Source organism: Aotus nancymaae, unplaced genomic scaffold (genome assembly GCF_030222135.1).
Source record: "Aotus nancymaae isolate 86718 unplaced genomic scaffold, 86718_ANA_hifiasm-v0.15.2.pri h1tg000072l, whole genome shotgun sequence".
Lineage (NCBI taxonomy): Eukaryota > Metazoa > Chordata > Mammalia > Primates > Aotidae > Aotus > Aotus nancymaae.
Window position 1 is genome coordinate 19,764,727 of NW_026988487.1, and position 72,089 is coordinate 19,836,815.

The 72,089-nt window shown below is 38.6% G+C and overlaps 3 protein-coding genes and 1 pseudogene across 3 annotated transcripts; 3 read left to right on the forward strand and 1 right to left on the reverse strand.

The window, feature by feature from the left end:
- Window positions 1–14,287: 14,287 nt before the first annotated feature.
- Window positions 14,288–48,443, reverse strand: CCT6B (chaperonin containing TCP1 subunit 6B). Its single transcript, XM_012449425.2, is given in 11 exon segments — window positions 14,288–14,332; window positions 14,335–14,387; window positions 16,282–16,384; window positions 17,682–17,815; window positions 24,664–24,811; window positions 25,110–25,206; window positions 25,941–26,023; window positions 27,843–28,002; window positions 30,406–30,516; window positions 45,820–45,923; window positions 48,276–48,443. Coding segments are annotated over 11 exon segments (1,122 nt in total). The 5' UTR covers window positions 48,360–48,443.
- LOC105715046 (actin, cytoplasmic 2-like) lies at window positions 28,508–30,345 on the forward strand (annotated as a pseudogene).
- LOC105715048 (Parkinson disease protein 7-like) lies at window positions 33,093–33,915 on the forward strand. The gene has a single exon (XM_064367449.1). It carries the CDS (start codon window positions 33,124–33,126, stop codon window positions 33,691–33,693), a length of 570 nt encoding a protein of 189 aa, XP_064223519.1. The 5' UTR covers window positions 33,093–33,123; the 3' UTR covers window positions 33,694–33,915.
- Window positions 43,450–44,654, forward strand: LOC105715047 (small ribosomal subunit protein uS5-like). The gene is made up of 2 exons (XM_064367450.1): window positions 43,450–43,764; window positions 44,079–44,654. Exons 1-2 carry the CDS (start codon window positions 43,450–43,452, stop codon window positions 44,649–44,651), a joined length of 888 nt encoding a protein of 295 aa, XP_064223520.1. The 3' UTR covers window positions 44,652–44,654.
- Window positions 48,444–72,089: the final 23,646 nt, after the last annotated feature.

Genomic DNA, 72,089 nt, shown 5'->3' on the forward strand with positions numbered 1-72,089 from the left:
CTATTTATGACAAACCGACAGCCAATATCATACTGAATGGGCAAAAACTGGAAGCATTCCCTTTGAAATCTGGCACTAGACAAGGATGCCCTCTCTCACCACTCCTATTCAATATAGTACTGGAGGTTCTAGCCAGAGCAATCAGGCAAGAAAAAGAAATAAAGGGTATTCAATTAGGAAAGGAGGAAGTCAAATTGTCTCTATTTGCAGACGACATGATTGTATATCTAGAAGACCCTATCACCTCAGCCCAAAATCTCCTGAAACTGATAAGCAACTTCAGCAAAGTCTCAGGATACAAAATCAATGTGCAAAAATCACAAGCATTCCTATACACCAATAACAGAGTTAAAGAGAGCCAAATCAAGAACGAACTGCCATTCACAATTGCTACAAAGAGAATAAAACACCTAGGAATACAACTAACAAGGAACATAAAGGACCTCTTCAAGGAGAACTACAAATCACTGCTCAACGAAATAAGAGAGAACACAAACAGATGGAGAAACATTCCATGTTCATGGTTAGGAAGAATTAATATCGTGAAAATGGCCATACTGCCCAAAGTAATTTACAGATTCAACGTTATCCCCATCAAGCTACCAATGACCTTCCTCACAGAACTGGAAAAAACCACCTTAAACTTCATATGGAACCAAAAGAGAGCCCGCATAGCCAAATCAATTCTAAGCAAAAAGAACAAAGCGGGAGGCATCACACTACCGGACATCAAACTCTACTACAAGGCTACAGTAATCAAAACAGCATGGTACTGGTACCAAAACAGAGATATAGACCAATGGAACAGAACAGAGGCGTCGGAGGCGACACAACATATCTACAACCACCCGATCTTTGACAAACCTGAAAAAAGCAATGGGGAAAGGATTCCCTGTTCAATAAGTGGTGTTGGGAAAACTGGCTAGCCATATGCAGAAAGCAGAAACTCGACCCCTTCCTGACACCTTACACCAACATTGACTCCAGATGGATTAAAGACTTAAACATAAGACCTAACACCATAAAAACACTAGAAGGAAACCTAGGCAAAACCATTCAGGACATAGGTGTAGGCAAGGACTTTATGACCAAAACACCAAAAGCATTGGCAACAAAAGCCAAAATAGACAAATGGGACCTAATCAAACTCCACAGCTTCTGCACGGCAAAAGAAACAGTCAATAGAGTGAATCGGCAACCAACAGAGTGGGAAAAAATTTTTGCAGCCTACCCGTCTGACAAAGGGCTGATATCCAGAATTTACAATGAGCTAAAAAAGATTTACAAGAAAAAAACAAACAAGCCCATTCAAAAATGGGCAAAGGATATGAACAGATACTTTACAAAAGAAGACATACATGAGGCCAACAAACATATGAAAAAATGCTCATCATCACTGGTCATTAGAGAAACGCAAATCAAAACTACATTGAGATACCATCTCACGCCAGTTAGAATGGCGATCATTAAAAAATCTGGAGACAACAGATGCTGGAGAGGATGTGGAGAAATAGGAACACTTTTACACTGTTGGTGGGAGTGTAAATTAGTTCAACCACTGTGGAAAACAGTGTGGCGATTCCTCAAGGACCTAGAAATAGAAATTCCATTTGACCCAGCAATCCCATTACTGGGCATATATCCAGAGGATTATAATCGTTCTACTATAAGGACACATGCACACGAATGTTCATTGCAGCACAATTTACAATAGCAAAGACCTGGAACCAACCCAAATGCCCATCGATAATAGACTGGACAGGAAAAATGTGGCACATATACACCATGGAATATTATGCAGCCATTAAAAACGAGGAGTTCACATCCTTTGTAGGGACATGGATGAACCTGGAAACCATCATTCTCAGCAAACTGACACAAGAACACAAAATCAAACACCACATGTTCTCACTCATAGGCGGGTGTTGAACAAGGAGAACACATGGACACAGGGAGGGGAGCACTATACACGGGGGTCTGTTGAGGGGGACAGCGGGGAGGTGGGGAGTTGGGGAGGGATAGCATGGGGAAAAATGCCAGATATAGGTGAAGGGGAGGGAGGCAGCAAATCACACTGCCACGTATGCACCTATGCAACAACCTTGCATGTTTTTCACATGTACCCCAAAACCTAAAATGCAATTTAAAAAAAAAAAAACCCAAACAAAAAAAATGCTAATGTTGGAATTTTAGCTATAGGAGGTAGCAAGTTTGAATGTCAGGACATTCTTGGTACCTTCAAACTGTACTCCCTTAGCTTACACACATATAGGTGTAAGGTTAGGCCTGCATCTCTAGAAAGTTTAATGTGATAGTAATAAAGTAACAGAAAAGGACTCTCACTTCATGTCATGCGGTGCTTAGGCAGAAATATTTTCCTGCCCTATAGGAAAAATGGCTATATAGGCCTTGTGACCTTTCAGCAACATTAGGTCCCCCAAACTGCATATCTCATCAGTCACAGTTCTAGGGAAGAGACTGAGAGAATGCCAAAGGGGAAAAGAGGAAAGCAAACGTGTATTTGGCAAACCCCTGTAGCACACTCTCCAATCTGCCTCCAGGCAGCAGGATTCTGGTCCCACAGCCAAAGCAGTGTTGACACTTCTCCACTGCTAGAGGCAGAGGTTTGCAGAGTTATTGTCATTAGTTGATTTTGCTCTATTTATGTTACAAACTGCATGCCCAATGCATACTGATGCATAACTATTGATGATAATAAAAATAATAGTAGCTAAGCAGTTGTTAAGCACAAAGTATGGCTCAAGCACTATGTATAGCAATCAACACATACTGACTTATCCTCACAACAATCCTGCAAGATAGGTAAAATATTATCTTCCATTTATAGACTAGAAAATTGAGGCTAAGTGACTAGCCTGACATCAAACAGCTGATAGATGGCGGAGGTAGGATATGGTTCCACAGTATGGCTCCAGAGCTGACATTCTTCTTTTTTGTTATTTTTTGTTATGTTTTAGAGATAGGGTATTGCTCTGTTACACAGGCTGGAGTGTAGTAGTGCAATCAAAGCTCATTATGACCTTGAACTCCTCACTTTAAGCGATCCTCCCACATCAGTCTCCTGAGTAGCTGGGACTACAGGTGCATGCCACCATGCCTAATTTTTTATTTTTTGTAGAGATGAGGTCTTGCCATGTTGCCCAGGCTGCTCTTGAACTCCTGGGCTCAAACGATCCTCCTTCCTCAGTCTCCCAAAGTGCTGAGATTACAGGCATGAGGCACCAAGCCCAGCCCCAACATTCTTAATTGCCAACCCAACCCTGTTTCACAAAGACAACTCCATGACATGGGGTTTCCAACACTGTCCTTCCCATAGGATAGTCTACCACATTATCCAAACTAGATTGGGGCATAGAGTAGAAAATAGTACTTTTAAGACTAAGGTTTAGTGAAGACAAAGGACCAAGTATCCAAACGATGTATGAGTAAGTAGACTCCTGATCAGTTAAAGTTTCCTTCAATTGTACCATCTTCCTGAGCATATCTGGAAACACAGGGGCATCTCTGGCTGTCACAAAAAATGGAGGGTGCTACTGGCCTTTAGTGCCTGGATGCCAGGGGTGTGAAACATCCTACAATCTCCAGGAAGTTCTACAATTGATAGAACAGTCAAGCACAATGCATGGTGTCTCCCACATATTAACAGCACCCCCACTAACAATGCATGACCAACTGGCCCTTGTATACAGCACCAGGACTATAGAAGAAAGAGGCAATAGGAAAAATCATTTTAAGCTCACTGCTCTCAAATCCTTTCCATATGCATTTTGAGCTTTTGTGAAGCATCTGCCAGGCAAGCATATGGCCCAAACCTATTCCTCAACCTCTGCATCTAAATTTATCTCCAAGTTATGGGCAGAGGCCAGATACAGGCCCACAGGCTATTTGTCCAACAAGGCACTTGGCTTCATCCTGGCCCAGGCAGCAAACAGACATAGGGGTATGCCAGGTGATTCTTGGACTAAGCAATTGAGAAACTCTCAGAAGGAAGGATACTGTAGTCATTGTTCATTGTAACCATCATTAGCTCAGTTCTTTAATGCCAAGAACTCTGCTAAGCATAGAGAAGATGGCAAGTCAGGCCCATGGGAAACCCATTCTTACCATCTATGGGCTCTAGGGAAATACCAGCACCCTGGCACTTCCCTTCTCTCTCTGTCATCCTCAAACATAATATCCCTCATGCTAAAGACCCAGCTCGGATCCTCAAGTGTCCTCTTTAAAAAAGGGCTAATATTTATGAAATAGCTAAAGATCAGGGTAGTCAGGAATCCATAATTAATTCAATACTGTAAGGCTGTCTTTATAAAATGATTAGCAGCATATGTTTGTTTTTCACTAAAGTCAACCAAAACACTGATCTTCCAGGTTCCCATCTCTGTCCCTTTCCTATTAGCCTAAACATCAGGCCAGGAAAAGTATGACTGAAGATTAAATCTAATTCATGGGGCACTCGATTTCCTCATTAAAGACTTCAATCTAGAATAGAATAAGGAAAGCAAGACTATTTACAGAGTCACTAGGGATGTCCTTAATGACTATATCCTTGCTCCCCTAGATCTCTTTGACAATTATATAGGCAGCTGTAAAGGAAGAGTGAATGGATTGTTACAAGGCCTTAATACCTGGAGATATTAAACTGAATTATGTTCAAGAGCCAAAACCCTGGGATGGCAGTGGTATTGTGGGAGGCTGGGAGGGTAGTAATGTATGACTATGAGACAGGATCAAAACATAAAGCAATAGTGATAGCACCAATAAAGTGATCGCAAAGAAATAGTTATTGTTACAGAAAGGACTGTAAAAAAAGATAGGTTAGAAACAAGCAGTTAGGAGAATGGCAGACAGGGGATAACGATTCTTGGCTCATGATACTTTAACTGTAGCTGGGAGATTTATGAAACAATCTTAGGATAAAGTCTTTTTTATTTTTAAGGGAACTGTCATGAATTTTTTATGTACTCAAAAGTTGGACGTTCTCCAACAGACAGAAAAATTAGTTAAATAATTTGCACTGATATGGTTTGGCTATGCCCCCAACCAAATCTCAACTTGAATTGTATTTCCCAAAATTCCCACATGTTGTAGGAGGGACCTAGTGGGAGGTAATTGAATCATGGGGGCTGGTCTTTCCCCTGCTATTCTCATGATAGTGAGTAAGTCTCATGAGATCTGATGGGTTTATTGAGGTTTCCACTTTTCCTTCCTCCTCATTTTTCTCTTGCCACTGCCATGTAAGAAGTGCCTTTTGCCTCCCACCATAATTCTCAGGCCTCTCCAGTCATGTGGAACTTTTCATTGAACATGAAAAGAAGTCCAATTAAGCTTCTTTTTCTTCTCAGTCTCAGGTATGTCTTTATCAGCAGCGTGAAAATGGACCAATACAGTAAACTGATACCAGTAGAATGGGGTGTTGCTAAAAAGATACCCAAAAATGTAGAAGCAACTTTGAATCTGGGTAACAGGCAGAGGCTGGAACAGTTTGGAGGGCTCAGAAGAAGGCAGGAAAGTTTGAAACTTCCTAGAGACTTGTTGAATGGCTTTGACCAAAATGCTGATACTAATATGAACAATAAGGTCCAGGCTGAGGTGGTCTCAGATGGAGATGATGAACTTGGGAACTGAATCACAGGTGACTCTTGTTATGTTTTAGCAAAGACAGACAGCATTTTGCCCCTGCCCTAAAGATTTGTGGAACTTTGAACTTGAGATAGATTATTTAGGCTATCTGGCAGAAGAAATTTCTAAGCAGCAAAGCATTCAAGAAGTGACCTGGGTATGGTTAAAAGCATCCATCCAGTTTTAAACGGGAAACAGAATATAAAAGTTCATAAATTTGCAGCCTAACTATGCGATAGAAAAGAAAAATTCATTTTCTAGGGAGAAATTCAAGTGGGCTGCAGAAATTTGCCTAAGTAGCCAGGAGTGTAATGTTAATCCCTAAGACCACTGGAAAGATGGCCCCAGACCATGTCAGAGACCTTCACAGCAACCCCTCCCATCACAAGCCCAGAGACCCAGGAGGAAAAAGTGGTTTTCTGGGCCAGGCCCAGGGTCCTCATGCTGTGTGTAGTCTAGGGACTTGGTGCCCTGTGTCCCAGCTGCTCTAGCCATGGCTGAAAGGGGCCATTGTAGAGCTCAGGCTGTGGCTTCAGAGGGTGGAAGCCCCAAGCCTTGGGAGCTTCCATGTGGTATTGAGCCTGCGGGTACAGAGACGTCAAGAATTGAAGTTTGGGAACCTCCACCTAGATTTCAGAAGATGTATGGAAACACCTGGATGCCCAGGCAAAAGTTTGCTACAGGGCCAAGGCTCTCATGGAGAACTTCTGCTAGGGCAGTGTGGAAGGGAAATGTAGGGTCAGAGCCCCTACACAGAGTTCCTACTGGGGCACTGCCTAGTGGAGCTGTGAGAAGAGGGCCACTTTCCTCCAAACCCCAGAAAGGTACAGCCACTAACAGCTTGCATTGTGCACCTGGAAGAGCCACAGACACTCAATGCCAGCTCATGAAAAAAGCCAGGAGGGAGGCTATACCCTGCAAAGCCACAGGAGCAGAGCCGCCCAAGACAATGGGAACCCACCTCTTGCACCAGCGTAACCTGGATATGAGACCTGAAGTCAAAGGAGATCATTTTGGAGCTTTAAAATTTGACTGCCCCACTGGATTTCAGACTTGTATGGGCCCTGTAACCCCTTTGTTTTGGCCAATTTCTCCCATTTGAAATGGCTGTATTTGCTCAATATCTGTATCCCCATTATATCTAGGAAGTACTAGCTTGCTTTTGATTTTATAGGCTCATAGGTGGAAGGGACTTGCCTTGTCTCAGATGCAACTTCGGACTGTGGAGTTTTCAATTAATGTTGAAATGAGTTAATACTTCGGGGGACTGTTGGGAAGGCATGATTAGTTTTAAAATGTGAGGACATGAGATTTGGGAGGGGCCAGGGGCAGAATGATATGGTCTGGCTGTGCCCCCACCAAAATCTCAACTTGAATTCTATTTCCCAGAATTCCCAGGTTTTGTGCAAAGGCCCCAGTGGGAGATAATTGAATCATGGGGGCTGGTCTTTCCCATACTATTCTTGTGATAGTGAATAAGTCTCACAAGATCTGATGGGTTTATCAGGGGTTTCCACTTTTCCTTCTTCCTCATTTTTCTCTTACCACCGCCATGTAAGAAGTACCTTTCACATCCTGCCATGATTTTGAGGCCTCCCCAGCCATGCGGAACTGTAAATCAAATTAAACCTCTTTTTCTTCCCAGTCTTGGGTATGTCTTTATCAGCAGCATGAAAACGGACTAACACATGCATTAAAAATAGATAGGTCCAGCAGTCCTAGCACATAGCAGTCTTAGCTAATGTGAACCACCCTCTACCTCACCCCTAATTTACAAACATAAAAATGCTAGAGGAAATATATGGCTTGCAATGAGATACCACTTCATACCCATTAGGATGGCTGTTATCAAAAAATAACAAATATCAGTGAAGATATAAATTAGTACCCTTGTGTACTGCTGGAGAGTATAAAAATGTAAAGAAATTCCTCAAGAAATTAAAAATAGAATTACCATGTGATACAGCAATTCTACTTTTTGGTTTATATTCAAAAGAACTGAAGTAGGGACAAACAGGTATTTGCACACTCACGTTCATAGCAGCATTATTCATAATAGTCAAAAGGTAGAAATAACCCAAGTGCCCATCAATGGATGAATAAATAAATAAAATGTGGTAGGTACATATAATGGAATATTATTCAGCCTTAGAAAGAAATTCTGACACACACTACAATATGAATGAACCTAGACAACATTACGCTAAGTGAAATAAGCCCGTCATCAAAAGACTGTATGATCCCATTCATATAAGGTACATCGAGTAGTCAAATTTATAGAGACAGAAAGAAGAATGTGGTTAACAAGGGCTGGGGGAGGGGGAAATGCGGAGTTATTGTTTAATGGGTATAGAGTTTCAGGTTTGCAAGGAAAAGACATACTAGAGATAGGTGGTGGTGACGGTTGCACAACAATGCACATGTACCTAATGCCACTGAACTATACACTTAAAAGGAGTTAAAAGGGTAAATTTCATGTTATGTATATTTTACCATTAAAGTAAATAAAGAACAAACAAAACAAAAACAAAAACTATATGGCTATGCCTAAAAAAGAGAAAGGGAAGTTTTCTTCAAAAGGAAGCCAAAACAGAGTGACAAACTGAAGGTGAACTATAGAAACCAGAGAAAATAAGAAACTAGATGTAAAATGTAGTCTAAATGTCAGGCTTTTAACACCCACACAGAAACAGGGCCACACTTGAAGGAAGCAGTTGAAGCTAAGGCCCCTAAATGAAATGAGAGCCTTAAAAAGGCACATTCATGGAGGCCAATACAGAGGCTGGATGCACTCCACCCACCTGCCAAGTGAAGTAATGGGAAAACTTGCTCTGCTCAGGATGCCTATGAGAAACTGAAGCTCTAGGCCTACACCATGCTCAGGTGTGGATCATGAAATTATACCACTTGAGGGTTTTTTTAAAAAAAGGTAAAAATGGTCCCATGTTTATAACTTGCCATTGAGAGTGCAAATTGGTATAAACCCTATGGAAGGGAATTTGGAAATGTGTCATAATAATAAAGCCTGTACAATAGCAGAAAACAATGAGATAATATTTTCAAAGTGTGATAGAAAACAATGGGTAACTTAGTAAACTATCACTTAATAGTATGAAGCAATAAAGACTTTTTGAGGGAAACAAAACTAGAGTATTACTACCAGATATACACTAGAAGGATAAAGAAATACATAACAGTAAGAAAGAAAGTGAACCCAGAAGGAAGACAGCTGCAAGAAAGAGTGGTGAACAAAGAAATGAATAAACATATGGAAAATCTAAACAGAAACTGACTTTATAAAATAATAGTGATTATTACTATAACTAATTTAAGAGATTTAAAATTAAGATGAAACTAAAATATTGAATGAGAACACATTTAAACATAGGAGGAATTACTATATTTAAAATGTTTTAAGGCCTTTGTATTATTAGAGAGGAGCAGAGTTACTGTGTTAAGTATGCAATTAAAATTTTTAAATTAACCCTACAGTAATAAAAATAGAATATATCATTTCCAAACCATCAGAGAGAAAAAATGGGAGTAGACAAAATTGAATCAATCTAATCGAATGTAGTAAAATGAGAAAGCATTTTTTAAAAAAAAGCATAAACAAAAAGTATCAAAATTATATGGTAGAAATAAATCTATCAACAATCATCAAAAATAAACTAAACTCACCAGTTACTATCCAAGTAAATTTTTTAAAGTAATAAAACTGGCTGGACTCAGTCGTTTACTCCTGTAATCCCAGCACTTTGGGAGGCCAAGGCAGGAGGCTCGGTCCAGCTCAGAAGTTCCAGACCAGCCTGGGCAACACAGTGAGACCCTGTCCCCAGTAAAAACAAAAGTAAATGAGCCGGGTATGGTGGTGCACACCTGTAGTCTCAACTACTTGGGAGGCTAAGGCAGGAGAATCCCTTGAGCCCAGGAGATTGAGGTTGCAGTGAGTTATTAAATTAATAAAATCTAGCAATAATGTGTTTTTAGAGACACACAATACCTAAAAACAAAGAAATTTCATAAAAAGATGAGAAAAGACACTAGAAAAATAGTATCCTTTCCCCATCCCCTGCACTAAAATAGAGCTGGCATTGCTAGACAAATATAAAACAAGACAAGACTTTAAGGGAAAAAGCATCATTTTATAAAGCATTTCTATAAAAATATAAATTATCAAAACAGCCTCAAAAGGAAATCAAAAACATGAGAACTGCCAGGCACAGTGGGTCACGCCTGTAATCCCAGCACTTTGGGAGGCAGGTGGATCACAAGGTCAGGAGATTGAGACCATCCTGGCCAACATGGTGAAATCCCATCTCTACTAAAACTACAAAAAAATTAGCTGGGCATGGTGGCACATACCTGTAGTTACAGCTACTCAGGAGTCTGAGGCAGGAGAATTGCTTGAACCCAGGAGGTGGAGATTGCAGTGAGCTGAGCTCACGCCACTGCACTACAGCCTGGATGACAGTACGAGACTCCGTCTCAAAAAAAAAAAAAAAAATGAGACTTAAAATAATGAAGAAAATTCAATCAGTAGCCAAAAATCTATTACTTCCATTTAAAAAACTACTAGGCTCAGACAAAACTGTCAAGAAATAGATAATCCTCTATCTTACTGACTCAAACTTCCACAGAAAACATACAGTAATAATTCCTCAACTCATTTTATGAGGCTAATATGTCACTGATTCAAAAGTTAGACAAGGAAAGTAGAACAAGTAAAACTATAGGCCAACAGTGCTTATGAATACATGTAAAACCCTAAATAAATATTAGCATTGAGTCCACCAGTGCATAAATAGTATCATATTTCATTGAATCTAAAAATGTCACTCATTATAAGATGCACCATTACTTCATAGACTAAAAGAAAAATGCTATCACTTCAACCATGACATAATACTTTCTTATCACTCATACATTTTTTATATTTACCATAAGAGCTTTTTAAATATATTTATACAATTTTTTATCATATATCATTCCTCCGCATTAATAACATAGGCAAAATAAATAAGGTAAGATACTCTTAAGACTTCATATTCAGAGTCCAACTCTTCTAAATCATTTTTCAACTTAGAGTCTCTGACACTCATGCTCACCATCAAGAAGTGGTAATGCAACATTTCATGAAAAAGTCTCTACTATCATCTCTGGTATTTTCTTCTAAGCCATTGATACATATTCTGAAAGTTTTGATGTTGAAGGTTTTTCTTTAACTTACTGGAACATGACATTTTAGTACAGAAACACACTGGAGGCCAGGTGGGGTGGCCCATGCCTGTAATTCCAACACTTGGGGAGGCTAAGGCAGGAGGATCACTTGAGGCCAGGTGTTCAAGACCAGCCTGGGCAACACAGTGAGGCCCTTTCTCTACATACATACATACATACATACATGAAATATACTGGAATATCCCCTGCTTAGATTTTACAAGTAGAAGCATGGATTCCCACTTGATGTAAATAAGCCCTTCCCACTTGATGTAAACAAAACTTTTTAAATATATATGTATATACAATATATATATAATTTATTATATCAGTCCAGATTCAGAAACTTGTGGTAAGCCAGTTGCAGATAGTTTCATTTCACCTGAAAAACTATATTACTTTGACTGATACTGTAATTTTCAAGTGTATAACATGTTTACAGATGTGCCCTGCATTAATGTTCCTATTTTGGTTTTTGTTGCATCTCCTGTCTGCTTGCCAAAACCTAGGATGCTTCAGGCTCATGTACAACTGAAAGCAGAGGCATCCTTGAGCATTAAAGCTTTATAAACTAATTGGAAAATGCAATATACCACATAACTGAAGTAAAAACAAAAAGGCTGTATATTTGTGGTTTTTTAAATAAAATTTTGCATTTTTTTTAAAGAAATACACTGTAATACTCCAAAATTGCTAAAATGAATGAATGAATAAGTCTCAAAACCATTAAGTGGGAAATAAAAGCACAAAAGTATATTCACAGAGTGAAACAATTCATACATTTTAAAATCCCAAGAAAAGGCTGGGTGTTCATACCTGTAATTCCAGCACTTTGAGAGGCCAAGGCCAGGGGACTGCTTGGGGCCAGGAATTCAAGAACAGCCTGGGCAACATAGTAAGACCCCATCTCTACAAAAAAAAGAAAAAGAAAAATTCACACCTAAGAGCTAGGTGTGGTGTTGTATGCCTATAGTCCTAGCTACCCAGGAGGCTGAGGTGAGAGGATTGCTTGAGCCCAGGAGTTTGAGGCTGCAGTGAGCTATGATTGTGCCACTGCACTCCAACCTGGGTGACACAGTGACACCCTGTCTCTAAATAAATTAAATAAATAAATACCCCAAATGAATTTTTTATGTTGTCACAGATATGCAAAAGAATAAAGAGTGGCCGGGTGCAGTAATTCACACCTGTAATCCCAGCACTTTGGGAGGCCAAGGCAGGTGGATCACCTGAAGTCAGGAGTTCAAGACCAGTCTGGCCAACACGGTGAAACCCCATCTCTACTAAAAATACAAAAGATTAGCCAAGCGCCATAGTGGGTGCCTGTAATCCCAGCTACTCAGGAGGCTGAGGCAGGAGAATCACTTGAACCCGGGAGACAGAGGTTGCAGTGAGCTGAGATCGCACCACTGCACTCCAGACTGGTCAACAAAACCAAAATTCTGTGTCAAAAACAAAAAAAGAAAAAAAGAAAAGAATAAAGAGTGAAAAAAAAGTGCATAGGAATTAATGATCATCTCTAGGAAGGAAGGGTGGGAAAAGAAGTGGGTAGGGGAGTAGGTAGGGAAGTGGGTAGGGGAAGTGGCAGCTTAACATTTTGTACTTTGGTATTTCTTTAAAGAAAATCTGGCTAGGTGCAGTGGCTCATGTCTGTAATAACAGAACTTTGGGAGGCCGAGGCAGGCAGATCACTTGAGGTCAGGAGTTTGAGACCAGCCTGGCCAATATGGCAAAACCTGGTCTCTGACAAAAATACAAAATTAGCCAGGCATGGTAGCAGGCACCTGTAATCCCAGCTACTCAGGAGGCTGAGGTAGGAGAACCACTTGAACCTCAGAGATGGAGATTGCGGTGAGCTGAGATCATGCCACTACACTCCAGCCTGGGTGACAGAGGGAGGCTGCCTCGAAAAAAAAGAAAAGAAAATCTGAAGAAAATACGGCAAAATGTTACTATTTGTTAAAGCTAGGTGAAGGCTACAAATGTGTTTACTATACTACTTTCTGTCTTTTTGGTATATTTTAAATATTTCAAAATGTAAACATGTTACACAGAAAAGATATGGCCATATGCATGGTATGCCCATTATAAAAGGACTATCCTATAGAAAAAAGACAGGCTTGAAAAGGAGATCTTTGTTTATAAGAGCAACAAAAATTGGAAACAGAATTAGTAAAATAAATTGTGGTATAACCATACAATGCAATGCCATGTAACCATAAATAAATGATGGTTCAGAAGTCTAAATACTGGGCCAGGTATGGTGGCTTGTGCCTGTAATCCAAGCACTTTGGGAGGCCGAGGCAGGCGGATCACTGAAGGTCAGGAGTTCAAGACTGGCCTGGTCAACATGGCGAAACCCTGTCTCTGCTAAAAATACAAAAATTAGCCAGGCATGGTGGTGCACACCTGTAATCTCAGCTACTTAGGAGGCTAAGGCAGGAGAGTCACTGGAACCTGGGAAGTAAAGGTTGCAGTGAGCCGAGATCATGCCACTGTACTCCAGCCTGGGTGACAGAGTGAGACTCTATCTCAAAAAACAAAAAAAAGAAGTCTGAATACTGACTTAGAAAGATGTTGACAGCACATTAAGTGAAAAAAAGATCATAAAATCACAGGTTCTCAACTAAGGTATTAAATGGTTAAAGGAATCTTCTCCTATATGCACAAACAGGCCCAAGTTCCATTAATGCACCTGCTATATTTTAGTCTCTTATCAACCAGCATCCATGGAAGGAAAACCACAAGAACTCTGATAACAATAAAAAGCATAATAGATTAATTCTAGAGTTTCAAACAAGAAAGATATTGTTATAATATCTATACTGAACAGTTGCATTCTAAGCCAAAAACAATTATTTCCCACTGTTGGTTTCAACAAATCTCATCTTTCCAGATGAGACCTGTTCCATCTTACCATCTAGTCAGAGAGCTACATAAATTGTTGATCATATATACGAAAAAGTCAGGTAAATATAATAGATGATATACAAAGTAAATTGAGTCAGATACTATAAACAATGCAATCCAAAGCTATATTCCATATTTTTAAGAGGAAAGAGTGGCAGCAAGAAATCACTGAAAGAATTTTGAGAGAAAATGAAAGATTTTTGTCCTACTACATTTATAGCCTCTGATAAATTAGAAATTTACTTGGGTGCACTAAAACTCTATGTTCTTAATTAAAACTTGCCAGAATGTTATAAAAACTGCAATAGCATATAACATATATGTGGGGAGTTAGGACTCTTGGGGAAATATTTCAATTATTATTCCTTTAGGTAAATGTATTTCTTATGTTCTTTATACCTTGATGAAATATTTTTGAGACTGTTAAGACCCGAAACATATAAACTGCATTTAATGTGTAGAAATTCAGAATGGCTCAGGCTACACAAAAGTAGTCAGATATAAAGGGTACTAAATTTCATCTTCTCGAAGAGTTGATTTTGAATTCAATCACCTTTTGAGAGAAGACATCCCAGCTCGCATAATTTCATCAACCAGGAGAATGTTGGTGGCAATCACTGTGCTAAAGAAAAAGATTAGAGAGTGAGTAAAGCCTACCTAACCCACTCTTAACTTTTTCCCCCAGCAATCTTTAGCTATGTAGGGTACTTTGTTCTTTAATGATGTTGGTGTGATATTTTATGAGACAAGGCTATTATAAATAGAAATGTCACCCTTTTTAAAAAAAAAAAAAACAACAGAGTTTAATTCTTGTTGCCCAGGCTGGAGTGCATGGTGAGACCTCAGCTCACGGCAACCTCCACCTCCCAGGTTCAAGCAATTCTCCTGCCTCAGCCTCCCGAGTAGGTGGGATTACAGGTGCCCACCACCACACCAGGCTAATTTTTGTATTTTAGTAGAGACAGGATTTCTCCATGTTGGCCAGGCTGGTCTCGAACTCCTGACCTCAGGTGATCCACCTGACTTGGCCTCCCAAAGTGCTGGGATTACAGGCGTGAGCCACTGTGCCCAGTCTGACTCTCAAGTTTTAATCTCCAACCCAGACCTCTTCCTTGAACTCCAGACCCATATATCCAACTTTTTTTTTTTTTTTGAGACAGAGTTTCATTCTTGTTGCCCAGGCTGAAGTGCCATGGCAAGACTTCATCTCACCATAACCTCCGCCTCCCGGGTTCAAGTGATTCTCCTGCCTCAGCCTCCTGAGTAGCTGGGATTACATGTGCAAGCCACTACGCCCAGCTATTTTTTGTATTTTTAGTAGAGATGAGGTTTCACTATGTTGGCCAGGCCGCTCTTGAACTCCTGACCTCAGGTGATCCACCCACCTCAGCCTCCCAAAGTGCTGGGATTACAAGCTTGAGCCACCGCGCCTGGCCCAACTTCTTTAATTAAAAGATTGCAGATGTTTCAACCTTGACTCTGCCAAAACTGAATGCTGATGTCCTCTCACCCACAACCTGCTCCAGCCAATCTTTTCCACCACAATTGATTACAACTCCAACCTTCTGCTTATTCAGCTGACTTCTCTACAGAGTGGAAAGTGGCCAGAGTGATCCTCTTAAACATAATTAGGTCATGTGCCTGGCCAACGTGGTGAAACCCTGTCTCTACTAAAAATACAAAAATTAGCCAGGCATGGCAGCTGGCCCCTGTTAATCCCAGCTACTCAGGAGGCTGAAGCCGGAGAAATGCTTGGACCTGGGAGGCAGAGGTTACAGTGAGCTGAGATCATGCCACTGAACTCCAGCCTGGGCGACAGAACCAGACTGTCTCATAAATTAATTAATTAGGCCATGTCACACCTCTACTCAAAATTGCTCCCTGCTCCTCTAAAGGAAAAGTCAAAGTCCTGAGACTGGCCCAAATGCCTCTGCATGATGTGACCTTCTGTCACCTCTCACACCTCCTTCCTCCTTCCTCAAAAACATCAGACACTGGCTTTTCCACTGGCTGTTCCCTTTTCCTAGAACACTTAACCCCAGTTGCCCACATGGCTAATTTCCTCACTTCCTTCCACTTTTTTCAACAGACATCTTCTTGATGATGCGTATCCTGACCAACCTCTTTAATGTGCCATTCTTTCTCCACCCTCCTGCACTAGCATTCATGATCATTATTATACCACTCTTTTTCATATAATTCATTACTTTCTAAAATGCTGCAGGAGTTTATTTATTAAAGTTATTATTTACTGCCTACCTTCTCCCACTACAACATAAGCTCACTGGGGCAGATAATTTTGTCTGTTTTGTTCTATGTGAAGCCCAAGAGGAAAACAAGCACTTAATAACTATTTCTTAAATGAATGAATATTTTTTAAGAAGCTCAAAAATAAAGGCACCTAAAATTTAAATATTGAAGTTACCCAAACCTCCACTCCTTTACTAGAAGATCTGGATAACTGAAGAATAATCTCTTTATTAAGCAGCTAATTTTCCTTCACTTTCTTACCTGTATTCAAATCTATGCCAACAAGTTGTTTTGATTCAAAATGCTCAGCCTGAACTTTTACTAGTGTTTCCTGTGAGTCATAACCAGCATTCTGAGCAAGAACCTTTAGGAATAAAAAAATATATATAGATGCATAATACCTTCACATATATCAAATATAAGAATACTCTTTAGTCTTGTAAAAGCACATCTATAACATGGCAATCATCTCCTTTTTCCACTTTTAATCTAAATCAAATTATTATTTCATCTATCTAGCAGTTTTTATATTTATTTAAACATTTCCCCTTTGCACATCATACTAAATTCTGAGGACATCAGAGTTCCCCATTTCCAGCCTACTACATTCATTTCCCTCCTTGCAAAAGGTTTTTTTTGTTTGTTTGTTTTTTGGTTTTTTTGGTGTGGAAGGAAGTACAGTGATGTTCTTGTTTCCTCTAGTGCCGCTAGACACATACCCTCCAATTCTTCCTAGGCACTTGCTAGGGAAACCAGAAAATTTGCAGCACCTTTGTGCCCCTCCTCTTCATGAGGAAAGTCATGACCCATGGTAACAGGGTTGGAGATACCCACACTCCAAACCAGGCTCATTTCCAAGTGGTCTCAAATCACCAGCTGATGAGGAAAAAGGTACCACCAATGTATTCTGGGATTACCAATTTCTGTCAACAACAGGATCATATTGACTTTGCTGCTCTAGGGAAAGAAAAAATAGAAATCTAATTCACAAAGATTTCAAAAATTATGAATAATTTTAATAGAAATTAGCAAAGAGATTTTGCTAGTATTATTAATAATGTTTTAATTCATGGTAATAGCATCTTTAAAGTAGTTTTAGGTTATTTCTAAGGTGGTTCAAAACCAATTAAGGCAAAGATAAAGGAATGGTTGTTTTCTGTCCTTAGGTTGCCACATGGAAAAATTCTGTTTTCTCTTTTTCTAGGAATTATAATGGTGATGACAAACGCAAGGTTATATCCAGGAATGCTAAACAGCCTCAAGTCCTCACTCTTTACAAATTGATTGCATTTGGATACCACTAACGAAGCAAAGATGTATCGTAAAATCTAACTAAATTTTAAGTTCTAAACTTTTTCATTATGATTAGTTAATCACGAGTCATTTCTGAAGGAAATTTTTGGAGCCGCTGTAATTTTTGGAACTCAGAGAAGCAAACAAGGGGGTAAGTTGGCTATTTCATGAGACAGTGCAAGGATTCTGGGCTGTTATCCCAAAAGTTTCCCTGCTTTAGTTGTAAAATATCTAAGAGAAAACTGTATAAGAAAATGCATATAAATGCCTGTATGTCTACTCCATTAACTATCAGATAATATGGGCAATTTGTAATTAAACACCTTTGTGTCTAACCAGTTGTTATTTGGCGGAAAGGGTAGCTATACCTTGGGAATAATGAGTAAAGCATCAGCAAAAGCTTGGACTCCAAGACGAGCTCTTCCTGTTACTCCGTTCTTGTACATAATAAGAGCTTCAGCCATTGCCACTTCAACTGCACCAGCCCCAGGAACCACACAACCTATCAGAGAGAAAAAAGATGATTGGCAAAACATGCCATAAAGACCAAAAAAAGAGATAGAGAAAAAAAGCAATTAACTATTCAACTATGTTTTACTGTCTACAGAAATCAAATAAATTGCACAGCTCAATAATTAGTTGTCTTATGAAACATCCTGAGGTTATATGTCATTAAATAAATAGGCATAGTACAGATAACTGGCTGCAAACAGCTTATCCTCTGGTAAATTAGAATAATTTCTTTTTACCTTAATCTTACTCTTTTATAACTACTTTTTTTTTTTCTGAGATGGAATATTACTCTGTCATCCCGGCTGGAGTGTAGTGGCATGATCTCAGCTCACTCCAACCTCTGCCTCCCAGGTTCAAGTGATCCTCCTACCTCAGCCTTCTAAGTAGCTGAGATTACAGGTATGCACCACCACACCCAGCTAATTTTTATATTTTTAATAGAGAGGGGGTTTCACCATGTTGGCCAGGCTGGTCTTGAACTCCTGACTTCAAGTGATCCACCCACCTCCACCTCCCAAAGTGCTGGGATTACAGGTATTGAGCCACCGCACTCAGCCTTATGACTACTTTTAAGAGGTCATTATTTTTAATTTATATTGACATGTAACTGATTACAGTATCTGACATGAAAATGTTTTAGGCCAAGATAATTTGACCATAGTTTTTGATAGGGAATTCTTGGAACTCAATGAAGTATGTGTTTTTTGTATTGGAGCAGAACTCAAACTGCTATCTAAGAAAAAATTTAGGTGGTACTATTTTCTAAAGCAAGAGTTTTGGATCAATTTTCACATCAGGATATGACTTTTATATCTGCTACTTGTATGGTTTCATAAAGTTTATGACTGTTATTTAAATCAGTAAATTTGCTTCAGAATCACCCATCTTTAAAACAAAACAATACAAACGTAATCTCCCCTTTTATCTCACATCTTTTTAAAATTATTACCCCTTTTTTCTGCTTCACTTCACAATATAATCGCTCAAAGAGTTGTTTACCTACCAGATGATTATATCATTACCTCCCATTCACATTTTTAAGAAGTTCCTTGTTAAATACAGAATACACTCAAAAGAATATTTATATTTATATATGTAAAATATAAAGAATAAATGTACAAATAAACAAATGTATCCATGTACCTACCACCCATCTTAAGAAAGAGATTACTAGAATCTTTGAAAACTTCCCTGATCCCATTCCTTGTGAAAACACAAGGTATCAAAATTTTAGCATCCTTAAAGCAGTACTTAAAAAGAAATTTAAACCACTATCACCTATATTAGGAATGAAGACAGTTCTCAAACTAATGACCCCAGCTTCCACCTTAAGAAACTAAAAAAGGGCAGGGTATGGTGGCTCATTCCCATAACCCCAGCACTTTGGGAGGCCAAGGCAGATAGATCACTTGAGCCCAGAAATTCAAGACCGCCCTGGGAAACATAGTGGGATCCTATCTCTACAAAAAATACAAAAATTAGCTGGGTGTGGTGGCACACACCTGTTATCCCAGCTACCTGGGAGGTTGAGGTGGGAGGATTGCCTGAGCCTGGGAAGTCAAGGCTGCAGTGAGCCATGACCAAAGTTGAAACTGTAGATCAGAGGTTGGTAAACTTTCTGCAAAAGGCCAGTTAATATTTTTCAGGCCATGGCATTTCTTTTGCAACTATTTAACTCTGCCACTGTAACACAAAAATAGCCACAGACAATACACAGACAAATTAATATGGCCACATTCCAATAAAACTTTATTTACCCAAAACAGCCAGCAAACCAGATTTAGGTCATAGATAGTAGTTGATGGTCCTAACTTAGATGAAGTGGACAAATTCTCAAAAGACACAAACCACTGAAGCTCACTCAAAGAAAAAAACCTTTATAGGCCTATGTCTATTAAAAAAAATTGAACTTGTCATTAAAAGCTTTCTCACAAAGAAAACTCCAGGCTCAGATGGCTTTATTGACAGTCTACTAAACATTTAAGAAAGAAACAATACCAATTCTCCACAACAACTTAACACTTTCAGAAATTTGAACAAGAAGAAAAACTTTCCAATTCACTCTATGAGGACAGCATTATTCTAACATCAAAAAAGATAAAAGTATTATAAGAAAAAATATACACAGACCAATAGCGCTTACAAATATATATGTGAAAATTCTTAACAAAATTTTTGCCAGTTAAGTCAAATAATACACAAAAAGGATAATACACATAGTAGCATTATTTACAATAGCCAAAAGGTAAATGAAATGCAACACATATTTCTATTAATAGACAAATAAATTGTGGTATATACATATAATAGAATATTATTCAACTGTAAGAAGGAAGGAAATTCTGGCACATGCTACAACATGAAGGAACTTTGATGATACTATGCAAAGTGAAATAAGCCAGATACAAAAGGATAAAAACTGTATTATTCCAATTATACAAGATACATAGAGTAAACTCATAGATACAGGAAGTAGAATGGTGGTTACCCAGGGCTGGGGAGGTGGGTAGGAAATGGAGAGTTATTGTTTAATGGGTACAGAGTTTCAGTTCTGCAAGGAAAAAAAGTTCTGGAGATGGGTAGTGATAATGGTTACACAACACTGTGAATGCACTTACTACTACTGAACTGTACACTTAAAAACTGTTAAACTGTAAATTTTGTGTTATGTATATTTACCACAATTTAAAAACGTGTAATCCACTAAATTTTTAAAAAGTAAGATGCATTATAACTACTATGGTTTATCCCAAGAGTGTAAGGTTAGTTGAACAGTTGAATCAATCAATGTAATTTACTACATTAAAAAACTAAATAAGGGCCAGGCATAGTGGCTCATGCCTATAACCACAGAACTTTGGGAGGCCAAGGCAAGCAAATCACCTGAGGTCAGAAGTTTGAGACTAGCCAGGCCAACAGGGTGAAATCCCATCTCTACTAAAAAAATACAAAACTTACCCAGTGTGGTAGTGTGCCTGTAATCCCGCCTACTCAGGAGGCTGAGGCAGGAGAATTGCTTGAACCTGACAGGCAAAGGTTGCAGTGAGCCAAGATTTTGCCATGGCACTCTAGCCTGGGTGACAAAGCGAGACTCCATCCCAAAAAAAAAAAAAAACCTAAATGAGAAAAATCATATGATCATCTTAATAGATGTGGAAAAAGCATTTGGCATTTATTCTCTGTGTGTGTGTGTGTGTGTGTGTGTGTGTGTGTGTGTCAAAAAAAAAAGTTTCACTCTTGTTGCCCAGTCTGAAGTGCAATGGTACAATCTCAACTCACTGCAACCTCCACCTCCCAGGTTCAAGAGATTCTCCTGTCTCAGCCCCTCAAGTATCTGGGATTACAGGCACCCGGCACCATGCTCAGCTAATTTTTGTATCTTTAGAAGAGATGGCATTTCACCATATTGGCCATGCTGGTCTTAAACTCCTGACCTCAGGTGATCCACCGTGGCCTCCCAAAGTGCTGGGATTACAGGCGTGATCCACCACCCCCAGTCTGACATATCACATTTATTCCTGATTAAAAACTGTCAGTAAACTAGGTGCAGAAGAGAACTTCCTCAACCTGATAAAAACCTATAGCTAACATCATACGTAATGGAGAAAGATTGAATGCTTTCCCCCTAAGATCAGGAATGAGGAAAGGATGTCCATTCTCATTATTCCTAGTCAACATTATACTGGTGGTTCTAGCCCATGAAATAAGGGGGAAAATTTTTAAATATCCATATTGGAAGGAAAAAAATATAACTGTCTTATTAGCAGACAACATGATAACTTATATAGACAATTCAATGAAGCCTATAAGAAAGCTAATAGAACTAATAAATGATTTAGCAAGGCTGCAGAATTCAATATCAATGTATAAAAATAAACTATATTTCTATATATTAGCAACTAACAATCAGAAATTGAAATTTTAAAAATAACATATACAATAGCAACAAAATAAATGAAATATAGAGAGATAAATATGGGGGGAAAAGTGTTTGAGGCTCATATACTAAGAATTACAAAATATTGCTGAGATAAATTCAAGAAGACTCAAATAAATAGATAAGATGATATTCATGAGTTAGATAGCTCATTATTAAGATATCAACTATCCCCAAATTGATCTATAGATTCAATAAAATTCCAATCAAGCCAGGTGCAGTGGCTCACACCTGTAATCCCAGCACTTTGGGAGGCCAAAGTGGGAAGATTGCTTGAGTCCAAGAGTTTGAGACCAGCCTGGGTAACAACATAATGAGATGTTGTCTCTACAGAAAATAAAAAAATTAACCAGGCATAGTGATGCACGGTTGTCATTCCAGCAACTTGGGAATCTAAGGTGGGAGAGTCACTTGAGTCCAAGAGTTTGAGACCAGCCTGGACAACAATATAATGAGACATTGTCTCTACAGAAAATAAAAAAGTTAACCAGGCATAGTTATGCACAGTTGTGGTTCCAGCTACTTGGAAAGCTAAGGTGGGAGAGTCACTTGAGCCCAGTAGGTCGAGTCTGCAGTGAGCCATGATCATGCCACTGCACTCCAGCCTGGGCAACAGTGTATGACTCTGTCTCAAAAACAAAACAAAACAAAACAAAACAAACCAAAAAAAAAAAAAAAAGGTTCCAATCAAAATCCCAGCAGCAGTCTTTTTGGTAGAAATTGACAAGCTGATTCTAAAATTCATATGGAAATGCCAAAGACTTAGAATGGCCATGATAACTTTAAAATGAGAGTTAACAATACGGATTTCAAGATTTATTATAAAGCTACAGCCATCAGGACAGTATGATATTAACATTAAAATAGACAAATACATCAGTAGAACAGAAAAAAGAGCACAGAAATAGAGCCACACAAATATGAAAAATGGATTTTTTTTATACAGGAGCAAAGGCAATTCAGTAGTGAGAAGTAAAGTCTTTTCAACAAATAAGACTACAACAATCTGATACCTTTATATGAAAAAAATGAACTTGTATCCTACTTGCACCATATACAAAAATTAACTTAAAATGAATCACAGACCTAAATGTAATACCTAAGACTATAACACTTCTAGAAGAAAATCTTTGTAACCCTACATTAGGTAAAAATTTTTTAGATACAACACTAAAAGCATAATCCATGAGAGAATAAAAATAATAAATTAGACTTTGTCAAAATTAAGAACTTCTCTGAAAAGCACTGTTAATAATAAAATAAGTCACAGAGGAGAAAAATCTGCCAATCATATATCTGAAAAAGCACTTGTATCCAATATATATACAAAGAACTCTCAAATTCAGCAATAGAAAACTAACACCACAATTTTTTTTCCTTTTTTTTTTTGGAAACGGTCTTGCTGTCACCCAGACTGGAGTACAGTGGTATGATCATAGCTCACAGTAACCTCAAACTCTTGGGGCTCAAGTGACATTCCTGCCTCAGCCTCCTAAGTAGCTGGAACTATAGGTGCAGACCACCACACCTGGCTATTTGTGTGTATGTATGTAGAGTCACGGTCTTGCTATGTTGCCCAGGCTGGTTTCAAACTCCTAGGCTCAAGCAGTCCTCCCACCTTGGCCCCCCAAAGTGCTGGAATTACAGGTGAGAACACTGTGCATGGCCAACAATCCAATTTTTCAACAGGCAAAAGATTTAAACAGAAAATTCATCAAAGATGTGGAGGGCAAATACGCACATTAAAAGATGCTCAACATCAGCTGAATGTGGTGGCTCATGCCTGCAAATCCCAGTACTCTGGGAGGCTGAGGTAGGAAGATTGCTTGAGGCCAGGAGTTCAAGACCAGCCTGGGCAACATAGAGAGACCTCATCTCTACAAAAAAATTTAAAAATCAGCCAGGTGTAGGCCGGGCACAGTGGCTCACGCCTGTAACCCCAGAACTTTGGAAGGCCAAGGCGGGCAGATCACCTGAGGTCAGGAGTTTGAGATCAGCCTAGCCAACATGGTAAAACCCTGTTTCTACTAAAAATACAAAAATAAGCCAGGCGTGGTGGTGTACACCTGTAATCCCAGCTACTCAGGAGGCTGAGGCAGGAGAATTGCTTGAACCTGGGAGGCAGAGGTTGCAGAGAGCCGAGATCACACCATCGCACTCCAGCTTGAGAACAAGAGTGAAACTCTGTCAAAAAATTAGCCAGGTGTGGTGGTATGCACCTATTGTCCAGCTAAGGCAGGTGGATCACTTGGGCACAGGAGTTTGAGGCTGCATGATCACGCCACTGTACTCCAGCCTGGGTAACAGAGCAAGACCCTGTCTCAAAAAAAAAAAAAAATATGTGTGTGTGTGTGTGTGTGTGTGTGTGCGCACGCACGCACGTGGTTTGCAGCCAGGCGCAGTGGCTTATGCCTCTAATCCCAGCACTTTGGGAGGCCAAGGCAAGTGGATCGCTTCAGCCCAGGAGTTCAGGACCAACCTCGGCAACACAGTGAAACCTTATCTCTATCAAAAATACAAAAATTAGCCAGTTTCAAAACCTGGTCTCAAAACAAATACATTAAGATTTAAAATTTAAAAGTAAAATTTTTTTAAAAAATTTTAAAAGGCCAGGCATGGTGGTTCACACCTGTAATTTCAGCACTTCAGTAGGCCAAGGAAGGCAGATTGCTTGAACCCAGGAGTTCAAGACCAGCCTGGCCAACATGGCGAAACCCCATCTCTACTAAAAATTAGCCAGGTGTGGTGGTGCACACCTGTAATCTCAGCTACTTGGGAGTGTGAGGCAGGAGAATCACTTGAACCTGGGAGGCGGAGGTTGCAGTGGGCCGAGATCGCATCACTGTATTCCAGCCTGGGCAACAGAGCAAGACTCTATCATATCCATCACAAGGGCTTACCATCTTCAAGGGCATTTTTGATAGCATGAAGTCCATCTCTTATGGCATCCTTGATTTGTGTAAGAGTATGCTTATTTGGTCCTTTAACCAACAATGTGACAGAGCGAGGATTAACACACTCCTCAATAAAAGTGAACTTTTCTTCACCCTAAAAGACGGCAAAAAAATACATAACTTTAATATTTAATGTCATTCTAAAATCAACACTTAATTTATACTAGAATGCAATCTTCATTTGAATTTTTCTTATCAAGCATAACTAAAGATATGTTTTAAAGGAGTTAAGTTTTTATATCTGAACTCTTAACATTTAGGTAAATAAGTTGTAAAATATGTTCTGTGAATTAGATCTGAAAACACAAAACATGAAATAAAAGATCAAGTAGTATTTTAAAAGAGAAAGGCTTAGTATTCACTTTATAACTACTATTCACAGAAATACTCACTAATGTGTACTCATACATAAGACCAGCATGTCCCAAGCAATCTACAGTGAGATCTTCAAAAGAATTCACAGCCATTCCACCACAAGCAAGAGAGAGTCTGAAATTACATATATGTCACCATAGTTGATTATGGAAAACATAAATAATAATTTCTTAGAGGAGAAAAGATATGCAGAAGACTGTATTGTTACTGTATTGTACTGTTTGGGTTTTTTTTTTTTAATTGACTAATAAAATTGTCTATATTTATTGAGTACTACATGATATTTTTAAATATGTATGTACTGTGGAATGGCTAAATCAAGCTAAGAATACAATATATTGTGTATTCTTGGGTGGGTTTGCAAAACATTTTTTAAAATAACAATATATTGTTATTAACTATAGTTGCCATGTTGAACAATAGATCTCTTGAATTTATTCCTCCTAACTGAAATTTTGTATCCTTCGACCTATGTTCTCAATGCCCCTCCCCTCCCACTACCCCAGCCCCTGGTAACCACCATTCTACTATCTACTTCTATGAGTTCAACTTTTTTAGATTCTACATATAAAAGTGAGATCATGCTGTATTATCTTGTGTTATTTTGTTTTTAAAATCTGTTTTAAAAAGATAAAAACTTCCCTTATACTTCAACAAAGTTCTGCAGTAAGTTAACAGCCTTGCTTTTTGACAGTTCAATTATTTACTGAAACTAAGAACAAAATTTGGATTTTTTATGCTACTCTTTTGTTCAACAACATTTACACATAAGCTAAAAGGAAAACACATGGGATAATTTCCATTTACTCTGTTAAAAACTTGCGATATATAATTATCTGCAAGCTTACCTTTCCATATTTCTTCTTTTTGCTCTGCGAAGAGCTACTATTCCATGTTTTGCAAGAGTATCTAAGGAAAATGGATCGATTCCCTATAATCAAGTTAACATAAAAATTATAAACATGTTTTAAACCAGTATTTCTCAAACCTTTTGGTCTCAGCATCACTTTATTTTCTTAAAAATTATTAAGTACCCAAAGAATTTTTGTTTATGTAAGCTCTATCTATATTTATCATGTTATAAAAACTGATAAATTTTTTAAATATTTATTAATTCATTTAAATAATAAGCCCATTTTATGTTAATATATACAATGTTTTACATTAAAATTTACTATACTTTTGAAAGCAAAAATATATATAGTGAGCTAATGGTGGCATTATTTTACACTTTTGCAAATCTCTTCAATGTCTATCTTCATAGAAAACAAGTGGATTTTCATATCTGCTTCAGTATTCAAATTGAAATGATATGTTATTTTGGTTTAAGTTTATGAAGGAAATCTGGCCCCACACAGATAAATATTGTAAAAGGAGTAATATTTTAATAACCTTTCAGACAACTCTGGAAATTCTTCTTTGATACTATACCAAAACTCAACAAGTAATAGTTTCTCAAAGGTTAGTTTCACTATGAAACCACAGCAATGAGCTTTTAATACTATCTAACATTAAAACACATTGGTGAAACTAGAACACTGAATGGATTATTTATCCATGTACGATTTTATAAAAATCACGCATTTTTAGTCATGTAGGTAGTATTAGTTCACTGAGTTACGCAAAGTTTCCACATGTCGACACGTTATATATGTGGAAACTTTGCCTCAGTGAACAAAAAGTCACATTTGTTAATATCACTACTATTATCAGGAAGGTCTTTTAAGTACTGGAAAGCTGTCAAGCTCACATGGCAGATACAAGTTTTCTGAAATTCTAATTTTTATTTAAAAGTTCAAATGTTATTAACAACAAATACTGTCAGTTGTTTTAGGTGATAGGATTTCTTCATTTGTTTTTTAGAAAAATCTACCGAATACCCATATCTAAATAACCATAGTTTGTCTGCCAGTCATTCTTTCAGGTAAAAGTGTCATTCTATGAAAAAGTAGCTAGTTTAGCTTGCAATTCAAACAATTACACGAGTGCTTTCCTTCAAGATAACCAGCATATCTTGGTAAGCAACAGAAGTGCTTTGTAGTTCCCAGTTCCATAATCCCAACACTTTGGTAGGCCAAGGCAAGAGGATCACTTGAGGCCAGGAGTTTGACACCAACCTGCATAACATGGCAATACCCTGCCTCTACAAAAAAAAAACTTAAAAATCAGCCAGGCATGGTGGCACACAGCTGTAGTCCTGGCTACTTGGGAGACTGAGGTGGAAAGATCACTTGAGCTGAGGAGGTCAAGGCTGTAGTGAGCTATAAGTCTGCCACTGCACTCCAGCTTGGGTAACAGAGCAAGACTCTATCTTGAAAAAAAAAATGTTTTGTGCATGCCTCATATTTTGTCATACATAATAATAAAAGGATGCATATTTAAGAATCCGAATTTAATACAATTAATAAGTTTCAGCACTTGATCAAGACATTCTTAAATGAAACTAACTGCCTTTTTTTTTCACTGCAAGTGAGCAGTGGTATGGCAATAAGGAATGCAATAACTGCTAGTATAGATTGGTGCTACTTCTTTGATTTGTACTAAGATGCCAGCAGTTTTACAGATTGCTTTTGCAACATCATTGCAAATGTCAACACAATGTAAAAGGCATAATTATTATTACGAAAATAGTTTTTGACCTCACAGACTCTCTGAAAAAATCTTAGGAATTCCTAGGAGTCCACAGACCACACTTCAAGAAATGCGTAAGAACATTTACAAATAATTAAAATCTAAACTTTCTTTCTCACCTTTTGATTAATGACAACAAATCCTTTATTGGACTGAGCACAGACTTTGTCCTTCAGGTCTATTATTTTTTGTACTCTATCTTCAATAAATTTTCTTTCAGCTTTTATCAATTTCTCTTTCTCTTCTGCAGTCTTATAAAAGAAACCAGAGTTCACCTCTCTAAAAGATTAATAAAAACCAACTAGTAAAGGCAGGAGGAAAAAGGAAAAAAGGCGGAAGTAGTCTACACCATGCAACTGAAAGGAAAGAGATTTTTTGTTTTGTTTTGTTTTTGAGATGGAGTCTCACTCTGTTGCCAGGCTGGAGTGCAGTGGCATGATCCCAGCTCACTGCAACCTCTGCCTCCTAGGTTCAAGCGATTCTCCTGCCTCAGCTTCCCGAGTAGCTGGAACTACAGGCGCAAGCCACCACACCCACTATTTTTTGTTTTTTCTTAGTAGAGACAGGGTTTCACCATGTTGGCCAGGATGGTCTTGATCTCTTGACCTTGTGATCTGCCTGCCTCGGCCTCCCAAAGTGCTGGCATTACAGGCGTGAGCCACTGCACCTGGCCCCAGGAAAGAGATTTTAAAACACCTTTAGAAAAAAACAATTTTGCTCAGTCGCCGCTGCCAGCTCACATACAGTGTTCTCTCCGCTCTGCCATCCTACTCCTCCGCTGGTCGCAATGGAAGAAGAAATTGCTGCGCTCGTCATCAACAATGGTTCCGGCATGTCCAAAGCTGGCTTTGCTGGGGACGATGCCCCCTGAGCCGTGTTTCCCTCCATTGTCGGGCGCCCTCGACACCAGGGCGTGATGGTCGGCATGGGCCAGAAGGACTCCTACGTGGGCGACGAGGCCCAGAGCAAGCACGGCATCCTGACCCTGAAGTACCCCATCGAGCACGGCATCGTCACCAATTGGGATGACATGGAGAAAATCTGGCGCCACACTTTCTACAACGAGCTGCGTGTGGCCCCGGAGGAGCACCCCATGCTGCTGACCGAGGCCCCCCCTGAACCCCAAGGCCAACAGAGAGAAGATGACTCAGATCATGTTTGAGACCTTCAACACCCCGGCCATGTATGTGGCTATCCAGGCTGTGCTATCCCTCTATGCCTCTGGGCGCACCACTGGCATTGTCATGGACTCTGGAGACGGGGTCACCCACACGGTTCCCATTTACGAGGGCTATGCCCTTCCCCACGCTATCCTGCGTCTGGACCTGGCTGGCCGGGACCTGACCAACTACCTCATGAAGATCCTCACCGAGCGCAGCTACAGCTTCACCACCACGGCTGAGCGGGAGATTGTGCACGACATCAAGGAGAAGCTGTGCTATGTCGCCCTGGACTTTGAGCAGGAGATGGCCACCGCCGCACCCTCCTCTTCTCTGGAGAAGAGCTATGAGCTGCCTGACAGCCAGGTCATCACCATTGGTAACGAGCAGTTCCGGTGTCCAGAGGCGCTGTTCCAGCCTTCCTTTCTCGGCATGGAATCTTGTGGCATCCACGAGATCACTTTCAACTCCATGTTGAAGTGTGACGTGGACATCCGTAAAGACCTGTACACCAACACCGTGCTGTCTGGCGGCACCACCATGTACCCAGGCATCGCCGACAGGATGCAGAAGGAGATCACTGCCCTGGCACCCAGCACCATGAAGATCAAGATCATCACACCCCCAGAGCGTAAGTACTCCGTGTGGATCGGCGGCTCCATCCTGGCCTCGCTGTCCACCTTCCAGCAGATGTGGATCAGCAAGCAGGAGTATGATGAGTCGGGCCCCTCCATCGTCCACCGCAAATGCTTCTAAACGGACTGCAAGCAGATGCGTAGCATTTGCTGCATGGGTTAATTCAGAAGTATAAATTTGCCCCTGGCAAATGCATACACCTCATGCTAGCCTCATGAAACTGGAATAAGCCTTCGAAAAGAAATTGTCCTTGAAGCTTGTATCTGATATCAGCACTGGATTGCATAACTTGTTGCTGATTTTGACCTTATATTCAAGTTAACTGTTCCCCTTGTTATTTGTTTGGTACCCTGTACATATCTTTGATTTCAACCTTTAGTACATATGTGGCTTGGTCACTTCGTGGCTGAGGTTAAAACGTGCTTGTAGGCAGACAAGTCTGGCTTGGTGAGTCTGCGTGGCCAGCAGTCTCCTATCTGTGCAGGGTATTCATGTGTTATGGTTGAATGTTCTGGGATTGCTCTAGAGGCTGGCAAGGGCTGCCAGTCTGTTAGGGTTGGAAAGTCCAAGCCATAGGACCCGGTTTCCTTTCTTAGCTGATGTTTTCCTGCCAGAGCACCATGGGCTGTTACTTGCCTTGAGTTGGAAGCAGTTTGCATTTACACCTGTAAATGTATTCATCCTTTTAATTTATGTAAGGTTTTTTTTGTACGCAACTCTCGATTCTTTAAAGAGATGACAAATTTTGGTTTTCTACTGTATGTGAGAACATTAGGCCCCAGTAACACGTCATTGTGTAAGGAAAAATAAAAGTGCTGCCATAAAAAAAAAAGAAAGAAAAAGAAAAAAACAATTTCAAAAGTTATAAAGAGAAAGTAACACGTACGTTCTTTCATATTCTAGTGAAACACTGCAAATAAGGATAAATGCATCTTCCACTCGCTTCTTCATGTCTGGATGACGGGCACCATGATCCAAAACTAATCCTTGGATCAACCTATTAAAAATATTAATGTTTCTTGCTTTGAACATATACTCTAAAATTTGGTATAAGATTATAATTATACTCTTAAAGTTATATCAATACTGCCAGGACACACATTGTTTCCTTGTAACAACTTTAACAGTTTTTGATGTTTTTGTTTTTTGTTTTCAGAGATGGGGGTCTCACTATGATGTCCAGGCTAGCCTCAAACTCCTGGGCTCAAGCAATCCTCCTGCCTCAGCCTCTCAAGTAGTTGGAACTAAAGGAGTGCACCACCTCACCCACCTCCTTGCACTGACTTTAAACCTAACATATAATTAGTAAAATTAGGAAAGAGAATCTACTTTAACATAGTGTGACTATGAAGTTGCAATAAAAAGTCAAGCCAGAATTATTTTCTAAGTTACGTGATTCAAAAATATTACACAGCACATCACGTAATGAAAGGTATGCATACCATGAGTTTCTTAGGAACATTTATTCAAAATGATTATATGGAACAATGAAAATTATTAACCTAAATGTCCAACAATAGGGTATTATTCAGCAAATAATGACCCAACTATTTGATGGTTATAAAAAGTATATATAATAACATGCAAAAATATTTATAGGGCTAGCTAATAAGCACAGAATGACAAATTCCATATAAAGCATGACTATAACTATTCTTTTTATAAACAACTTGGCATTAAAAAGAAAAAGATGAGAGAAATCTAAGCGTAGTGTTATGCTTGGGTGGTAGGAATACAGATGATTTGGAAAGGAGGTGTTTTTTTCCTGTTTTCCAGATATTCTTTCAAGAACAAATTTTTTTTAACTTTATGAAATTAATTTACAAAACATTTAGGGGATGGACTTTCTACTTATGAATGCTTTATAACTAATTTTTGTTATACATTTAAAAAATAATTTGTAGCAGTTCAACATAATTATAAGGAAGTTTTCAAAATTTTAATTTAACTGGATTACTCCACCTCTTAATAGAATGTAAACATGTCTAGGAAGAAACAAACAAACAAAAACACTCAATATTCAACATTCCTCACTTTTCAAGCCTCATTCACTTTTCTCCCTTCCCACTCTCAGCAAATGACATCGTTTCTTCGAGAAAATAGAAACATCGTCCCAATATTACCTCTACTAATCCACTTGCATTTGAACCTGAACCTCCTACTACTATGAAATGAACTGTCCATGTTCCTCTCTATGGGTAACCCCTCTATTTATGTACTGGATTCCATTTCCCCTCTCTGCTCTTGCACTGTCCCCTAATCCCCCATATCAGTACTTGCCTACAGGACGATCCTTACCAGCATACAATCTTGTGGTAACAATTCCTATCATTAATACAAAGAATCCTTCTCCCTCAGCCCCATTCCCATATTCCCTTCTAGCTACTGCCCCATTTCTCTGTTCTCCTTTATAGTTAAATTTCTCTCAGTTACCATTCTCTCTTGAGCCCACCTTCAATACGACTTTTATTTCCACCTCTTTATTCAATAAGCTGGCTGAAAAAGTAAATGTTTTTCAACAATCACCTGTCAGTTCACAGCAACGTACTCAAACTTTCAGCAGCATACGACACAGCTGATTACTGTCTCCTTGAAATACTTTCTTCTCTTGGCTTCTGGGGCACCACTCTCCCTTGGCTTTAATGCCTCATTGACTGCCCTTCTCAGTCCTTTTTGCTGAATCCACCTCATCTTCTCAAAGTCTAAACATCCAAGTTCCCAGGGCTCATGCTTTAAAATTCCTCTACTATATTCACTTCCCAGATGGTCTCATTAACTCATGGCTTTAAGTCATCTATACACTAATGATTCTCAAATACATGCTTCCAGTGCAGACCTCTATTCTGAACTCCAGACACATCTCTCCAAATTCTTACTCAACAACTCCACATGGATCCCTAATAGGCATCTCAAACATAACATTCTCCAAACTGAACTCTTGATTTATTTCCCCAAATCGTCTTCTCCTAGTCCTCTCCATCCAAGAAACAGCACCTCCACTTTTCCTGCTGATCATGCAAAAGCCCAAGAGATATTCCTGACTGCTCTGTTTCTTTCTGTCATGTCCTATGTTGAACCATCAACAAATCCTATTGCCCTTTCCTTCTAAGTACACCCTAATCTAAACCATGCTCATTTCACACTTGTACTACACCAGCATTCCTAACTGGTCTCTGGTTTCTGCCCTTGCTCCTCTTTTACCTCCCAATCAGCCATTTTGTGTGTATTCTTCACACAAAAACCACAGATAATCTTCTGAAATATAAATCAAGAACTTGTTATCCTCAGCAATAACTGGGATAAGTCCTACTATCCCAGGCTAACTGGGATCAGTCCTATATCAAAAACAACTAAACATGCTGGTTGAAAAGCAAAAAACCTTAGCAACATTGGAGAGCTATAAGATAGTAAATAATCACTAGGCCAAACTGAAAAAAAACAGAAACTCCAAGAGGTAAGTAGAGAACCACAGAAACTGTAGTATTTTTTATCTTAAAGTCATTTGACAATCCAGGCAAATCTGAACTTTGGTTTCAATGTCTTCACAATAAGAAGAAAACAGAATCGACCTTCATCCCGGTGTAGGCCTTGAAAACATATAAAAATGGCTTCCAAAAGAGCTCTGGTCATCCTGGCTAAAGGAGCGGAGGAAATGGAGACCGTCATCCCTGTAGATGCCATGAGGCGAGCTGGGATAAAGGTCACCGTTGCAGGTCTGACTGGAAAAGACCCAGTACAGTGTAGCCGTGATGTCATGATTTGTCCTGATGCCAGTCTTGAAGATGCAAAAAAAGAGGGACCATATGATGTGGTGGTTCTACCAGGAGGTAATCTGGGTGCACAGAATTTATCTGAGTCTGCTGCTGTGAAGGAGATACTGAAGGAACAGGAAAACCAGAAGGGCCTGATAGCCGCCATCTGTGCAGGTCCTACTGCTCTGTTGGCTCATGAAATAGGTTTTGGAAGTAAAGTTACAACACATCCGCTTGCTAAAGACAAAATGATGAATGGAGGTCATTACACCTACTCTGAGAATCGGGTGGAAAAGGACGGCCTGATTCTTACAAGCCGTGGGCCTGGGACCAGCTTCGAGTTCGCGCTTACAATTGTTGAAGCCCTAAACGGCAAGGAGATGGCGGCTCAAGTGAAGGCTCCACTTGTTCTTAAAGACTAGAGCAGCAAAATGTGACAATCACCTAGAGAAACAGGCCTTAGGAATCTATTCTCACTGTGTTTGCTCTGAACAAAACAATGGTAGGTTAATGTGTTCCTAAGCTGCCCTCATTACTGCTTTTGTGAAGTAATAACTACACAGAGATCTTCCAACCTACAAATTGTGTCTATACATTTCTAAGCCTTGTTTGCAGAATAAATAGGGCATTTAGCAAACTACAAAAAAAAAAAAAAGAAAAAAAAAAGAAGAAAACAGAATCAAAAGCTTAGAGCTCACCCAAGGTGGAGTGTCTTACAGGAGACCCTCTTCACATTAAGTTGGAACCACAAAGGACTACATACTCAGTATTAACCAGAAGGAAGGGCTAGAGATAATCAGCCCTCACATGGACTTACAGTCAGAATTCATATCAAATGGATATTCCCAAAAACCTCAAGCTGTGAATTTAATTTAAAGTAGTCCCTAGGCTCCTTGAGGCAGCAAATGCAAATCCTCTCTGCATAAGAGCAACTTCATTCTAGGTCTCAAATTATTTCTACCAGTACTTTTTTCAAGTACAATGAATGGCACATATGGAAACAAAGCATGATGAGCGTGAACCATAAAATACAATAAACACCAGAAAGAGACGAGTCAAAACTTTAGATATTATAATTATCAAACATGAACTATATGTTTAAAGAAAGAAAAACAGGCAAGTTTGGAAAGATCCTCAAGGAATAGAAAACCATAAGAAGTAACATGGCAGATTTTAAAAAGAACCAAATAGAACTTCTATAAATAGTAAATAAGGACATCCACACATATACACACAGATACTACAAATTCAAGAAAACGACAGAAATACATCCATATGTCTAATAAAAGAATGTTATAATGTTTATAGCAGCACTATTAATAATGGCCTAAAATTGAAAACTGCCTAAATGCCAATCAACAGTAGAATGAATAAACTGCGGTATACTAACACAAGAAAATACTAAATAGCAATGAGAATGACCAATCTACTAATCACACAAAAATACAAATGAGTCTCACAAACAATGTTAAGTGAAAAAAGTCAGAAACAAACCTACCTTATGATTCCACTTATACAAGTACAAAACAGGTAACAATCTATGCTGTAGAAACTCAGATTACTCTAGAAGAAATATGACTGAAGGGAGCAAAAGAGGGGCTTTTAAGGTACTAGTAGTTCTGTTTCTTGCAGAGTGATGATTACATAGATATATTTGGAAAATTAATCAAGCCATATTAGTATGATAGGTGTACGTTTCAGTGTGTATGACACTTGATTAGAAAGTTTTTTTAAAAACCAAGGGATTGGTTTTAGAGTAGACATTGTTTAAAAGAAAATTAGGGAACAACAAAATAAATCACTAGAAATTATCCAGAAAGCAACACAAAAGACAACAAGACAAAAGGGACATACAAGACAAAATTAAGAACATCAAGCAAACATTTAACTGGAGAAGGAGAAAAAGGGATGAACAAAAGAAATGTTTAAGCCAATAATGGATGGAAATTTTCCAGAACCAGATAAACAATAACAATTCACAGACTCAAAAGCCAGAAAATGCCAACCAGAATAAACAAAAAGAAATCCATACCTAGCTACATCACAGTAAAAGTATAGAATACCAGAGACAAAGAGAAATATCTTAAAATCACCTAGGTAAATAAAGGACTCACAGCTTTAAAAGCCTCATGGCTAATTTCTGTACAGCAATAATGAAGACTAGAAAACAATGGAACAATATCTTCAATCAGCTGAAAGAAAATAACTGCCAACCTATTATACACACAATGAAAGTATCAAAGAATAAAGATAAAAGGCATTTTCAGGCAAAGAAAAACTGAAAGTACACCTCCAACAAATTATCACTAAGGAAAATCTACAGGATAAAATTTAGGCAGAATAAAAACAATCCCATGGAAGGCTGAGATGCAAAAAGCTACACAGATGGCCAGGTACAGTGGCTCACGCATGCAATACCAGCACTTTGGGAGGCCAAGATAGGTGGATCACTTGAGGTCAGGAGTTCGAGACCAGTCTGGACAACATGGTGAACCCCTATCTCTACTAAAAATACAAAAATTACCCAGGCATGGTGGTGGTGCACACCTGTAGTCCCAGCTACTAGGGAGGCTGAGGCAGGAGAATCTCTGGAACCTAGGAGGCAGAGGTTGCAATGAGCCAAGATCACACCACTGTACTCCACTCTAGGCAACAGAAGGAGACTCCATCTCAAAAAACAAACAACAAAAAGCTAAAAAGAGCAAATCAAGTTGGAAATAGGATAAATCTTGACCAACATTGCATGAAACATAATAATACTATCCTCCTTCTGAATAATATATTTGGGAGAAAGTAAATGGAGATATTATTCAGATGGAGGTAAAGATATTAAGTTTAAACTTCTATAAGTATAGTGTAATTTCTTGATTAATCACAAAAAGAACAATGAAACTTGCAAACTAGTAAAGAAGGAAAATGAACTGATAAAAAATAATAAATTGAAACAAAGATAAAAGAAAAAAGAAAGAGTAAGTGGGGATACGTAGAAAGTATAAAACAAGAAAATCGGAGGATCACTTGGGCCCAGGTGGTCAAGGCTGCAGTGAGCCATAATTGCACCACTGGCCTCCAGCCTGGGTGACAGAGAGAAAGAAAGAAAGAGAAAGAAAGAGAGAAAGAGAAAGAGAGAAGGAAGGAAGGAGGGAGGGAAGGAAGGAGGGAGGGAGGGAAGAAAGGAAAGGAAGGAAGGAAGGAGGAAAGGAGGGAGGGAGGGAGGGAAGGGAGGAAGAGAGGGAAGAAAGGAAGGAAGGAAGTGAAGAAGAAAAGAGAAAGGAAGGAATAAAAGAAGGGAGGGAGGGGAGAGAGAGAAAGAAAGAGAGAGAAAGAAGAAAGAAAGAGAAAGAAAGAAGGAAGGAAAGAAAGAAAAGAAAGGAAGGCAGGAAGACAGAAAGGTAGGCAGGGAGGCAGGAAGACAGGAAGGCAGGCAGGCAGGCTGGTACAACAGCTTCTAACATTTAAAGATTTTTTAAAATACAATTATCAATATCAGATAAATTATAGTTTTTAAGATATTACTAGAAAAAGGTCACTTCATATCAGTACAAAAGTTCAGTGCACCAGGAAAATGTAACATTTAAAAACTGTATGCATCAGCAGGGAGGAGCCAAGATGGTCAAGGGAAGCCAGCACAGGAATGCAGCTCCCAGCAAATGAGATGCAGAGGACTAGAGGATTCCCAAAGAGGTGCTGGGTTCCTTTCTGTGGGACTGATAGGGCACTGAAATTAGGCCCAGGGAAGGAGCCACAGAGTGAGAGGCATCCGGGGGGGCAAATCAAGACGAGGAGTGGGGCACGTCCCCACCTGAAACGGCTCAGAGGGTCGGGGGACTTAACCCCCTCGGTGCTCCATTTCGGATCCTGTGCTTACCTCATCCCTCCTGCAACCCACGGTTCACGAGAGCCCTGCCAGATGGCGGGGCGCCATGGGTAGTCAATGCAAATCTGAGCATCAGCTACCACCAGGCACCGCAAGTTGTCGCAGTGACCTAGGCCGGAGTTTGGACGAACGCCAGTGGGACTGACCATCCCACAGAGGGAAGTAGAGTTGAAAGCAGGGAAACAGACCATAAGGCCTGGCAGGCCCCACCTCCATAGAACTCAAACTGAAGACCTCACTAGAGAGCTTAGCAGCAAATACACCAGCTTGACCCCAACCAGGAAGATCCAGCTGGGGAAGGAGAGAGGCCATTGGGAAGGCGGAGCCAATCTCACCTGCAAACTCCAGGGAAGGACCACCCACCCAACAACCTGACTGAATCTGAGAGAGCCCAGCAATGCCCTCTACAGGCCAAAAAAGATACAGCTCCAATCTCAACAGAAAAAAAGTCCACTCAGAGACTCCTCCTGAAATCACCAACTTTAAAGATTAAAGGGAGATAAATTCACAAAGATGGGAAAAAAAAAACAGCGAAAAAAAGATGAAACTATCAAAGAACAGAATACCTCTTCTCCACCCAGGGATCAAAACTCCTCACCATCAAGGGAACAAAAAAAAAGAATGAATCTGACGAATTGACAGAAGCAAGCTTCAGAAGGTGGGTAATAACAAACTTCTCTGAGTTAAAAGACCATGTTCTAACCTAATGCAAAGAAACTAAGAATGTTGAAAAAAGGTTAGATGAAATGCTAACTATAATAACTAGCTTAGAGAAGAACATAAACAACTTGATGGAACTGAAAAACACAGCACGAGAACTTGACGAGGCATACACAAGTTTCAACAGCCAAATCGATCAAGCAGAAGAAAGGATATCAGAGATAGAAAATCAGATCAATGAAATAAAATGAGAAGGCAAGATTAGAGAAAAAAGAGTGACAAGAAATGAACAAAGCCTCCAAGAACTATGGGATTATGTCAAAAAACCTAATCTATGCTTAATCGGTGTACCGGAATGTGATGGGGAGAACGAATCCAAGTTGGAAAACACTTTTCAAGATATTATCCAAGAGAAATTTCCCAACCTAACAAGGCAGGCCAACATTCAAATCCAGGAAATACAGAGAATACCACAAAGATACTCCTCGAGAAGAGCAACCCCAAGGCACATAGTTGTCAGATTCACCAGGGTTGAAATGGAGCAAAAAGTCCTACGGGCAGCCAGAGAGAAAGGTCGAGTCACCCACAAAGGAAAGACCATCAGACTCACAGCAGATCTCTCGGCAGAAACCCTGCAAGTTAGAAGGGAGTGGGGTCCAATATTCAACAACCTTAAAGAAAAGAACTTTCAACCCAGAATTTCATATCCTGCCAAACTAAGCTTCATAAGTGAAGGAGAAATAAAATCCTTTATGGACAAGCAATTGCCAAGAGATATCGTTGCTACAAGACCTGCCTTACAGGAGCTACTGAAGGAAGTACTAAACAGGGAAAGGAACAACCAGTACCAGCCACTGCAAAAATGTACCAAATGGTAAAGATTAACGATGCAATGAAGGAGCCACACAAATTCACAGGCAAAACAACCAGCCAGTAACAAAATGGCAGGATCAAATTCAAACGTAACAATATTAACATTGAATGTAAATGGCCTAAATGCCCCAATCAAAAGACGCAGACTGGCAAACTAGATAAAAAGTCAAGACCCATTGGTGTGCTATATACAGGAGACCTATCTCACATGCAAAGACTCACATAGACTCAAAATAAAAGGGATGGAAGAAGATTTACCAAGCAAATGGAGAGTAAAAAAAAAGCAGGGGTAGCAATCCTAGTCTCTGATAAAACGGACTTTAAACCAACAAAGATCAAAAGACACAAAGAAGGGCATTATATAATGGTAAAAGGATCAATGCAACAAGAAGAGCTAACTATCCTAAATATTTATGTACCCAATGCAGGAGCACCCAGATACATAAAGCAAGTTCTTAAAGACCTACAAAGAGACTTAGACTCCCACACAATAATACTGGGAGACTTTAACACTCCACTAACAATACTGGACAGATCAACAAGACAGCAAGTCAACAAGGATATCTAGGACTTAAACACAGATGTGGACCAAGTGGACCCAACAGACATTTACAGAACACTCCACCCCAAATCCACAGAATACACATTCTTCTCAGCACCACATTGCACTTACTCCAAAACTGACCACATAATTGGAAGCAAACCACTCCTCAGCAAATATAAAAGAGTGGAAATCATAACAAACAGTCTCTCAGACCACAGCACAATCAAATTAGAACTCAGGATTAAGAAAAGCACTCAAAACCACACAATCACATGGAAACTAAACAACTTGCTCCTGAATGACAAATGGATAAACAATGAAATGAAGGCAGAAATAAAAATGTTATTTGAAACCAAAGAGAATGAGGACACAATGTACCAGATCCTATGGGACACATTTAAAGCAGTGTCTAGAGGGAAATTTATAGCAATAAATGCCCACATGAGAAACAAGGAGAGATCTAAAATCAACACCCTATCATTAAAATTGAAAGAACTAGAGGAGCAAGATCAAAAAAACTCAAAAGCAAGCAGAAGACAAGAAATAACTAAGATCAGAGCAGAACTGAAGGAGATAGAGACACAAAAAAACTTCAAAAAATCAATAAATCCAGGAGCTGGTTTTTTGAAAAGATCAACAAAATAGACAGACTGCTAGAATAATAAAAAAGAAAAGAGAGAAGAATCAAATAGATGCAATAAAAAACAATAAAGGGGAGATCACCACTGATTCCTCAGAAATACCATCAGAGATTACTACAAACAGCTCTATGCACATTAACCAGTAAATCTGGAAGAAATGGATAAATTCCTGAACACTTGCACACTCCCAAGACTAAGCCAAGAAGAAGCTGAAATTCTGAAAAGACCAATAACAAGGTCTGAAGTCAAGGCAGCAATTAATAGCCTTCCGACCAAAAAAAGTCCAGGTCCAGACGGGTTCACAGCTGAATTCTACTAGACATACAAAGAGGAGCTGGTACCATTCCTGTTGAAACTATTCCAAACAATACAAAAAGAGAGAATCCTCCCTAACTCTTTCTATGAAGCCAACACCATCCTGATACCAAAATCTGGCAGAGACACAACTAAAAAAGAAAACTAAAGGCCAATATCCATCATGAACACTGATGGAAAAGTCTTCAATAAAATACTGGCAAATCAAATCCAACAGCACATCAAAAAGCTTATCCACCACCATCAAGTAGGCTTCATCCTGGGGATACAAGGCTGGTTCAACATATGCAAATCTATCAATGTAATTCATCATATAAACAGAACCAAAGACAAAAACCACACGATGGGCTGGGCGCGGTGGCTCACGCCTGTAATCCCAGCACTTTAGGAGGCCGAGGCGGGTGGATCACGAGGTCAAGAGATCGAGACCATCCTGGTCAACATGGTGAAACCCCGTCTCTACTAAAAATACAAAAAATTAGCTGGGCACGGTGGTGCGTGCCTGTAATCCCAGCTACTCAGGAGGCTGAGGCAGGAGAATTGCCTGAACCCAGGAGGCGGAGGTTGCGGTGAGCCGAGATTGCGCCATTGCACTCCAGCCTGGGTAACAAGAGCGAAACTCCGTCTCAAAAAAAAAAAAAAACCACATGATTATCTCAATAGATGCAGAGAAGGCCTTCAACAAAATTCAACAGCCCTTTATGCTAAAAACTCTCAATAAACTAGGTATCGATGGAACATATCTCAAAACAATAAAAGCTATTTACGACAAACCAACAGCCATTCATACTGAATGGGCAAAAATTAGAAGCATTCCCTTTAAAAACTGGCACTAGACAAGGATGCCCTCTCTCACCACTCCTAATTCAATATAGTATTGGAAGTTCTAGCCAGAGCAATTAGACAAGAAAAAGAAATAAAGGGCATTCAATTAGGAAAAGAAAAAGGCAAACCGTCCCTATTTGCAGACGACATGATCATATATTTAGAAGACCCCATCATCACAGCCCAAAACCTCCTTAAGCTGATAAGCAACTTCGGCAAAGTCTCAGGATACAAAATCAATGTGCAGAAATCACAAGCATTCATATACACCAATAACAAACAGAGAGCCAAATCATGAGCGAACTCCCATTTACAATTGCTACAAAGAGAATAAAATACCTAAGAAGACAACTAACAAAGGAAGTAAAAGATCTCTTCAAGGAGAACTACAAACCACTGGCTAATATCCAGAATCTACAAAGAACTAAAGCAGATTTACAGGAAAAAAACAAACAAACCCATTCAAAAGTGGGCAAAGAATATGAACAGACACTTTTCAAAAGAAGAAAATACACGGCCAACAAACATATGAAAAAATGTTCATCATCAGTGGTCATTAGAGAAATGCAAATCAAAACCACATTGAGATACCATCTCACGCCAGTTAGAATGGCAATCATTAAAAAATCTGGAGATGACAGATGCTGGAGAGGATGTGGAGAAAAAGGAACACTTTTATACTGTCGGTGGGAGTGTAAATTAGTTCAACCATTGTGGAAGACAGTGTGGCAATTCCTCAAGGATCTAGAAATAGAAATTCCATTTGACCCAGCAATCCCATTACTGGATTATAAATTGTTCTATCGGCTGGGCATGGTGGCTCACGCCTGTAATCCCAGCACTTTGGGAGGCCGAGGCGGATGGATCAAGAGATCAAGCGATCGAGACCATCCTGGTCAACATGGTGAAACCCCGTCTCTACTAAAAATACAAAAAATTAGCTGGGTATGGTGGCGCATGCCTGTAATCCCAGCTACTCAGGAGGCTGAGGCAGGAGAATTGCCTGAACCCAGGAGGCGGAGGTTGTGGTGAGCCGAGATCGCGCCATTGCACTCCAGCCTGGGTAACAAGAGCGAAACTCCATCTCAAAAAAAAAAAAATTGCTCTATCATGAAGACACATGCACACATATGTTCACTGCAACGCTGTTTACAATAGCAAAGACCTGGAACCAATCCAAATGCCCATAGACTGGACAAAAAAAATGTGGCACATATACACCATGGAATACTATGCAGCCATAAAAAACGATGAGTTCGTGTCCTTTGTAGAGACATGGATGAACCTAGAAACCATCATTCTCAGCAAACTGACACAAGAACAGAAAAATAAACACTGCATGTTTTCACTCATAGGCAGATGATAAACAATGAGAACACCTGGGCACAGGGAAGGGAACAACACTCACAGGGCTAGCGGTGGGGTGGAGGGGAGGGGAGGGGGGACAGCAGGGCGCAGGGAGGATGGGGAAGGATAACACCAGGAGAAATGCCTGATAGAGGAGACTGGGGCGGTGGATGGAGACAGCAAACCACCATGGCATGTATGTACCTATACAACAATCCTGCAGGATGCAGGATGTGCACATGTACCCCAGAGCCCAAATACAATTAAAAAAAAAAAGCATGCATCTAATAAGATTGTCTCAAGATGTATAAAGCAAAACTCTCAAAACTAAAGTAAAATATAAACAGGTATACAATAATATTGAAAGATATTAATACATTTCTCTCAGTAATTGACAGAATAAGCAGTCAAAACATCAATAAGGATATAGAAGTTCTAAACAACAGGATTAACAGGATACCTGGATCTTAATGGACATATATATAAAATTGTACCCACTAACTGCAGCATACATTTTTTTCAAGTACACGAAACATTAGCATAACAAAAATTGACTATACAGTGAGCCAGAAAGCAAGTATAAATACATTTCAAAGGAGCAAAATCTCATAGAACATATTCTCTGACCATAATGTAATTAAGCTAGGTATCGGTAATAAGATAACTAAAATTTTCCTATGTATTTTGAAGAAACACATTTCTAGTAGAAATTAGAAAATATTTTAAACTGAATAAAAACTATGAAATTATGTAGCAAAACTTGAAGGATGCAGCTAACTAGTACTTTGAGAAAAATTTAAGATCTTAAGTACTGTATTACAAAAGCAGGAGACTGAAAATCAATAACCTAAGTAGGTACTGCAATACAACAGAAGCAGCAAAAAAGTCTCCACAAAATTCCAAAAAAAGTAAATTAAATAATAAATAGAAAGACACTATGAAACAAAAACAAACAAACCTCTGGGAACAAATTATCAAAAAAGGAAAGGAGGGCATAAATAACACCAGAAAAAAAAATAGTGATACCACTGTAGATCCTGCAAATAGGATCCTCATAAAAATGTATGCCAAAGCTTCTTCTCTGATAAAACACCAAATGGCGGATGACGCCGGTGCAGTGGGGGTGCCCAGAGGCCCCAGGGGCCCTGGGATGGGGAACCGCAGTGGCTTCCACGGAGGTTTCGGCAGTGGTATCCGAGGCCGGGGTCGCGGCCATGGACAGGGCCGGGTCCAGGGCCGCGGAGCTCACGGAGGCAAAGCCGAGGATAAGGAGTGGATGTTTGTCACCAAGTTGGGCCGCCTAGTCAAAGACATGAAGAGTAAATCTCTCGAGGAGATCTATGTTTTCTCTCTGCCCATCAAGGAATCTGAGATCATTGACTTTTTCCTGGGGGCCTCTCTCAAGGATGAAGTTGTTGGTTTTTTTTTTTTTTTTTTTTGAGACGGAGTTTCGCTCTTGTTACCCAGGCTGGAGTGCAATGGCGCAATCTCGGCTCACCGCAACCTCCACCTCCTGGGTTCAGGCAATTCTCCTGCCTCAGCCTCCTGAGTAGCTGGGATTACAGGCATGCGCCACCATGCCCAGCTAATTTTTTGTATTTTTAGTAGAGACGGGGTTTCACCGTGTTGACCAAGATGGTCTCGATCTCTTGACCTCATGATCCACCCGCCTCGGCCTCCCAAAGTGCTGGGATTACAGGCGTGAGCCACCGCGCCCGGCCCAAGGATGAAGTTTTGAAGATTATGCCGGTGCAGAAGCAGACCCGTGCTGGCCAGCGCACCAGGTTCAAGGCATTTGTTGCTATTAGGGACTACAATGGTCACGTCGGTCTGGGTATTAAGTGTTCCAAGGAGGTGGCCACTGCCATCCGTGGGGCCATCATCCTGGCCAAGCTCTCCATTGTCCCCGTGCACAGAGGCTACTGGGGGAACAAGATCAGCAAGCCCCACACCGTCCCTTGCAAGGTGACAGGCCGCTGTGGCTCTGTGCTGGTGCACCTTATCCCCGCGCCCAGGGTCACTGGCATCGTCTCAGCACCTGTGCCCAAGAAGCTGCTCATGATGGCTGATATCGATGACTGCTACACCTCAGCTAGGGGCTGCACTGCCACCTTGGGCAACTTTGCCAAGGCCACCTCTGATGCCATCTCTAAGACTTACAGCTGCCTGACCCCTGATCTCTGGAAAGAGACTGTATTCACCAAGTCTCCCTATCAGGAATTCACTGACCACCTCGTCAAGACCCACACCAGAGTCTCTGTGCAGAGGACCCAAGCTCCAGCTGTGTCTACAACATAGGGTTTTTATACAAGAAAAATAAAGTGAATTAACATTGCAAAAAAAAAATGTATGCCAAAAAGGATATTTATGAACATTTTATACTAAAAATTTCAGAGTTAAACAAAATGGATAAACATTACTTACCAAAATGATTCACAAAATAAGTAGAAAACCTAACTAGTCCTATAGCCATTAAGAAAATTGCATGAATAATAAAAAATCTTCCCATAAAAACTCTTCAAGACAAATCATCAGACTTCTCCAAAATAATTATCAAGGTGAAAAACAATGAGAGGAAGAAAGAACCTACAAATTAACAGAGACTTTTAGTTATCACTTAAGTGCAGTATAAAGACTGTGTGTAGATGTTAATCCAAACAAAATTGAAAAAAATCTGAGACAACAATTAGACTATAAACTGAAAATGTGATGGTACTAATGAGTTATCAGTTTTTAAGGTGTGATAAGGTTTTGTGGATATATTAGGTAAAAGCAGGGGGTTTGTGTTTAATGGATTATGTGATATTTACAGGTGGTATATGATGTCTGGATGTGCTTCAAAATAATCCAAGGTGGGAGGGGGAAGGAAGGAGGGGTATGGTTGAAAAAAGATTGGTTCATATATTGGAAATTAATAAAGATAGCTAACAGGTATGTGGAAGTTCCCTATTCTGTTCTCTCTATATATGTTTACAATTTTGTATAACAGAAAGTTTTGAAAGAGTAAATCCAAAACCAACAAGGTATTCCATAATCTGGCCCCTCTTCCCTCATCTCCTTGTCTGTGCTCCAGGCACACTGTAATACCCCAGTCACACTTCTGCCTCAGGACCTTTTCAGGGGTCATTCCTTCTGCTTAGAACCCTCCTGTTCCAGATGTGCACATGTGGCTAGCTCCCTTGTTTCTTCCGACATCTCTTAGCTCTCTAGGTTCTTATCAGAGTGGCCTTCCCTGTCCACTATAAAATCACACACATGATTTTTTTTTTCCATTTCAATTAGAAACATAAGCTTCTGGGGAAAAGAAATCCTGTTCTGTTTACTCTTAATTCCCATCACCTAGAACTGTGACTTAACACATTGAATGAATATATTTACGTTGAATAAAAGTAAGTAATGAATTTAATAAAAGAATAAAAAACAAATATTTTAGAACCTATATGTTGTCAAGGTTTATGTAATTTACTTTGTATCTGTTTCTAATTTATGCTTCATCTCCACGATTTCTACCATGAAGAGATTAATAGGGTAACCTGGTCTTCTAACAGCCAAAACAGAATCCACCACAGCCTGAAAGAGAAGTGAATGAGAACAGTAAGTTCTTTGGACTACTAAAATAATCCAATGGCGCAAACAATCTATCACCAGACTAAGGAGATAAAAGCCTTCAGGATTCAAAACACAGGGCAAGACCAATATGTGCCACTTTATCGTGGACACGAATAATAACCAACGCCAACAGACACTTTACAGTCTAGAGAAACTTCGGAGATCATCAGGTCCAAACCTTTTATTTCACAGATAAGGCAATTGAGATAAGACCTTAAGAAGCTACAGTTTTAAAATATGATCTAACAGCTAGTAACAGGGCCAGGACTAGAATTCAGGGCTCCTTAACTGCCAAGTTAACTCTTTCTATCATATGAAGATTATTCAAACTTTTCCACCAAAGGACACCTTAATGGAAAAGAAGGAAATGTAATCTAAGGTAATAGCTCCAGTGTGCTGGCTATACTAACATAAAATTTTAAAGTCTCATGTTTCATCATGAAAAGCTTTCATGTCACCCCATAATGTGTTTAGCTCAACATGAAAATATAACGTTTCCCCCAAAAATTGTAAAGTAAAATTGACATTCCAGAAAGATATGTCTCATTTATTCTGTCACATATGACCAGGGATATACAATTTAAGAAGCATAGCACATCACATCTTATTGCTTAGCTCAGAAAATGATATAAAAATGACAAATTACTGTAGAAATTAAGAGCTAAGTTATAAGTACCCTAAAATATACATAAAGAAGAAAAACACTATCTTAGAGAGATTTACCTGAGGTGACATGATATTTGATTTTAAAACCAAATAATGAATTTAAAAAGGCATTGGATGTGAGAATATGAGTGTTTCTGCAACTCCAAAACAGAATGGGTGCCCTAGTAGCATGAAGATTCTGGGCCATTTGAGTACCCTAACAGCAGAAAACACAGCAGAGCCTTTCTTCTGACTCTGCTCATCAAGAAATTGCCCAATCTTAATCTGATTTCCCAAGTTGATTTTTTTAATGGTAAGGAGAATCGACCAGAAACAACTCAGGTATTCCAGCACATTTGGCATTTGTAGTTCTCAAAGTAAATTATTAAGATAGTATTCTGCTTTGCATGTCAATGTCTTGTGAATTTGTTTCCTCTGAATTTATCATTCCTGGGAAACAAATATATTCAAGTTTCAGAAACTACAAAGTTGAGAAACAATAATGATACCAAATCATTGCCACCTGTCAAAAGCCTTCCAAAATATCCAGCCAATCTTATCTTTATATAAAATACATTTTTTTCTAGAAACAAAATTTCACTCTGTCACCCAGGCTGGAGTGCAGTGGCATGACCTCAGCTCACTACAACTTCCCACTCCTGGAGTGATTCTCCTGTCTTAGCCTCCCAAGTAGCTGGGATTACAGGTGCCCGCCACCATGCCCAGCTAATTTTTGTATTTTTAGAAGAGACAGGATTTCATCATGTTGGCCAGGCTGGTCTCAAACTCGTGACCTCAGGTGATCTGCCCACCTTGACCTCCCAAAGAGTTGGGATTACAAGTGTGAGCCACCGTGCCCAGCCTATATAACATATATTCTACCGTTAGAAATAAACAAAACACTGGCTGGATGTGGTGGCTCACACCTGTAATCCCAGCACTTTGGGAGGCCAAGGCAGTTGGATCATTTGAGGTCAGGAGTTCGAGACAAGCTTGGCTAACATATTGATACTCCATCTCTACTAAAAATACAGAATTTAGCCGGGCGTGGTTGTGCATGCCTGTAATCCCAGCTACTCGGGAGGCTGAGGTAGGAAAATTGCTTGAACCTGGGAGACAGAGGTTGCAGTGAGCCGAGATTGCACCACTGCACTCCAGCCTGGGTGACAGAGTGAAACTCTGTCTCAAAAATAAATAAATAAATAAAAGAAATAAACAAAACAAATATACATTTCCAAGATGTGAATATTAATATATTAATATCTCCTATCACTCCCATTTCATTATATTGGCAACCTTATCTACAAGGTACACTGCTAAAACAACTATCTCATGTGTTACCTCACATAGTAAAATATGGACCTCTAGGTTTAAAAAGACCAGTATACCATTCAAGAGCTTCCACAGGAGATGATCCACAGGCAGCCAAACCTTTCCCAACTTTCAAGTCACATTTTTTAAAAGGCCTAGTATGATACTGCTGAAAATTACAAATACTGTTCTGACCACTCAAATCTAGTCTATAGGTAAGCCTATACAATAACTGTCTGTCTTCCATATTTTATGTCTAAACAACCACATGCAATACTTGATTATCTTACAGAAAAAGAAAACTATCACCATGCATTAGGCTATACTTGTTCTGAATGCAAAAGTTTAATAACATACCTCTGTTAACACATCAGCCAGTTCAGCATGAACTTTAGTTTGTAATGATGTTCTAGTTACATCTAAGAGGATTTTTCTTTTCATCTCCTTTGTCACTTTAACTTCCTCCAAAACTTCAAGTGCTTTTATCTTTGCAGTTTCAAATCCTTCAGCTATTATTCTAGGGTGCAGGCCCTGTTACATCAACATAAAATTATAAATTATAAAATAAGTCATCCAATGTAAAAGTAACCATCTTGTCTGATTAATATATTATGTCCAAAACGTTACTCACATTAATGCCATGAAATATAAGTGTATATAATTTATAAGTCATTTTAGTGCTTCATACTTGATCTCAAACGTACAGTAAAGCTGCAAGTCTAGTACAAAAAATTACAGAAGTCCTTTTCATTTCCAGAAATTCTGACTGCATTGTTGTTATGTGGTGCCCTTCTGAATGGGTACACAAAAAAAGATACGTTTCAATGCAGAGGAAAAGAACCATCATTGAATTGGGGAAAAGTGGCAGACAGAACACTGGTGTCTACCACTTCACCAAGTGATCAAAGTTAACCTTACAATAATGAGACAGACAGGCATCACATGCCTCCTGATACGATGCATTCAGTAGAACACAACACTTCTGTGGTATTCCTGCCCACAATCTATAACCTGAGTTTACTTGAGAAAATAGGCACATCCAAATTGAGGGACTTTCTACAAAATAACTGGCTGGTACTCCTTAAAAGTAGCAATATCATGAAGCGTAAAAGGTAGCTCAGGAACTAGTCGAGCTTAAAAGATACTAAAGGAACATGACAACTGAATGCAATGCATGAACTTAGATCTTTTTTTCTATAAAGAACACTATTAGTACAAGTGGTGAAATTTGAATAGAATGCAAATTAGATAACAGTCATGTATCAATGTGTTGATGTTATTACTAATTTCCTGGTTTTTATAATTATACTGCAATTATGTAATTCCCTGATTTTAACAAATACACACTGAAATATTTAGATCATGTCTGCAACATACAGTTTAGAAAAGAATATGTACACTGATACTAAGGAAGAGAACAGAGCAGGCAGGGAATGAGAGAAAAATACTTGAAGAATCTGGGTAGAAAGTAAACAGGAATTCTTTGTAGTACGCTTGCAACTTTTCTATAGGTCTAAAATTATTACAAAATTTGATAATATTTTTTGTTTCATAAAATAATACACAAACTTTGTGAAAGCCAGCACTTGGTTTAATTCATTCCCTTACTTCTTTTCTTTACTACAATAATCTTTAAAAGTTGGCATTGAATATTTGTGCTGGACATGACTCTAAGAGTTTTACATGAGTTATTTAATCCTCTAGCCACACTATGAAGTGGATATTATTTTTCCTATTTAACAGATGAGGAGACCAAGGGTTATAGGGATAATGTAATTTGCTTTAGATCACCAAGATAATAAGGAGTGAAACCAGGGTTTAAACCCATGAGACCTGACTCTAGAGCCTGTGTTATTAACCATTTTCAAAAATGTCTTCAAGCTAGGACCTCACAATCTGCCATTGGACTATTATGAAAACCTCTTGTCTAGACTCCCTTAAAACCATCCCCCAAATATTTAAAATGCCAATCTGGACCAGGCATGGTGGCTCACATCTGTAATCCCAGCACTTTGGGAGGCCAAGGCGGGTGGACCACGAGGTCAGGAGTTCGAGACCAACCTGGCCAGCATGGTGAAACCCTGTCTCTACTAAAAATAAAATAAAATAAAAAATTAGCCAGACATGGTGGCATGCATGTAATCCCAGCTACTCAGGAGACTAAAGCAGGAGAATTGCTTGAACCCAGGAGGCGGAGGTTGCAGTAAGCCGAGATTGTGCCACTGCACTCTAGCCTGTGAGATGGACAATGAGACTCCATCACAAAAAAAAAAAAAGAAAAATGCCAATCTGACCATATTAGTCATTAGTATGTTGCTATGTTTGGTCTATAATACAACTGGATGAAGTGTAAGCTTCTTGGTTAGCAAACTACATGCCCTCTGTGACCTGGCTCCCACTTCCCTCTCCAGCCTCTTCACTACTGTTCACATCACTTGTAATTCCAGCAACACCAAAATGCTTGTAGCTTCATACAACGCCATGTTGCTTGTCTTCTCTGTGGCTTTGCTTATTTTGTTCCTTCTGCCTGGAAAGCCATTCTCCTCACCCTTTGCTCTTTTGTCTGATTCATTCCTCCTCATCCTGAAGATTTAGCCTAGGCCTTACTTCCTCCAAAGAGTTCTTCCTGACTACTTTAGGCTGGTTTAGGATGCTCCTCCAGCCTCAGTGATTCTATCACATACTGTGCCCAGCTCTATCACTGTATGGCCACAGGGTTTCATAATGTCTGTTAGCAACTCATCCTTGCCAGACTCCTTTCTTCTTAACCCCACCCTAATTCAGTTTGGGTATCCCTCTCCTACCTGTGCTTTGGAGAAAGCTGATCTTATCGCCAGCTCAAGGAGTGGATCTTGATTAGTCTAAGTCAATTCCCCTAAAAATTGTTATTGGCTTGGGATGGACATAATACTAAAGTTGGCCCAATCTTACCAAAGAACGGACTTATGAATGGCTTTATCTTGCACTCTCCCTAATTTCCTCTGACAGTCCAGTCCCCTCCCCTCCCCTCCCCTCCTGTCCCTACGAGACTGGGTCTCACGCTGTCACCCAGACACCCAGGCTGGAGTACAGTGGTGTAATCATGGCTTACTGCAGCCTCCACCTCCTGGGTTCAGGTGATCCTACTGCCTCAGCCTCCTAAGTGGCTAGCACCAGATGCAGCATATCACAAAGCATAATTTTTTTATTATTTCTAAAAACAAGGTCTCACTATGTTTCCCAGGCTGGTCTCAAATTCCTAGGCTCAAGTGATCCTCCTGCCTCAGCCTCCCAAAGTGCTGGGATTACAAGAATGAGCCACTGCGCCCTGCCACATTATGCTCTCATAGTTCCTTGTGATGTCATAATGCGGATACATTATGACGTCATAATACATTGTGACGTCACAGTGCATGCTAATTGGCATGTCATCATATATTGTGACGTCATAATACATGCTCATGATACTCCAGTAGATGTGACACAAATTGTGGAAGAGGAATTGGTCATGATACCTGCAAGTTACGCTCTCATAGTTCCTTGTGATGTCATAATGCGGATACATGATGACGTCATAACACATTGTGACGTCACAGTGCATGCTAATTAGCATGTCATCATAAACTGTGACGTCATAATACATGCTCATGATACTCCAGGAGATATGACACAAATTGGGGTAAGATAAATTTGTCATGATACCTGCAAGTTACGCTCTCATAATTTCTTGTGATGTCATAATGCGGATACATTATGACGTCATAATACATTGTGACGTCATAGTGCATGCTAATTAGCATGTCATCATATATTGTGACGTCATAATACATGCTCATGATACTCCAGTGTATATGACACAAATTGGGGTAAGAGAAATTGGTCATGATACCTGCAAGTTACGCTCTGATAAATCCTTGTGATGTCATAATGTGGATACATTATGACGTCATAATACATTGTGACGTCATAGTGCATGCTAATTAGCATGTCATCATATATTGTGACATCATAATACATGCTCATGATACGCCAGTAGATATGAAACAAATTGGGGTAAGAGAAATTGGTCATAATAAATGCAAGTTACGCTCTCATAATTCCTTGTGATGTCATAATGCGGATACATTATGACGTCATAATACATTGTGATGTCATAGTGCATGCTAATTAGCATGTCATCATATATTATGACGTCATAATACATGCTCATGATACTCCAGTAGATATGACACAAATTGGGGTAAGAGAAATTGGTCATGATACCTGCAAGATACGCTCACATAATTCCTTGTGATGTCATAATGCGGATACATGATGACGTCATAATACATTGTGACGTCATAGTGCATGCTAATTAGCATGTCATCATATATTGTGACATCATAATACATGCTCATGATACTCCAGTAGATATGACACAAATTGGGGTAAGAAAAATTGGTCATAATACCTGCAAGTTACGCTCTCATAATTCCTTGTGATGTCATAATGCGGATACATTATGACGTCATAATACATTGTGACGTCACAGTGCATGCTAATTAGCATGTCGTCATATATTGTGACGTCATAATACATGCTCATGATACTCCAGTAGATATGACACAAATTGGGGTAAGAGAAATTGGTCATGATACCTGCAAGTTACGATCTCATAGTTCCTTGTGATGTCATAATGTGGATACATGATGACGTCATAATACATTGTGACGTTAAAGTGCATGGTAATTAGCATGTCATCATATATTGTGACGTCATAATACATGCTCATGATACTCCAGGAGATATGACACAAATTGGGGTAAGGGAAATTGGTCATGATACCTGCAAGTTACGCTCTCATAATTCCTTGTGATGTCATAATGCGGATACATTATGATGTCATAATACATTGTGACGTCACAGTGCATGCTAATTAGCATGTCATCATATATTGTGACATCATAATACATTCTCATGATACTCCAGTAGATATGACACAAATTGGGGTAAGAGAAATTGGTCATGATACCTGCAAGTTACGCTCTCATAATTCCTTGTGATGTCATAATGCGGATACATTATGACGTCATAATACATTGTGACGTCATAGTGCATGCTAATTAGCATGTCATCATATATTGTGACGTCATAATACATGCTCATGATACTCCAGTAGATATGACACAAATTGGGGTAAGAGAAATTGGTCATGATACCTGCAAGTTATGCTATCATAATTCCTTGTGATGTCATAATGCGGATACATTATGACGTCATAATATATTGTGACGTCACAGTGCATGTTAATTAGCGTGTAATCATATATTGTGACGTCATAATACATGCTCATGATCCTCCAGTAGATATGACACAAATTGGGGTAAGAAAAATTGGTCATGATACCTGCAAGTTACGCTCTCATAGTTCCTTGTGATATCATAATGCGGATAAATGATGACGTCATAATACATTGTGATGACACAGTGCATGCTAATTAGCATGTCATCATATATTGTGACGTCATAATACATGCTCATGATACTCCAGTATATATGACACAAATTGGGGTAAGAGAAATTGGTCATGATACCTGCAAGTTACGCTCTCATAATTCCTTGTGATATAATAATGTGGATACATTATGACATCATAATACAGTGTGACGTCATAGTGCATGCTAATTAGCATGTCATCATATATTGTGACATCATAATACATGCTCATGATACGCCAGTAGATATGAAACAAATTGGGGTAAGAGAAATTGGTCATAAAAAATGCAAGTTACGCTCTCATAATTCCTTGTGATGTCATAATGCGGATACATTATGACGTCATAATACATTGTGATGTCATAGCGCATGCTAATTAGCATGTCATCATATATTGTGACGTCATAATACATGCTCATGATACTCCAGTAGATATGACACAAATTGGGGTAAGAGAAATTGGTCATGATACCTGCAAGATACGCTCTCATAATTCCTTGTGATGTCATAATGCGGATACATGATGACGTCATAATACATTGTGACGTCATAGTGCATGCTAATTAGCATGTCATCATATATTGTGACGTCATAATACATGCTCATGATACTCCAGTAGATATGACACAAATTGTGGTAAGAGAAATTGGTCATAATACCTGCAAGTTACGCTCTCATAATTCCTTGTGATGTCATAATGCGGATACATTATGACGTCATAATACATTGTGACGTCACAGTGCATGCTAATTAGCATGTCGTCATATTCTGTGACGTCATAATACATGCTCATGATACTCTAGTACATATGACACAAATTGGGGTAAGAGAAATTGGTCATGATACCTGCAAATTACGCTCTCATAGTTCCTTGTGATGTCATAATGTGGATACATGATAACGTCGTAGTACATTGTGACGTTACAATGCATGCTAATTAGCATGTCATCATATATTGTGACGTTATAATACATGCTCATGATATTCTAGGAGATACGACACAAATTGGGGTAAGGGAAATTGGTCATGATACCTGCAAGTTACGCTCTCATAATTACTTGTGATGTCATAATGCGGATACATTATGATGTCATAATACATTGTGACGTCACAGTGCATGCTAATTAGCATGTCATCATATATTGTGACATCATAATACATTCTCATGATACTCCAGTAGATATGACACAAATTGGGGTAAGAGAAATTGGTCATGATACCTGCAAGTTACGCTCTCATAGGCCCTTGTGATGTCATAATGCGGAAACATTATGACGTCCTAATACATTGTGCCGTCACAGTGCATGCTAATTAGCATGTCATCATATATTTTGACTTCATAATACATGTTCATGATACTCCAGTATACATGACACAAATTGGGGTAAGAGAAATTGGTCATGATACCTGCAAGGTACGCTCTCATAATTACTTGTGATGTCATAATGCAGATACATGATAACATCATAATACATTGTGACGTCATAGTGCATGGTAATTAGCATGTCATCATATATTGTGACGTAATAATACATGCTCATGATACTCCAGTAGATATGACACAAATTGTGGTAAGAGAAATTGGTCATAATAACTGCAAGTTACGCTCTCATAATTCCTTGTGATGTCATGATGCGGATACATTATGACGTCATAATACATTGTGACGTCACAGTGCATGCTAATTAGTAAGTCATCATATATTGTGACGTCTTAATACATGCTCATGATACTCCAGTAGATATGACACAAATTGGGGTAAGAGAAATTGGTCATGATACTTTCAAGTTACGCTCTGATAATTACTTGTGAACTCATAATGCGGATACATTATGACGTCATAATACATTGTGACGTCACAGTGCATGCTAATTAGCATGTCATCATATATTGTGACGTCATAATACATGCTCATGATACCCCAGGAGATATGACACAAACTGGGGTAAGAGAAATTGGTCAGGATACCTGCAAGTTACGCTCTCATAGTTCCTTGTGATGTCATAATGCGGATACATGATGACGTCATAATACATTGTGACATCACAGTGCATTCTAATTAGCATGTCATCATATATTGTGACGTCATAATACATGCTCATAATACCCCATGAAATATGACACAAATTGGGGTAAGAGAAATTTTTCATGATACCTGCAAGTTACGCTCTCATAGTTCCTTGTCATGTCATAATGCGGAAATATGATGACGTCATAATACATTGTGACATCACAGTGCATGCTAATTAGCATGTCATCATATATTGTGACGTCCTAATACATGCTCATGATACTCCAGGAGATATGACACAAATTGGGGTAAGAGAAATTGGTCATGACACCTGCAAGTTACGCTCTCATAATTCCTTGAGATGTCATAATGCGGATACATTATGACGTCACAGTGCATGCTAATTAGCATGTCATCTTATATAGTGACGTCATAATACATGCTCATGATACTCCAGTAGATATGACACAAATTGGGGTAAGAGAAATTGGTCATGATACCTGCAAGTTACTGTCTCATAGTTCCTTGTGATGTCAAAATGCGGATACATGATGATGTCATATTACATTGTGACCTCACAGTGCATGCTAATTAGCATGCCATCATATATTGTGACGTCATAATACATGCTCATGATACTCCAGTGTATATGACACAAATTGTGGTAAGAGAAATTGGTCATGATACCTGCAAGTTACGCTCTGACAAATACTTGTGATGTCATAATGTGGATACATTATGAGGTCATAATACATTGTGACATCATAGTGCATGCTAATTAGCATGTCATCACATATTGTGACATCATAATACATGCTCATGATACTCCAGTAGATATGACACAAATTGGGGTAAGAGAAATTGGTCATGATACCTGCAAGTTACGCTCTCATAGTTACTTGTGATTTCATAATGCGGATACATGATGATGACATAATACATTGTGACGTCACAGTGCATGCTAATTAGCATGTCATCATATATTGTGATGTCATAATACATGCTCATGATACTCCAGTAGATATGACACAAATTGTGGTAATAGAAATTGGTCATGATACCTGCAAGTTACGCTCTCATAATTCCTTGTGATGTCATAATGCGGATATATTATGACGTCATAATACATTGTGACGGCATAGTGCATGCTAATAAGCATGTCATCATATATTGTGACGTCATAATACATGCTCATGATACTCCAGTAGATATGACACAAATTGGGGTAAGAGAAATTGGTCATGATACCTGCAAGATACGCTCACTTAATTTCTTGTGATGTCATAAAGTGGATACATGATGACGTCATAATACATTGTGACGTAATAGTGCATGCTAATTAGCATGTCATCTTTTATTGTGACGTCATAATACATGCTCATGATACTCCAGTAGATATGACAAAAATTGGGGTAAGAGTAATTGGTCATAATACCTGCAAGATACGCTCTCATAATTCCTTGTGATATCATAATGCGGATACATTATGACGTCATAATACATTGTGACCTCACAGTGCATGCTAATTAGCATGTCATGATATATTGTGATGTCATAATACATGCTCATGATACTCCAGTAGATATGACACAAATTGTGGTAACAGAAATTCGTCATGATACCTGCAAGTTACGCTCTCATAATTCCTTGTGATGTCATAATGCGGATACATTATGACGTCATAATACATTGTGACGTCATACTGCATGCTAATAAGCATGTCATCATATATTGTGATGTCATAATACATGCTCATGATACTCCAGTAGATATGACACATATTGTGGAAATAGAAATTGGTCATGATACCTGCAAGTTACGCTCTCATACTTCCTTGTGATGTCATAATGCGGATACATTATGACGTCATAATACATTGTGGCGTCACAGTGCATGCTACCTAGCATGTCATCATATATTGTGACGTCATAATACATGCTCATGATACTCCAGTAGATATGACACAAATTGGGATAAGAGAAATTGGTCATGATACCTGCAAGTTACGCTCTCTTAATTCCTTGTGGTGTCATAATGCGGATACATTATGACATCATAATACATTGTGACATCATAGTGCATGCTAATTAGCATGTCACCATATATTGTGACGTCATAATACATGCTCATGATACTCCAGTGTATATGACACAAATTGGGGTAAGAGAAATTGGTCATGATACCTGCAAGTTATGCTCTGATAATTCCTTGTGATGTCATAATGCGGATACATTATGACGTCTTAATACATTGTGACGTTATAGTGCATGCTAATTAGCATGTCATCATATATTGTGACGTCATAATACATGCTCATGATACTCCAGTACATATGACACAAATTGGGGTAAGAGAAATTGGTCATGATACCTGCAAGTTACGCTATCATAATTCCTTGTGATGTCATAATGCGGATACAGTATGACGTCATAATACATTGTGACGTCATAGTGCATGCTAATTAGCATGTCATCATATATTGTGACGTCATAATACATGCTCATGACACTCCAGCAAATATGACACAATTTGTGGTAAGAGAAATTGGTCATGATACCTGCAAGTTACGATATCATAGTTCCTTGTGATGTCATAATGTGGATACATGATGACGTCATAATACATTGTGACGTCACAGTGTATGCTAATTAGCATGTCATCATATATTGTGACGTCATAATACATGCTCATGATACTCCAGTAGATATGACACAAATTGTGGTAAGAGAAATTGGTCATGATACCTGCAAGTTACGCTCTCACAGTTCCTTGTGATGTGATAATGCAGATACATGATGACGTCATAATACATTGTGATGTCACAGTGTATGCTAATTAGCATGTCATCATATATTGTGATGTCATAATACATGCTCATGATACTCCAGGAGATATGACACAAATTGGGGTAAGAGAAATTGGTCATGATACCTGCAAGTTACGCTCTCATAATTCCTTGTGATGTCATAATGCGGATACATTATGACGTCATAATACATTGTGACGTCATACTGCATGCTAATTAGCATGTCATCATATATTGTGACGTCATAATACATGCTCATGATACTCCAGTAGATATGACACAATTTGTGGTAAGAGAAATTGTTCATGATTCCTGCAAGTTAGCTCTCATAATTCCTTGTGATGTCATAATGCGGATATATTATGACGTCATAATACATTGTGACGTCAGAGTGCATGCTAATTAGCATGTCATCATATATTGTGATGTCATAATACATGCTCATGATACTCCGGTAGATATGACCCAAATTGTGGTAAGAGAAATTGGTCATGATACCTGCATGTTACGCTCTCATAATTCCTAGTGATGTCATAATGCGGATACAGTATGACGTCATAATACATTGTGATGTAACAGTGCATGCTAATTAGCATGTCATCATATATTGTGACGTCGTAATACATGCTCATGATACTCCAGCAAATATGACACAATTTGGGGTAAGAGAAATTGGTCATGATATCTTCAAGTTACGCTCTCATAGTTCCTTTTGATGTCATAATGCGGATACATGATGACATCATAATACATTGTGACGTCACAGTGTATGCTAATTAGCATGTCATCATATATTGTGACGTCATAATACATGCTCATGATACTCCAGGAGATATGACACAAATTGGAGTAAGAGAAATTGGTCATGATACCTGCAAGTTACGCTCTTATAATTACTTTTGATGTCATAATGCAGATACATTATGACGTCATAATACATTTTGACGTCATAGTGCATGCTAATTAGTATGTCATCATATATTGTGACGTCATAATACATGCTCATGATACTGCAGTAGATATGACACAAATTGTGGTAAGAGAAATTGGTCATGATACCTGCAAGTTACGCTCTCATAATTCCTTGTGATGTCATAATGCGGATACATTATGATGTCATAATACATTGTGACGTCATAGTGCATGCTAATTAGCATGTCATCATATATTGTGATGTCATAATACATGCTCATGATACTCCAGTAGATATGACACAAATTGTGGTAAGAGAAATTGGTCCTGATACCTGCAAGTTACGCTCTCATAATTACTTGTGATGTCATAATGCGGATACATGATGACGTCATAATACATTGTGACGTCACAGTGCATGCTAAGTAGGATGTCATCATATATTGTGACGTCATAATACATGCTCATGATACTCCAGTAGATATGACACAAATTGGGGTAAGAGAAATTGCTCATGATACCTGCAAGTTACGCTCTTATAGTTCCCTGTGATGTCATAATGCGGATACATTATGACGTCATAATACATTGTGACGGCATAGTGAATGCTAATTAGCATGTCATCATATATTGTCATAATACATACTCATGATACTCCAGTAGATATGACACAAATTTGGTAAGAGAAATTGGTCATGATACCTGCAAGTTACGCTCTCATAATTCCTTGTGATGTCATAATGCGGATACATTATGACATCATAATACATTGTGCTGTCATAGTGCATGCTAATTAGCATGTCATCATATATTGTGACGTCATACTACATGCTCATGATACTCCAGTAGATATGACAAAAATTGGGGAAAGAGAAATTGGTCATAATACCTGCAAGTTACGCTCTCATAATTCCTTGTGATGTCATAATGCGGATATATTATGACGTCATAATACATTGTGATGTCATAGTGCATGCTAATTAGCATGTCATCATATATTGTGATGTCATAATACATGCTCATGATACTCCAGTAGATATGACACAAATTGGGGTAAGAGAAATTGGTCATAATACCTGCAAGTTACGCTCTCACAATTCCTTGTGATGTCATAATGCGGATATATTATGACGTCATAATACATTGTGACGTCACAGTGCATGCTAATTAGCATGTCATCTTATATTGTGACATCATAATACATTCTCATGATACTCTAGTAGATATGACACAAATTGGGGTAAGAGAAATTGGTCATGATACCTGCAAGTTACGCTCTCATAATCCCTTGTGATGTCATAATGCGGATATATTACGACGTCATAATACATTGTGACGTCAAAGTGCATGCTAATTAGCATGTCATCATATATTGTGACGTCTTAATACATGCTCATGATACTTCAGTAGATATGACACAAATTGGGGTAAGATAAATTGGTCATGGTACCTGCAAGTTATGCTCTCATAATCCCTTGTGATGTCATAATGCGGATACATTATGACGTCATAAAACATTGTGACGTCACAGTGCATGCTAATTAGCATCTCATCATATATTGTGACGTCATAATACATGCTCATGATACTTCAGTATATATGACACAAATTAAGGTAAGGTAAACTGGTCATGATACCTGCAAGTTACGCTCTCATTATCTCTTGTGATGACAAAATGCGGACACATTATGACGTCATAATACATTGTGACGTCATAGTGTATGCTAATTAGCATGTCATCATATATTGTGACGTCATAATACATGCTCATGATACTCCAGGAGATATGACACAAATTGTGGTAAGAGAAATTGTTCATGATACCTGCAAGTTACGCTCTCATAATTCCTTGGGGTGTCATAATGCGGATACATTATGACATCATAATACATTGTGACGTCATAGTGCATGCTAATTAGCATGTCATCATATATTGTGACGTCATAATACATGCTCATGATCCTCCAGTAGATATGACACAAATTGGGGTAAGAAAAATTGGTCATGATACCTGCAAGTTACGCTCTCATAATTCCTTGTGCTGTCATAATGCGGATTCACTATGATGTCATAATACATTGTGACATCACAGTGCATGCTAATTAGCATGTCACCATATATTGTGATGTCATAATACATGCTGATGATACTCCAGTAGATATGACACAAATTGGGGTAAAAGAAATTGGTCATGATACCTGCAAGTTACGCTCTCATAATTCCTTGTGATGTCATAATGCGGATACATTATGACGTCATAATACATTGTGAAGTCATAGTGCATGCTAATTAGCATGTCATCATATATTGTGACGTCATAATACATGCTCATGATACTCCAGTAGGTATGACACAAATTGGGGTAAGGGAAATTGGTCATGATACCTCCAAGTTATGCTCTCATAATGCCTTGTGATGTCATAATGCGGAAACATTATGACGTCATAGGACATTGAGACGTCATATTGCATGCTAATTAGCATGTCATCATATATTGTGACATCATAATACATGCTGATGATACTCCAGTAGATATGACACAAATTGGGATAAGAGAAATTGGTCATGATACCTGCAAGTTACGCTCTCAGAATTCCTTGTGATGTCATAATGCGGATACATTATGACGTCATAATACATTGTGACGTCATAGTGCATGCTAATTAGCATGTCATCATATTTTGTGACGGCATAATACATGCTCATGATACTCCAGTCGATATGACACAAATTAGGGTAAGAGAAATTGGTCATGATACCTGCAAGTTACGCTCTCATAATTCCTCGTGATGTCATAATGCGGATAGATTATGACGTCATAATACCTTGTGACGTCATAGTGCATGCTAATTAGCATGTCATCATATATTGTGACGTCATAATACATGCTCATGATCCTCCAGTAGATATGACACAAATTGGGGTAAGAAAAATTGGTCATGATACCTGCAAGTTACGCTCTCATAATTCCTTGTGATGTCATAATGCGGATACATTATGACCTCATAATATATTGTCACGTCATAGTGCATGCTAATTAGCATGTCATCATATATTGTGAGGTCATAATACATGCTCATAATACTCCAGTAGATATGACACAAATTGGGGTAAGAGAAATTGGTCATGATACCTGCAAGTTAAGCTCTCATAATTCCTTCTGATGTCATAATGCGGATACATTATGACCTCATAATACATTGTGACCTCACAGTGCAGGCTAATTAGCATGTCATCATATATTGTGACGTCATAATACATGCTGATGGTACTCCAGTAGATATGACACAATTTGGGGTAAGAGAAATTGGTCATGATACCTGCAAGTTATGCTCTCATAGATACTTGTTATGTCATAATGCGGATACATTATGACGTCATAATAAATTGTGACGTCATAGTGTATGCTAATTAGTATGTCATCATATATTGCGACGTCATAATACATGCTCATGATACTCCAGTAGATATGACCCAAATTGGGGTAAGAGAAATTGGTCATGATACCTGCAAGTTACGCTCTCATAATTCCTTGAGATGTCATAATGCGGATAGATTATGACATCATAATATATTGTGACGTCATAGTGCATGCCAATTAGCATGTCGTCATATATTGTGACGTCATAATAAATGCTCATGATACTCCAGGAGATATGACAAAAATTGTGGTAAGAGAAATTGGTCATGATACCTCCAAGTTACGCTCTCATAATTCCTTGTGATGTCATAATGCAGCTACATTATGACGTCATAATACATTGTGACGTCATAGTGTATGCTAATTAGCCTGTCATCATATATTGTGACGTCATAATACATGCTCATGATACTCCAGTAGATATGACACAAATTGGGGTAAGAGAAATTGGTCATGATATCTGCAAGTTACGCTCTCATTATTCCTTGTGATGTCATAATGCGGATACATTATGACGTCATAATACATTGTGACGTCACAGTGCATGCTAATTAGCATGTCATCATATATTGTGACGTCATAATACATGCTCATGATACTCCAGTGCATATGACACAAATTGGGGTAAGAGAAATTGGTCATGATACCTGCAAGTTACGCTCTCATAATTCCTTGTGATGTCATAAGGCGGATAAATTATGACGTCATAATACATTGTGACGTCATAGTGCATGCTAGTTAGCATGTCATCATATATTGTGACGTCATAATACATGCTCATGATACTCCAGTAGATATGACACAAATTGGGGTAAGAGAAATTGGTCATGATACCTGCAAGTTACGCTCTCAGAATTCCTTGTGATGTCATAATGCGGATACATTATGACGTCATAATACATTGTGACGTCATAGTGCATGCTAATTAGCATGTCATCATATATTGTGACGGCATAATACATGCTCATGATACTCCAGTCGATATGACACAAATTGGGGTAAGAGAAATTGTTCATAATACCTGCAAGTTACTCTCTCATAATTCCTCGTGATGTCATAATGCGGATAGATTATGACGTCATAATACCTTGTGACGTCATAGTGCATGCTAATTAGCATGTCATAATATATTGTGAAGTCATAATACATGGTCATGATACTCCAGTAGATATGACATAAATTGGGGTAAGAGAAATTGGTCATGATACCTGCAAGTTACGCTCTCATAATTCCTTGTGATGTCATAATGCAGATACATTATGACGTCATAATACATTGTGACGTCACAGTGCATGCTTATTAGCATGTCATCATATATTGTGACGTCATAATACATGCTCATGATACTCCAGTAGATATGACACAAATTGTGGTAAGAGAAATTGGTCATGATACCTGCAAGTTACGCTCTCATAGTTTCTTGTGATGTCATAATGCGGATATATGATGACGTCATAATTCATTGTGACATCACAGTGTATGCTAATTAGCATGTCATCATATATTGAGACGTCATAATACATGCTCATGATACTCCAGTAGATATGACACAAATTGGGGTAAGAGAAATTGGTCATGATACCTGCAAGTTATGCTCTCATAATTCCTTGTGATGGCATAATGCGGATTAATTATGACGTCATAATACATTGTGACGTCAAAGTGCATGCTAAATAGCATGTCATCATATATTGTGACGTCATAATACATGCTCATGATACTCCAGTAGATATGACACAAATTGGGGTAAGAGAAATTGGTCATGATACCTGCAAGTTACGCTCTCAGAATTCCTTGTGATGTCATAATGCGGATACATTATGACGTCATAATACATTGTGACGTCATAGTGAATGCTAATTAGCATGTCATAATATATTGTGACGTCATAATACATGCTCATGATACTCCAGTAGATATGACTTAAATTGGGGTAAGAGAAATTGGTCATAATACCTGCAAGTTACGCTCTCATAATTCCTTGTGATGTCATAATGCGGATACATTATGACGTCATAATACATTGTGACGTCACAGTGCATGCTTATTAGCATGTCATCATATATTGTGACGTCATAATACATGCTCATGATACTCCAGTAGATATGACACAAATTGTGGTAAGAGAAATTGGTCATGATATCTGCAAGTTACGCTCTCATAATTCCTTGTGATGTCATAATGCGGATACATTATGACGTCATAATACATTGTGACGTCACAGTGCATGCTAATTAGCATGTCATCATATATTGTGACGTCATAATACGTGCTCATGATAGTCCAGTAGATATGACACAAATTGTGGTAAGAGAAATTGGTCATGATACCTGCAAGTTACGCTCTCATAATTCCTTGTGATGTCATAATGTGGATACATTATGACGTCATAATATATTGTGACGTCACATTGCTTGCTAATTAACATGTCATCATATATTGTGACGTCATAATACATGCTCATGATACTCCAGTAGGTATGACATATATTGGGGTAAGAGAAATTGGTCATGATACCTGCAATTTACGCTCTCATAATTCCTTGTGATGTCATAATGCGGATACATTATGACGTCAGAATACATTGTGACGTCACAGTGCATGCTAATTAGCATGTCATCATATATTGTGACGTCATAATACATGCTCATGATAATCCAGTAGATATGACACAAATTGGGGTAAGTGAAATTGGTCATGGTATCTGCAAGTTACGCTCTCATAATTCCTTGTGATGTCATAATGCGGATACATTATGACGTCATAATACATTGTGACATCACAGTGCATAGTAATTAGCATGTCATCATATATTGTGACGTCATAATACATGCTCATGATACTCCAGTAGATATGACACAAATTGGTGTCAGAGATATTTGTCATAATACCTGCAAGTTACGCTCTCATAATTCCTTGTGATGTCATAATGCGGATATATTATGACGTCATAATACATTGTAAAATCATAGTGCATGCCAATTAGCATGTCATCATATATTGTGACATCAAAATACATGCTCATGATACCCCAGCAGATATGACACAAATTGGGGTAAGAGAAATTGGTCATAATACCTGCAAGTTACGCTCTCATAATTACTTGTGATGTCATAATGCGGATACATTATGACGTCATGATACATTGTGACGTCACAGTGCATACTAATTAGCATGTTATCATATATTGTGACGTTATAATACATGCTCATGATACTCCAGGAGATATGACACAAATTGGGGTAAGAGAAATTGTTCATGATACCTGAAAGTTACGCTCACATAATTACTTGTGACGTCATATTGCGGATACATTATGACGTCATAATACATTGTGACGTCACAGTGCATGCTAACTAGCATGTCATCATATATTGTGACGTCATAATACATGCTCATGATACTCCAGTAGATATGACACAAATTGTGGTAAGAGAAATTGGTCATGATACCTGCAAGTTACGCTCTCATAATTCCTTGTGATGTCATAATGCGAATAAATTATGATGTAATAATACATTGTCACATCATAGTGCATGCTGATTAGCATGTCATCATTTATTGTGACGTCATAATACATGCTCATGATACTCCAGTAGATATGACACAAATTGGGGTAAGAGAAATTGGTCATGATATCTGCAAGTTACGCTCTCATAATTCCTTGTGATGTCATAATGCGTATACATTATGACGTCATAATACATTGTGACGTCACAGTGCATGCTAATTAGCATGTCATCATATATTGTGACGTCATAATACATGCTCATGATACTCCAGTAGATATGACACAAATTGAGGTAAGAGAAATTGGTCATGATACCTGCAAGTTACGCTCTCATAATTCCTTGTGATGTCATAATGCGGATACATTATGACGTCATAATATATTGTGACGTCACAGTGCATGCTAATTAACATGTCATCATATATTGTGACGTCATAATACATGCTCATGATACTCCAGTAGATATGACATATATTGTGGTAAGAGAAATTGGTCATGATACCTGCAAGTTTCGCTCTCATAATTCCTTGTGATGTCATAATGCGGATACATTATGACGTGATAATATATTGTGACGTCACAGTGCATGGTAATTAGCATGTCATCATATATTGTGACGTCATAATACATGCTCATGATAATCCAGTAGATATGACACAAATTGGGGTAAGAGAAATTGGTCATGGTATCTGTAAGTTACGCTCTCATAATTCCTTGTGATGTCATAATGCGGATACATTATGACGTCATAATACATTGTGACATCACAGTGCATAGTAATTAGCATGTCAACATATATTGTGACGTCATAATACATGCTCATGATACTCCAGTAGATATGACATATATTGTGGTAAGGGAAATTGGTCATGATACCTGCAATTTACGCTCTCATAATTCCTTGTGATGTCATAATGCGGATACATTATGACGTGATAATATATTGTGACGTCACAGTGCATGGTAATTAGCATGTCATCATATATTGTGACGTCATAATACATGCTCATGATACTCCAGTAGATATGACCCAAATTGGGGTAAGAGAAATTGGTCATGATACCTGCAAGTTACGCTCTCATAATTCCTTGAGATGTCATAATGCGGATAGATTATGACATCATAATATATTGTGACGTCATAGTGCATGCCAATTAGCATGTCGTCATATATTGTGACGTCATAATAAATGCTCATGATACTCCAGGAGATATGACAAAAATTGTGGTAAGAGAAATTGGTCATGATACCTCCAAGTTACGCTCTCATAATTCCTTGTGATGTCATAATGCAGCTACATTATGACGTCATAATACATTGTGACGTCATAGTGTATGCTAATTAGCCTGTCATCATATATTGTGACGTCATAATACATGCTGATGATACTCCAGTAGATATGACACAAATTGGGGTAAGAGAAATTGGTCATGATACCTGCAAGTTATGCTCTCATAATTCCTTGTGGTGTCATAATGCGGATACATTATGACATCATAACACATTGTGACGTCATAGTGCATGCTGATTAGTATGTCATCATTTATTGTGACGTCATAATACATGCTCATGATACTCCAGTAGATATGACACAAATTGGGGTAAGAGAAATTGGTCATGATATCTGCAAGTTACGCTCTCATTATTCCTTGTGATGTCATAATGCGGATACATTATGACGTCATAATACATTGTGACGTCACAGTGCATGCTAATTAGCATGTCATCATATATTGTGACGTCATAATACATGCTCATGATACTCCAGTGCATATGACACAAATTGGGGTAAGAGAAATTGGTCATGATACCTGCAAGTTACGCTCTCATAATTCCTTGTGATGTCATAATTCGGATATATTATGACGTCATAATACATTGTGACGTCATAGTGGATGCTAATTAGCATGTCATCATATATTGTGAAGTCATATTACATGCTCATGATACTCCAGTAGATATGACAAAAATTGGGGAAGGAGAAATTGGTCATGATACCTGCAAGTTACGCTCTCATAATTCCTTGTGATGTCATAATGCGGATATATTATGACGTCATAATACATTGTGACGTCATAGTGCATGCTAATTAGCATGTCGTCATATATTGTGATGTCACCATACATGCTCATGATACTCCAGTAGATATGACACAAGTTGGGTTAAGAGAAATTGGTCATGATACCTGCAAGTTACGCTCTCATAATTCCCAGTGATGTCATAATGCGGATACATGATGACGTCATAATACATTGTGACGTCACAGTGGATGCTAATTAGCATGTCATCATATGTTGAGACGTCATAATACATGCTCATGATACTCCAGTAGATATGACACAAATTGGGGAAAGAGAAATTGGTCATGATACCTGCAAGTTACGCTCTCATAATTCCTTGTGATGTCATAAGGCGGATAAATTATGACGTCATAATACATTGTGACGTCATAGTGCATGCTAGTTAGCATGTCATCATATATTGTGACGTCATAATACATGGTCATGATACTCCAGTAGATATGACACAAATTGGGGTAAGAGAAATTGGTCATGATACCTGCAAGTTACGCTCTCAGAATTCCTTGTGATGTCATAATGCGGATACATTATGACGTCATAATACATTGTGACGTCATAGTGCATGCTAATTAGCATGTCATCATATATTGTGATGGCATAATACATGCTCATGATACTCCAGTCGATATGACACAAATTGGGGTAAGAGAAATTGTTCATAATACCTGCAAGTTACTCTCTCATAATTCCTCGTGATGTCATAATGCGGATAGATTATGACGTCATAATACCTTGTGACGTCATAGTGCATGCTAATTAGCATGTCATAATATATTGTGAAGTCATAATACATGGTCATGATACTCCAGTAGATATGACATAAATTGGGGTAAGAGAAATTGGTCATGATACCTGCAAGTTACGCTCTCATAATTCCTTGTGATGTCATAATGCAGATACATTATGACGTCATAATACATTGTGACGTCACAGTGCATGCTTATTAGCATGTCATCATATATTGTGACGTCATAATACATGCTCATGATACTCCAGTAGATATGACACAAATTGTGGTAAGAGAAATTGGTCATGATACCTGCAAGTTACGCTCTCATAGTTTCTTGTGATGTCATAATGCGGATATATGATGACGTCATAATACATTGTGACATCACAGTGTATGCTAATTAGCATGTCATCATATATTGAGACGTCATAATACATGCTCATGATACTCCAGTAGATATGACACAAATTGGGGTAAGAGAAATTGGTCATGATACCTGCAAGTTACGCTCTCATAATTCCTTGTGATGGCATAATGCGGATTAATTATGACGTCATAATACATTGTGACGTCAAAGTGCATGCTAAATAGCATGTCATCATATATTGTGACGTCATAATACATGCTCATGATACTCCAGTAGATATGACACAAATTGGGGTAAGAGAAATTGGTCATGATACCTGCAAGTTACGCTCTCAGAATTCCTTGTGATGTCATAATGCGGATACATTATGACGTCATAATACATTGTGACGTCATAGTGCATGCTAATTAGCATGTCATCATGTATTGTGACGTCATAATACATGCTCATGATACTCCAGTCGATATGACACAAATTGGGGTAAGAGAAATTGGTCATAATACCAGCAAGTTACTCTCTCATAATTCCTTGTGATGTCATAATGCGGATACATTATGACGTCATAATACATTGTGACGTCATAGTGAATGCTAATTAGCATGTCATAATATATTGTGACGTCATAATACATGCTCATGATACTCCAGTAGATATGACACAAATTGGGGTAAGAGAAATTGGTCATGATATCTGCAAGTTACGCTCTCATAATTCCTTGTGATGTCATAATGCGGATACATTATGACGTCATAATACATTGTGACGTCACAGTGCATGCTAATTAGCATGTCATCATATATTGTGACGTCATAATACGTGCTCATGATACTCCAGTAGATATGACACAAATTGTGGTAAGAGAAATTGGTCATGATACCTGCAAGTTACGCTCTCATAATTCCTTGTGATGTCATAATGTGGATACATTATGACGTCATAATATATTGTGACGTCACATTGCTTGCTAATTAACATGTCATCATATATTGTGACGTCATAATACATGCTCATGATACTCCAGTAGGTATGACATATATTGGGGTAAGAGAAATTGGTCATGATACCTGCAATTTACGCTCTCATAATTCCTTGTGATGTCATAATGCGGATACATTATGACGTCAGAATACATTGTGACGTCACAGTGCATGCTAATTAGCATGTCATCATATATTGTGACGTCATAATACATGCTCATGATAATCCAGTAGATATGACACAAATTGGGGTAAGAGAAATTGGTCATGGTATCTGCAAGTTACGCTCTCATAATTCCTTGTGATGTCATAATGCGGATACATTATGACGTCATAATACATTGTGACATCACAGTGCATAGTAATTAGCATGTCATCATATATTGTGACGTCATAATACATACTCATGATACTCCAGTAGATATGACACAAATTGGTGTGAGAGATATTTGTCATAATACCTGCAAGTTACGCTCTCATAATTCCTTGTGATGTCATAATGCGGATATATTATGACGTCATAATACATTGTAAAATCATAGTGCATGCCAATTAGCATGTCATCATATATTGTGACATCAAAATACATGCTCATGATACTCCAGCAGATATGACACAAATTGGGGTAAGAGAAATTGGTCATAATACCTGCAAGTTACGCTCTCATAATTACTTGTGATGTCATAATGCGGATACATTATGACGTCATGATACATTGTGACGTCACAGTGCATACTAATTAGCATGTTATCATATATTGTGACGTTATAATACATGCTCATGATACTCCAGGAGATATGACACAAATTGGGGTAAGAGAAATTGGTCATGATCCCTGCAAGTTACGCTCTCATAATTCCTTGTGATGTCATAATGCGGATACATTATGACGTCATAATATATTGTGACGTCACAGTGCATGCTAATTAACATGTCATCATATATTGTGACGTCATAATACATGCTCATGATACTCCAGTAGATATGACACAAATTGGGGTAAGAGAAATTGGTCATGATACCTGCAAGTTACGCTCTCATAATTCCTTGTGATGTCATAATGCGGATACATTATGACGTCATAATATATTGTGACGTCACAGTGCATGCTAATTAACATGTCATCATATATTGTGACGTCATAATACATGCTCATGATACTCCAGTAGATATGACATATATTGTGGTAAGAGAAATTGGTCATGATACCTGCAAGTTACGCTCTCTTAATTCCTTGTGATGTCATAATGCGGATACATTATGACGTGATAATATATTGTGACGTCACAGTGCATGGTAATTAGCATGTCATCATATATTGTGACGTCATAATACATGCTCATGATAATCCAGTAGATATGACACAAATTGGGGTAAGAGAAATTGGTCATGGTATCTGTAAGTTACGCTCTCATAATTCCTTGTGATGTCATAATGCGGATACATTATGACGTCATAATACATTGTGACATCACAGTGCATAGTAATTAGCATGTCAACATATATTGTGATGTCATAATACATGTTCATGATACTCCAGTAGATATGACACAAATTGGGGTAAGGGAAATTGGTCATGATTCCTGCAAGTTACGCTCTCATAATTACTTGTGATGTCATAATGCGGATACATTATGACGTCATAATACATTGTGACGTCACAGTGCATGCTAATTAGCATGTCATCATATATTGTGACGTCATAATACGTGCTCATGATACTCCAGTAGATATGACATAAATTGTGGTAAGAGAAATTGGTCATGATACCTGCAAGTTACGCTCTCATAATTACTTGTGATGTCATAATGTGGATACATTATGACGTCACAATACATTGTGACGTCATAGTGGATGCTAATTAGCATGTCATCATATATTGTGACGTCATAATACATGCTC

Bases quoted from the DNA above. Each gene is read 5' to 3' on its own strand.
- LOC105715048 (XM_064367449.1), top strand. From the start codon at position 33,124: ATGGCTTCCAAAAGAGCTCTGGTCATCCTGGCTAAAGGAGCGGAGGAA.
- LOC105715047 (XM_064367450.1), top strand. From the start codon at position 43,450: ATGGCGGATGACGCCGGTGCAGTGGGGGTGCCCAGAGGCCCCAGGGGC. The intron at 43,765-44,078 runs GTTGTTGGTTTT...GCCCGGCCCAAG, and splicing joins GGGCCTCTCTCAAGGATGAA to GATGAAGTTTTGAAGATTAT.